We start from the raw sequence: 72,089 nt of genomic DNA on the forward strand, positions 1-72,089 counted from the left end.
GATTATTTTAATAATCTTATTATAGTGGTCTATGTAACTTATAGCATGACTCTAATTAAGTGTTTAATGTGATGGTGGTTAAATATAAAATATAGAGTCATTGAGAGAGGTAACATCAAGGAACAATGAATTCAGGTTAGTGCTCTCTAAACCCTTAATTGTATGAGAATCATATATTGTGTTCTGAGAGCAACGTAATTTAAGATCTTTAAGGGAAAAAGTAATTTCATAATAGTCATTGCATAATGAAAATTACATAATGGGTTAAAGAAAATTCTAACAAGGCGGTGACGTCAAGTTCTATTCCTATGGATGATACAAGTGTCATGGGCGGCAAGGAACTAGAGTCAATTCTTGATAGAATGACAGTAAAGAGAGGCAATAGAGCTGTTACCAAGGTCCTAGTTCAATGGAAGCATCAATTGCACGAAGACGCTACTTGGGAGTTCTTCTATGATCTAAAGTAGAAGTACCCACATTTTAATCCATAAGGACAAGAATTTTGTCGAGAAGGGGGGATTGATACATGACTTTATATAGTATCATTTATATAGTGTCGTTTTGTTAATTCTGTTGTTGTTATCTTAGTTGTCGTTCTGTTAAGCCCGTTATCGTTAATTTTGTTGTCGTATTGATTAATAATGAATAGTTATAAATAGAAAAGAGGAAGGCAGAGGGAGATTATTCAGATTCATTGTAAACATTCTCAATTCTTCTCATTCAATACTATCTTTTTCGGATTCCATTATTTCGTTGGATTCCCTACTTCCTGCAGTTCTTCAAGTAATTCTTCTTCTAGAATTGTATTAACAAAACCTCAGTAAAAAGCTTGTTGGATATTAATACTTCAGCATGACTGGTAAAGTGTTAGCTATTACATATGTTACAAGACGTCTCTAAACCATAGAGATGAAACCATCATGCTTACAAACGGGAAAGCTATAATCCCCATTCTATTTTTCTAATAGTTACTATGTGAAAAAGATTTGTAATCCACTTTCCTATGCCCTACAAACTATCATTTTGTGAGGTGCCTAAGTCCATCACCTTCCCAGCCAAGCTTGAGCATTTGATCGACTACTTTCAAGCTCAACTGCAAGCAAAAAGCAGCAAGAGTAACCAGACATATAGAGTAGGTTTTAACAGAACATCTGTAGGACGTAATTTTCAATATAATTATGGTGATTGAAGGAAAAATATTTTGAATGATGCAGATCATGCATAGCAAAAATTCACAGCATTGATCTTTTGTTAAGGAATGAAAATCTAATATGATTTTATATCAAAATTTTAAATTGAATGGAAGTTGTACACCATTGCCACATTTGCTAGTGCAATATGGTGGAATTTGTTTGTGAATGAGTCTAACAGGCACATAAAAATGTAAAAATCTACCACAATACATAGGCGTGAATTGTGAGACTACAAATAATGTGCAACGGTGCTAAGTCTTTTCAGAAAGGCAAGTGAAATATAAAATTTTCCCCTCTAGCCAATTTACAAGAATCAGACGAAAAACAAAATCCAACAACTCATTGAATATTTCAAAACAGTAATTCACTATTAAGCGACGATTGATATTTGACAATGATCCTTATTAAGAGTGATTTAACTTACAGTTGGATCAGTGAAGATAATCAATTGTTTATCCAAAGTTGAAACCAAAAGATTTGTGTTATCTTTATTTAGAGCAAAAGCTGTGATATCCTGTCCTTCTCTCAACTGCAATACATGAAATACCTACATAAGATAGTACATGACATTTGTTAGCATTGAAAAAAGTCCATAAGAAATGCATAGTGGGATGGCAACAGGACTACTGAGGTTTGAAAGAATCAGAATGCAGAACACCCTTAAAAGATTTGTTTCTCTCTTTATTTTTGTTAGTTCCACTTAAACATCTTAATATTGTACCTCCAAAATGTGCAAATCCAGGAAGTAGATTGATGGTGACGCAGCATTTATTCTGTTGCTTTCTTGTGTTTCTTGTGATTCTGAATAAAAATCGATCATACCTGACTTACTCAATTGAAAATTCCAACTGTTATTATAGGTTTCATTCTCTCGAGAACTTATTCCAATCAAAGCAAACCTCCCATCGACAGAAATTTCCATGCAACAAATGCTGCTAGAGATAGATAATTCTGTTTTAGCAATCAGAACACCATTAAGAGTAAAGGTATTGAGAATATGCTGCAATTCATCCCAAGTCATGACAACTCCTTCTGAGGAAAGGCGGAGAGTCTTGGCCACCACACCATCTAACCTTTTGATTAAATGTCCTTTTCTTATAGAGTGCAGGAGAACATCTGATGAGTGGGAGCATGAAACAACTATTCCAAGATCTGACCTGACACAACAACTGAGTATTTCACTGTGGTGCCCTCGAAGTACTTGTATAGGACCCTCAATATGATGTTCTTGATTCTTTTCTATCAACAAGTGTGATGAAGAACTACTGCTGGTTGAAGGCAGTGTGCCAGTCCCGTTAGAAGATTCTGATATGACCGTTGAGCGAGACGTGATTGTTCTACGTATTCTCCTGATTAATACATGATAAATCCAGATTTTAGTAGATTTTTAAGTAACTTTTCTAGGATTTTTCTATTGGAAAAGAATAATTTAGAAGATGAAGACTGCACAAAAATATATAATTGTTCAATAAATTCAATTTTTGCTTTTAGGAATTCAAATTGTTTGGATTTAATATAATTCTTATATAATTTTGTTGTTGAACTAGTTTTGTTGGAGATTCTAAGCAAAAATACATATTATAGGTATTAAGAGGTCAATTGGATTGAGTGTTGTTACTTTGGGCTCAGAAAGTGAACACTTCAGAGGTTTGGAAGACAAATAATGTGGAGCATGGGCACTTTAACTACAAAAAGTGAAAACTTCACAAGATATTAAGCATCAATGTGCTAGGCGTAACCACTTTGAGCGTCAAAAGTAGCCACTTGAAGACTTTTTGATGAGATACATGGTATGCATTACCACTTTTGGGAGGAAAAGTGACAACTACAGAACCTATTTGAAGAATCTCAATGCATGTTACCACTTTTAGTATTGAAAGTAGTCACTTTGAAGGGCTTTTGGTCAGAAAAGCATGCATGTGGTCACTCTCAGGGACTAAAAGTGGATGTTGCAGATGCCTTATGGAGAAATGTTAACATGCATAATCACTCTTTCCACCAAAAGCGATTATGCGCAAGCCTATTTGTAGAGACTAAGTTGCGCGTGGTTACTTTCGGTGCCAAGAGTGAACATTCTGGAAGTTTTGTGGGGAAACTAAGCTGCATGTGGCTTCACTAAGTGCAAAGAGTGATTGTTCCAAACCCTTGTCGTGTAGAAAGCCTTGCACGTGATCACTTTTTAGGCAAAAAGTGATTACGCTAGAAAAGCGAGAAAAATTATAAATAGCTCCAAAGCTTAGATCTTAGGATCTTTTCTCATTTTTTTCATTTCTAAACTCTTAGAGAGTTAGAGAGAGAGAGAGGATTAAAGGCAAATTTCAAGACTAAAATTTAGAGAAATCAGGCTTAGGACTTGGATTCATGGAGTTTTTTCTTACCTTATCTTCTACACTTTCTTTCTCTCTTTTATTTAGGAACATGTTTTTAATTTGTTTTGGTTAGGGATTGATGGATCTGATTTTGATATTGTAAATTGATTTTGGATCTGGAGTCTAAGATCTTGGTTATATTGAACATTTGATTCTTTCCTTAATGTAATTATTGGATTAGTTATTCAATTGAATTGAATCGAGAGGATTTTTATCAATAGAAGTTGAGTTAATTTCTCATATATGAATTAAATGTAAAGGTTATTGATATCTTAGGGATAAACATTCATGATCTTGTGATCTCTTAATTTCTAATGTTTAATGCAATGTTTGTTTGATTTACATATAAAGAATTAGGGTAGTTAATTGAATATTAGGATCATTGAGTCAAGAAATTGAACTTTAATTAATATAATAAAATTGATCATCAATCGGTTAAGGAATTTAAAGTTCAGATCTCATTTAATTTTGCAATTGATAAAGAGATGGAATCATTCTTAACTTTGTTTGATTACTCATTTCATTTCTTCTAATCTTTACTTTGTTTTGTTGAACTTTTGCATTTTATTGCACTTTATTGCTTTAAATCTTCAAATGTATCAAACATTTCAAATTTTGTTTAGCACAAATAGTTATTAATTTGTGAAGTGGTAATTGATAGATCCAATCCTTGAGAAAGATACTCAAAGTTTAAAGAATTTTAAATTTTATTACTTGCTATAATTACCTAGTACACTTACTAGTTAGTATTCTAAAAGCGTGACAATACTGTTGTATCTCGGGATCTTGTTACCAGGTAGTTACTATTGGGTGAAAGACTAAGGCAAGTTACAGGAGCACAATGTGCATAGGTTGTTTCCAAGGTTTTTGCTCCATGTGAGAATATTACCCTAATACTGTTATTAGCATGCACGCCTAATTAGAAGTCAAAATTTCAAGTTAGATGTAAAATACCCAGCCAATATAGAAAACAACTAATACAAATATAGTGCAAGTTTCTTAAATGCTGTGTAAGAGCTGAGCAGAGGATAATATATTCCAAAATACAAAAAAGAAATATTTCCTAGGAAAAGGATTTCTCATGCCCGACTATCATCTTTTATAGGTAGTAAATGGTTTCATCCATAATAAGAGTTAGCAATGGTTTTGAATTTTATAACCATGTATGCCTATGATTTTGTTGTTGAAGACAAGTTCTAATAACAAATATCAATCAAACTTGTTAAAATGCCTGCATAATTAAAGTGTCTACTAAATTATTTGGCTAAATTCAATAGGTTGCTTAATGGGTATTTTCCAGAAAATACTGGAAGATGTTGTAACCATTTTCATTTAGTTTTTTTATATATAAATAACTTTACCCTCCTTATTCTTGTACCTGAATATTTTTCTTAACAAATTTTCTCTTTTATTGAACAAAATGAGTACTAGTGCATAGCTTCAATGTGAGATACAATTTTCTGTCTTTTCTAAGAAATACTAGAACAAACAAAGGAAATACCGAATGCTATGCAAGTACTGTAAAATCCTGAAAATCCTACACGTAAATCCTCTTGATAAAAGTTAAAATTGATTAATGGTATTACTAATAACTCCCTATGTTGCCAGGCATGAGTATAATCAACACTAATTGTTCTTATTTTATACTAACTAGCTTTTCTTATAGAAAAGATTATCAGTAATAATTTCTTTGCTAACTACTAGTGGCGGCATATCTTAACAATCCTAGCTCATCCAGATTTACCAGTAATAATTTATTTGTCACATGTTATAGAAACTATAGCTTGGCTTCTAATTCCAGAAACAGCAAAAGCCAATGCTCGGGGATATTGCCACTCTTCACCAGTCCCAGGAGGACCTTGGAACATGCGCATATGTGTCCCACCAGCAGAGCCTGATGTAACCTTTCCATGCTGAAAGAGGAATGGAGTGCCCTGGCCTTCAGGTGTATTGGGTTGCCACTGGTGCTTTGCAACATCATGAGCTGCAGGAGCATCAACATATGGTTTGACTACTTTTGGGTTGCTGAATATTGTCTGATATACAAAGAAATATATACGATATTATTATAATCACATGCATTGATCATTGATACTTGAGGAAACGTCAAACAACATTAAGAGGATTTATTTCAAAAACATTTCATCACCAAATTTTTTTTAACAAATCTTAAAACATAGAGAGGCTCCCTCTTGTATTTACGTAAACTCTAATAATGAACACACTAATGAACAATAATATTAACAGTATTGAAATGAAACAGATAAAAAGGGGCCTTTATTATTTGGCTGTGTCTAACCTAGGTTCATTACTCCTCTCTTTTTATCACATCATTCTTCAAAGATAGACTGGGAGATATTGATCTCAAGTATTTGACTTTGTTTTGACCAATGGAACATTTGGATGGAGGATGTTAAAGCACTTCTGTCAGTTGTTTAGATAAGGTTTTTATTAAAATCTGTTAAATAAAACTTTTTGCACAGAGTACATGATTGCTTGTAGTTACCTGTAGTTTAGAGAAATTACTATTAATTATATAGTTTCGGAGCTAAATAACTACTTCTGCTAGAAATGGAATAGTGATTAGAACTCATGAAAAGTACAGACAATTTTAGACCATTCTTTCTTTCTCATCATTACTATTACTACCATATTTTGCTCCTTGATAAAAAAGAAAGGGTAAATTCATTCCATACCTTAGAGATTTGTTAAAATAACAGTAAACTCCATACTTGGCCATCAAATCCATTCTTATGTTTAATTAACCAAAATATACATACGTATATACGTGCAACAACTTCTGAAAATTCTTAAAATTGCCCAAAAATTGAAAAAAAAAATTATCAAATATATCAAATCATCAATCAAGGTCATTTGATGTTATATAGAAGTTATCATGTTACTCATTTGATGTTACCATTTCTTGAAGGGCATTCCACCGATTCCGCTTAGGGATAAAGGCTTTCCCGTATCTATACCCGATATGCTAATTTCTATTTTGTTTTGGGGGATCAAGTTCCTTAGGCTTGTGACCGTATACAGCAGTGATTTTGTGTTAAGAAGAATATGGTTTTTAAGAAGAAAATAGAACTGCAAATGATCAACTTTTACGATTCATTGGTTATTATATATGATTATTTTAGAAATATTATATACAAAAATATAGTATTTTTTTTTAAATTTCAAAAGCATAAAATTTAAAATTTGCCAACTATTTCTAGCGTAGATACAAAATTCAAAAAAAGAATGAAAAAATTATAACATGTCCAAAATTGTCAACGGTGATTTAAAAAGAAATATTAAAAAGATTTAAAAAATAAAAGTCACCTAGGAATGATTTTTAAAATAATAATAAATTGGTCTAAAAATGCTAAAAGTCTTCATTGATAATTTTTAATTTTTTAATATTTATGTAATTTTGTAAAGACAAAACACATTTTTGTAATTTTAAAATAAAAAACCCTGAATTCCAAGTCAAAGAATTCTATTAGTTTAAATAAAAAGAAGGAGTATTTTAGAAAAATAAAATAAAAAAAATCAAAAGATAATGCACCCGTAAAAAAAATGGTGAAAAAAAGTAAGTTCTAGTTCATAAATATTTTGCTTGAGTGTTACTGGAATCTAGTCCTCTCCTCCTGTGACGAGACCTACATTTTTTATTTTATTTTTATTTAAGTAAAAATTAAAAAAATGACAATATTTATTTTATACAAAATTCACTTAAACAAACAAAAATAAACAAAACATCCAATTATCCGTATCTCTGCCACTTTCTATTACAAGATCATTATAACTCATTTTATTTACTAAAAAAATTGAATGATTATAACTGCTAGGCTAAGATTAATTTCTTGTAGCAAACAAACATCCAATCGCCCAATGAAACCAATTATCACCGGTTTCTTTAGTAATAATTTACAAAAATCTAGTACTAGAGTCAAAGATAACTCATTACGAATAATTTTTAATAAGAGGCAAAAAAAGCTACATTAAGAACTTCTTTATTTATAATATATCTTTTAATATTAGTTAAAAATTATTAAAAATTATAAAAATTATGTAGATCTCATTTTTTCTCACTTCTAAATTAATTTTATATATATATATATATATATATATATATATTTAGTTTTTAATAAATTTGTGTTAATAATAAAGTGTGTGTTAGAGAGTGTATTACTAATATATTTTTATATTTAATACCCAGACAATTTTTAAGTACATACATGACAAATCTTTCAAGTTTCAAATACATATATAAACATGAAAGTATATAATTAATTCAAAAGCATCATTCTGCATAAAGCCCGATGGAATCATCAAAATAAATAATATTGCATGTAACAACTTTACTTATCTTTTTGTTGATAACTATTAGATATTTTAGTTAATTTTCAACTTGTAATAATTTATTTGCTTCATTTTCTATATATATTATTTCTGTACTCAAATTGTATTATATCAAAAAGCTTTTTTTCACTCAATAATATATGAGACATTTTTTAGTATAAGCAATATGTTTAGTAAGGTGGTATTAGAGTCTCGTTGGGAGCTTTAGTAGTTTATTACTCTTTCATTTTTTCTTTTATACAAATATTGATTCTTGATCAAGAATGACAAGCTAAAGCTTGTACCAAAATTTTCTGATCAACCCATCTAATCTTTTTTTATCTTCACTATAACATCCTTATTTTATTCAAAACAATAAGAATATGATTTTAAAAATAAGAGAAAAATTTAGTTAATTCTATTTACTGGTTAAATGTAACGAGTAGAATCATAAAATATTTTGTTTATTTTGCTCAAACTTATAAAAACTTAAATGACAAGCCATAATAATTAAACAGATTTTTAAGAGAAAACATCAAGATAACCTAAACATACATTGTTCTCATAATGTATAAAATGTTGACATTTGCAAAAATATAAATTAAAATACAATAGGACTCTTTTACAACACTTACAAGGTACACAACATAACAAGTCTTAATGAGCGGTGATAAATCCACATTTTATTGGATTTTTACTTGTCATTTTGATGTTTCTTAATAGAAAAAGTAAACTTAGGAAGTGTAAATAACATAAAAACATCATTTTGGTCAAATATCATAGGTTTCTTAATTTTTGGTTAATTTACATTGATTTAGATAGATATAGTTTGCAATTTTGATCATTTGAATAATTGTGCAGGAATTTCTAGACTTTTTCCATGAATTTTTAGCATTTGAGAAAGTTTGAGATGAAAGTGATCGCTTTGGATCCCATAGTGAATACTACATCAAACTAGATCCAGAAGGGCAGACCAAAGTGATCATTATAAAACTATAGTAGACACTATAGAGACCCAGTTTAAAGAAGTGATGCGCGTGTTTACTATGGAACCATAGTAGACACTCTGGGCTAACCAAAGTAATCACTTTAATACTAAAGTGAACACTCTAGAGAAGGCCAAAATCACAAGACTTGTGCGTGGCTACTATGGAGCGATAGTAACTACTATGGAGCACTGCGCGTTATCACTATGAAACCATAATAGTTAATATGGGTGAAAATTTCTGCACTATAAATAGAATTTGAGAAATTAGGGTACGGATCTTTTTACATTCTTTAGATTCTTTTGCCATTTTGGGAGCACTTGCAGAGCTTAGGACCCTTGAGTGACAGCCAAGGCCAATCTTAGGGTTTGATTTACAATTTCTCTTTATTTTTCTTTAATTCTTGCATTGATGATATTGAATTTCCTTTGTTTTCATCATGAATTTGTAAGACCCATCCTTATGAAGGGCTGAACTTTCTTGTAATCCTTAGTGAGTTCATAGATTCTTGAATTCCTCGGTATGAATGTCAATATAATTCCCTTTTCTTCATGAATTTACATTTCTCAACTCCTTGAATTGAATTAATGGTTGAATAAGGGGGACATTACTTAATTAACCCTAATTCATTTTAATGAAATTCTTAACTTGGTTTGCTTAATCCTAAGTTAATTTCTAAGGTTGCATAATCTTGGGGGAAAAGAGTTGGAGTCCATTAAATTTGCTTAAATTCGTATGGGATTTTAAGGTTAATTCTTTCTTGTTGAGTTACCCTAATTCAGAGGAAGAGGAAAAGTATTGAATCTTAAGAGGAATGGGGATAGAATTACATGAACGAACTAAGGATTGCACATTTTATTGATTGAACTTATTAATTTCATCATTTGTTTTTACATCAAAATTGGAATCACACAAAACCCTCATTTTAATTGCTTTCATAGTAAATGTTTACAACATGTTCAATGTATAAGTCATTGGAGACAATCTAGACTTGCATCCTAGATTACATAAAAATTTTGCATATTTTGATGAGATTGGCGACAAATCTTTTTGCAAACAAAAAATTCGTTCATCAAGCAGCCTATCCATCATAGGACCAAAGAGACACTAGTCATTTCCGTGTCATCCCTATATCATTGCAATATCGTCGGAGTCGAGATCGTCATCTGATCTGAGATATAGGTTACCAGAGTCTGCAGTAACCTGTGTACCAGTAATCCGCTTGAATGTCCGTCGAGATGGTCTTCCAAGATGATCGTGATCATGGTACATAAATAGGTAGGTTAAGGTTGCTGGGGTTCTCACGGTGCCAAGAAATATGTATACATAGAAGGTGTGATGTATTCTACTTGCGAAGAAATTAAAAGGAATATTATAGGCTAATTCCATTTCTATCATAATAATATCTCTAGGTACATCATTAACATGTACAACAATCCTAAAGTAACATAATCTCTGACACTCGTTAAATACATAATTAAGTCTATTAATTACAGAACTATCTATAAGCCTAGTTCTCTCGGTGGGTGTTATCATCCTGGTTCCTTGAAATATTTACTTAAGAATGAGTTTCTATTTTTATTACTAAGCATACATTCACAAATAAATCAATGATACAGATAAGAAAACAATACAATCATCATATAACGAAATCACCAATTATCTAACTTATTCTACTTAGGTCCATTATTACTTAACATTTTCATTTTTTTCTTTCACTGCCTCTAGGATCTCTTGAGGTCTTCCTTAGCATAGATAGTTGTTAGATAGCCACAGCTACACGAATACAACATGTGTTGACTCAGCCCCTTTTAGCAAAAGCATGGTCAGGAGTATTAGTCAAGAAATGAGTGTGAGGCCTGTGGTGCTTCTACGCTCATTTATTTTGCGCAATTCAGGAGGAGCATCCACCACCCTCGTTTCTCCAAGACTTCTCAGTCGTCTCCATCTTCCACACTTCCAATGTACCATAAACTATCCATACTCGTCCTTATCATAGACTTAGCGCATTCAAAGGCACAACAAAACATTAGTAGCATTTTTGCATTTATAAATTCAAAAACAAATATCAATTGAGTCACTACATAAAATACAATTATACCAAATATTAGCTCTAAAAAAATACCTTTAATATTGACCAGCTAAAGATTTCTCCATTTCTTCAAGTCTTATCTAACAAACTTGCAATGAGAATAAAAAGAGAATCAAAACACAAGAACCCATGCATTAGGAACTCTGCAAGCAAAGCTGATTGTTAAGCTAAAATTGCTATGATAGTTCATAGAACTAAAGAATGCACTATTTCTCATGTTAATCTATAACATAATCATTGTTTTAAGTTCAAAAAAGTCTCAAATTCAAAGGTCACCCAAGAATATAGGTTGTTATTAAAAAAGAAGGCTTGAATTAAATAATTATTGATAAATTATCATTTTATTATTTTATTTATGAGATTTTAGCTTAATTTTTTATTAGACTTATTATTTTATTATTTAAATTAGTTAAGTTTCTCCTAATTTTACTGTAGGAAGTGTTAACAACGCAACTTTATTAAAAAATTGTCAAATTATAAAGAAAAATTATTAAAAATAAAAAAATGAGTGAAATTTGAAATTAAATTGAGTTTGAATTTTAAATTATAAATTTAGAATTTGAATCTTGAATTCAAATTTAATAATAGAAAATTATATATTTTTGTATGGACAAGTCATGACTTTTTTAGGAATAAAATATATCTTTTGGAAGGCAAAATAAATGTTTTAGAAGTTAAATCATTATTATTTTTATTCTATATTCTATATAAAGATCTCACACACACACTATATGATTGATAGAGATTTTGACACTTTTTCTAATGGACTTTTAAAGACTTTTGGAGTCGTTTTGGAGCAGAGATTATTGGCAAAAATGTAGGATACCTTTTTGAAGTTTGAATAAGTAATTAAGAGTATTTTTTAGAGACAATAACTCTTCTCATCTCTTTTTTCTTTGGAATCTCTTTAATTTGTGATCTTTTTTGAATAAATATAAATTAGATATTAGTATTTTTAGTATAAATGATTGACGATCATAAAAAAAATTGAGATTGAAATTAACTAATAATGAACATAAGGAGGTGTAAAAGTGAAACAAAAAATCTTAAATTCATTTCAAATAGTTTTGTTTTAATAGTTGTGCTATCCTATTTTCATTTGGTTACTCTTCGTGATTTAAGTTTTTCTTTTTATAAATTTTTCTTACACACTAAGTTTGTCTCAAATATTTTTTTAGTTGCTCAAATTAAGTTTAAATAATTAAATCACAATAATTTTAATAATTAAAAATATTTTTTATGGAACGATATTCTTAGAACTTAAATAGATTAAAGAAATTATATTACAAAGGTGAAACAATTAAGGGTTAGAGTTGGAGACGATGAAGCCCTTCGTATAACAATATTCGTTTGCAACAAAGAAATTCAATTTTTTACTGTCATTGATAGAGATGATGAAGGTCATTTACGCAATGTTTTTTGGGCATATGCTAGGTCCAGGGCTGCTTACACTCATTTAGAGATGTTGTATCATTTGATACTACATATTTAACTAATAGATACAATTTGCCACTTCGAAAAGCTATTCTAAGAGGCCTACAACAATACAATTTTCAAGTTGTTTCAAAATGAGTTGCGTAGTATGCTTTTTTGCAATTCCAATATCTATATTCAATGTCATTGATATTAATGATAGTAACAATGGATACCATAAAAAGATTTGCATACACAGTCAATATAATGTTGTGGAGTGTGATTTTCAATGTTCTTGTTATCTGTTTGAGTTTCGAGGAATAATTTGTAGGCATATAGCAAAGATTTTAAGAGAAAAGGATGTGAAGAAGATCCCTTCCCGCTACATTTTAACTCGATGGAGTAGGATGTTAAGCACAATCACCATTAGGTGCTAAATTGTTATGATGATTTGGGGTTTGGAGAACAAGCTATGCAATGTGCTAACTTTTAGGAAGCTGCACATATAGCCAATTCAATATCAAAGTATGAATTTTTTATGCCATGGATAGATAAAGCAAAGGAAAAGCTCAAGAATGATACAGGTTTGGATAATAGCAAACAAATTACTCAACCAAGTATTGACCATGCAACAAAATCAAGTGAAAAGTTACTATCTCCCTTGCATGTGGTAGCAAAGGTCGTTCACCATCCAAGACAAAGGAGTCCAAAGTAGAGAAAATAATGAAAACAAAAAGGAAAAAGAAAGAGGTAAACAATATTTTTTAATTTGTGCATTATATGCATATACAATAATTTATTTGTATCACATACTCACATGAATAACATGTTTATGGAGAAAAAGGAGGCATTTGACAAAGTCTACCATGCTCAAACATGACTAATGAAATGTAAATATATTAAATACAACTAGTTTTAGTTTTATAATTTCATGATTAAATATAAATAATATTGAGACATACGTATGATTTCAACCATATAGATAATCCGGTGTGGTTTAATTTATTATAAAATTTTGATTATATTATATTTATTTACTTTGATATAGTTGGGAACTCTTTATTTTGTTTTATTCCTTTTAAAAGTAAATAATCACCGGTAAAAATTAAAATTTTGTTTCGTTACATTTATACCATACTCCAAAGCAATAAACACTGAATAAATTTTTAAGAAATTTAAAGTAATAAACTGTATGAGAAAAATTTTTGGAATTGAAAATTAAAGAGACAAAATTCTAATTATTTTCTAATAAAAATTATAATTTTTAATAGATCATTTTAAATTAAAAAAAAGTGATAAACCAAAATGCATTCCTAATACCGAATTGTTCAAATGCTCGGTTCATTGCCTTGGGAAGAGTAGCAATTCCCTTGCAATCAGTACACGCTTTCCTTCGTTCCTTCCTTTGGCTTGGCAAAATTTAGTGTTGTTGTTGCGTAAAGTGATGGACTATGATTTCATGACGAGGCCTCCACCCTACAACTCATCATCATCTTCTTCTCAGGCCATGTACCCCAAGATCTCCCCTCACGCTCCTCGCCCCTCACACCATCATCACTCTTCTGCCCCTTCCTCTTCTCGTAATTCTCTCCCTTCTTTTCCGTACATAAACCTATTTAGTTCTCACTTTTTTTTATACATAATTATTGATTGATTGCATCGTCACTTTTTTGCCCTTTGGAATTTGCAGCGGGATTGGGCATTAGGGTTTTCCTAAAGCCAGAATATAGGATCACTCCGCCGGTAAGATTTGCTTTCGTTCCCTGTAAAACTTCATTTGTGGAAATTCAGAAAGTCTTCAGTTTGCTTCAATTTATTTCGGAAAAATATTATTACTTTTCCCAAATGAGAGAGCTATTAAAAAATAATATATTAGTTTTTCAGAAAAGAAGCGATTTTAAACCTCTTCCTAACTGTAAATTGTTGAATCCTTTACTTGTTTGCCTTTGATCCTCAATGCTTGTGCGTGAATGAGCTGCAATTTGCATTTAATTAAGTGCAATTTTTAATGAGCATGTTTCCTTTGTGATGATCATTTGGCACTGGTTTCCATCAGTGATTAGTTGACTACCCATTTGAACTTTTTTTTCTTTTCAATTGCTCTTGATATACTATAAGAGAGAGGATCAAGTGATACTAAGTATCAAATTTGAATACTTACACCACTTAATAACTTCTAATAGAGTACGAGATTAATCATTTTAACAGTTGGTTTAAAGGTTCTTATCAAATAGGTTAACTTTATAAACTTTCATTCAAAAATAAAATCAATAGGTTCTTTATCATGTTACTTTATTTTAACGGATAATATCCTTTTAAAATATAAGTAATATCAAATTTTAGATAACATATTTACAAATGTCCAAATCATATGAAATTTGATATACATGATTACGAAGTTAATATAATATGAAAAGTTATTAAGTGGTGTAAATGTTCAAGTTTTACACCTAGTGTCAATGGATCCTATCTCATACTATAAAGTGTAAGTATTGTTGCCATTTCTTATATTAATATTCTTTCCATGAGTTAATTTTATGTTGGTTAACAGCTTACTTGACCGGTTCCATTGCTTATGCTTCACCTCTTAGTCCTAGAGAGGAAGGGTGTTGCATTTGTTGCTGAATGGGGTTGAGAAAATTAAGGTTTCTAGGTTTAAGTAAGGACAAAATGTCCATTTTATCACTAAAAAAGGCCCAAATGACATGTGGGCAGGGAAAATTTTGGGTTTTTGTAACCCATTTAACACTGTTATCATTCACAACAGAGTCATGATTGGTCACCAGCCATGACGATGAGAATGCTCCACAACAGCAACCCTGTAGTGCCCAGTTACTGCTCCATGCTTTAACAATGCTATAGTGCTACTCTAGCTTGCTATTCATTACTATGCTTATAAGATAGCTTTCCTAAGGTGTATTATGGTTCAGTTAGCGTGAGAAGTTAATTATATGGTTGTTTATTCAATTATTAAGTATTAACCCAATATGGCTTGCCGTTAAGAACCTATTTTATCACTCAGTTTCATTTTTTATTGTTCTGTCCCTTGCCATGTATAAAACTATGCAAGCTTTGTATTGTTTGCCTTTGGCTTGGATCTGTTTTGATAGTTGTGGTTTCTTCAATGTTGTAGCCTCATTTGTTACCACATTCTGGAGATATTCCACGTAGCAACTTCCAGTTTGATTTTGGATTGGAGAGAAAAGTTCTTGCTGAAGCAAATAAGGAAAACCCAAATTGGAGCAAGTTTGGGATGGAAAATCTTCCAACTAAGGTTACTGAATCACCATCACCAAAGGTAACTTCCTGTTGCTTTGGAGAGAGTTCCAATTTATTCTGTTGCACATGTAGCTTGGGTTATTTTTTTTTACAAATTTATTATGTAGAGTTTATAGTGTTATTATATGCTAGTCCATGATAAGCTTGGCAATAAATTGTTTTTCTCTATGTAGACAAGTCTTTGACTACTTCCAATTCTCAAATATTGTTTTTCTTCCAGATTTCTGTTTCAGATCCCATTGTGAGCAAATATATTGCCATGGGGCTCAGCCGAGAGGCTGTTCCCATTGCTGTTGCAAATTATGGTGATAATCCAACCAGGGTATGTTCTTGATCCCTGAATCTTGTTATGGACTTACGGTTATAATGACAACATTTCTGAAAAATAAGATCATTATGTTTCTGAATTCTGAGTAATAACTAATAAGATACTTCAGATATATTTTTTCTGTTCGTACTTAATAAATACTTTCTAAATTATAAATCAGAGTAGAAAGACTCAAATGTTCTTCCCTTCATAAACAGTTCATACAACTTTGCTTATGTCTTTCCTGATCTGGTTATCTTCTGCTACTGCTTCTGACCTCCCTTTTCCTCTGTGTTGGGAAGGGGGAAGTATATATTTACTTTTATTTACAAATGTCTATTGTCAATACACAATAGATAATGTGATTTAAACTTAAATGAAAGAGGTCTAAAAGTTCTTAGTGAAGTAGACTTCTGGCTTTGCTTCTGGTTCAAATAAACTAACCTGTCATCCATATAATTGAAGAAAAGGTTTTTCTGGGCATGAGAGGGTTTCTGGAATTTTTCCCTGATGAAATCATTTAATAGATATGTTGATTAGCTGCAAATTCTAGTAGTACTAGCTGACAGAAGATGTATCACAATATACCATGCTTAAATAATTTACTAACCTATTGCGTTATTCATTTTGAAGATCCAGGAATTTGTTAAGGGCTATACCCTTCTACGTGACATGGGATTTTCATCGACCAGCGTTGTCGAAGCCTTGGTTATGTATGACAATGATACGGACAAAGCATTATCACATTTTCTTAACGGTTCATCATGAGAATCCTGAAGCATGTTTTGTTTATCATTTATTGATAAATAATAGATTGGTGACCTTGTACAGTAATAAATAAATCAAATATAGGATGTGTAATTTTATTGTCTATAAAGCTGCCCCTCTTATTTTAGTTGTTGGAGATCTTGTTTGGATGTTTTGTTTTGAGAACAAGTTAAACCGTATAACATATATTTTGTTATTGTCCTGCTATTACTATAATTTTAGAAAAGAAATGTCTTTATTAAAAATTATTACTGTTATCTTAGACCATGGTAACTTCGTCCATTCTGATAGACGTGGAGCAACTGAAGTGCTTATGTTGTTGGTAACCAAATAAGGACGATGATGTAGAGAGAGAATTTAAAGGAAGAAATGCTTATTTGAGTGTAGAATCGTAGGAAAGAATTTTAGAGAAGGTAGATGGACTAAACTAAGATGAACGTTTGTTGTACATAACTATAAATGGAATCGGCATCTGGTATGATATGGAAAGCAAGCAGAATAAAATTACTGCATCGCTGATCTTCATTTATAATAATATTTCACTTTTTGATTCATTTTAAGATATCTTTCAATTTTCTTTTTTATTCCATCCTCTAATACACGTAAAAGAAACAAGGATATATTTCCCAACAGAAACTTTGAAAGAAAAGGAACTAATACGTTTGAAAATTACAAACATTTAGGAATTTGAAAACTTTTCTTTAAGTTCTTAAACTATCGTCCGATTGTCTTTAGACAAAATTTTTGCATCATATGCTTTATAATTGATGAAATTAAACTCAATATTATAATCACTTATAACTCCCAAGGATTTGACAAGTGAGTTTCATGTCTAATGTGTACAGTTTCTAAATGCAAATTACTGCTGCAATATTGATCTGAATTTGACCATAATTCACACTCATGCAGATTTGCTCACAGAACGCGAGCGTGGTTCATGGGGGAAAAAGTAGCAGCACTCGACGAAATGTAAGCTGTTATAACCTTTGTTAATAACTTGTGGGTAGAGACTGTTGAATTTAGGAACCAGCAGGCACTTTGGTCCCCCTAATGGTCTTCTCAGACACCGCAATAATAACCTCTAAACACCTGAACACAGCGCTCCTGAAAAACGAAGATGATTTTCCATCTTCTTGATATGTTTGTAACTGAATTTGATTCACAAAGAGAGAGAGAGAGAGAGAGAGAGAGACCTGCTGATCCAGATGAGCAACAAAACTTCTGTTCATCAACATGCTTCACATCAAGCCCAATAAACCAGGATCCAGCAGTAATGTCAGCATGGGCATATGTACGAAGAATTGATCTGACAATCCAAAGTATATATTGATTATATTCAAGATTCAATCTTGAGTTGCATCAACAATAACTACAGTAGCTTAATTACTACAGCAAAAAAAGTGTCTTACTTGTTTGTTGAAATGAATTTTGCTAATGCTTTTGATATGACATACATCTCTCCTGATGCATGACGAAAATATCTGTTCGACAAAAGAGATTTAATCATTGTTTTAAGAGGAGATAAAAATAAGTGTCATGAAATATATGTAAAAGGTACCCATCAATGCATCATGTGTAGTGACCAAAATTAGGCAAGTGGGAATTCAACTTGTTTGCTAGCTTCGTTTAAAAGCTCAGCTTAGCATTTAAGATTAAGGGAATTTTACACTCACACTCCTCGGGATTTAATAAAATTTCACTGATAGGTTTCCCTTTTTCTTAACGAAATTCCTTTAATTTATATAACGACGTAAGTCACATAACATTGTATTTCCTTCTCAATAACATAGGTCTCTTCTTGATTTCTTATACAGTTTTATGAATTAAGGGAGGTCAAAGTAATGTTAAGAAAGGGAAAAATTTCTGGTGAAATTTTATGAAACCTCAGAAAAGAATGAATGTGATTTGCCCAAGATTAAAGACTGTTTGACAAGCAAAAGTAAAATATGTTAACATCATGCAACATATCTAATTTTCATAATATCATCATAGATCAACGTCAAACTATTCCATACTCTTCCAATACTCTGTGGATGATGACTTAGTAAATTAAGTTTGATGTGCAGTGAATTTCATGCAACTGTTCACTCTGAAGTAGAAACTACTGGTTGCTTACGTTTTTTTGTCACCAAATTTCCACCATTCAGGCTCATGCCATTTATGGTTCCTGTTAAAATTCAGATTTCAGAGTCAATGGAACGAAAACTATAGAATGCCCTTTTTCTATAATCACTTGACATTTTAAAAAGCTGTAATCCATGAAGAGGCTCACGGTTCAGAGAAAACTTTTCCTGATTTCATGCAACCTATGTAAACACGAGGTTTGTCCAAATGAGTTGTAAGTGTAGCTCCCAAGGCATCTGCTCAGGAAGAAACAAGTAAGCTGCAAGAGTATAGACACCAAAAATGGATTTGGAAAGCCTAAATTTAGTTAGAAGAAAACAACTTGTTAATTGCAACACATAATTCAACTTTCAGAAACAGTAACTAATAATCTAATGCAAGATGTAGTATTATAAATACAAGTATATCCTACAAGGTGATTCTGAATGATTTAAATGGGGGGTTTTGCACTGTTTATACATTAGAGTCAATTAATCTGATCCATAGAATTATTTTTAGCCATATAGTTCTATAATTAAGAGGTAAAAGGAGCTTGTTACAAGTATCTATGGTGACAGTAGTCTGAAGATTTGCAGATCTGAGCCTAAAATATTAAGTAAATGGCAGTTGAACAATTATCACTTCATCCATTCAAAGAAAAACTAACCAATGTTTACATAAACATCATCATTGACTTTAGCATAAAAGTCAGCATCCCATTTATTTACCGCACGAGCAAAGAACAATTTAGACTTCTTGGGAAGCTCCTCATTTGCTTCCACATGATCATCCTGTAAACAGAAAGTGTTGAAGAGGGTTAACCAATTAGCTTACGCTGTTTGAGCCTTGTTCTCCACTCACGGTGAGTCACTATAAACAGAAAAAACATTATGAGAACCTAGCAGGTTAAGTAACTGTACTGCCCAACTATAAAAAAAGTTCATATTTGCTTGCCATTTGAGGACAAGCTTTAATATAAGAAATATTGTTCATGTTCAGAAGGAATCTCGAGCTTATCATATCTCAAATTGGAGCAACTCAAAATTAGAATGGTTAACCACTTAACCGTATAGTACCTTCCATGTATTATACAACGGTTTTTCTAACATGTACCAAAGGGAATATAATAAGACCATATGTATAGTAAGCTTTTATTAATACTAAATAATTTTCGATAAAAATTTACTATTTATTAATTTCTTATTGTGTGTTAGACACACAACAGAAAAACCATTAATACAATATGAAATCTAATTACATTGAAAACTTAAGTATAGGTATTGACGGTTAGTGCAGTATCTATTTACACGAACAGAAATTGCAACATAGCTCTTGGTGGTAAAATTCCTGTTCTAGTCCAACTTTAATCAACTTGGGTTGATTCAACTTTTACATGGTCACAGGCATTATTAAATTCTTTTCTGATGTATCCAGGAGGATAATTTTTTTTAAAACCAGAAGATAGAAAACTCGTACTTGTACGGAAAAACTGGAGCCGTATTTCCAAAAACTGTGTATCTTATAAAACATGTCATATCTTAATAAAGAAAAATTCAAAAGCATATCAAGAAAGCAAATTTTTTGAATTAATTATACATACAAGAATTAGAAAGTCATTATTCTGCCAATTCTCACGATCGATGTCCCTATCCAGATTGTCCCCACGATTTGCACTACAAAATTACATATATTCACAAGAAAGGATTACCCTCCCCTCCAAACCAGAAGAGAATAATTCTAAAAATAAGAATTCAAACCTTCTTCCAATAACAAATCGTGTGATAATACCCTTTCTATCTTCCATTTTCTTCAAAGCTGCACCTGCAAAGTTAATGCTATCAAGCATTCTTACGCAAATCTTCCTTCTTTTATCTATAAGAAAACAGAACAATAAATAGTAGGATTCATAGGATGATACAAATTCTTCTCAATATGAGTTGATAGAAGTAAAGTGAATTAGCTTTCCAAATTAATCATTTTTGTTGGGGAAAGACGAAAATTCATGATTAAGATTATTGAAGTTGTTCAGATCATGAGGATAAACACCTAGACAACTGTATCAAGAAGATTAAGACTAGATATTTTGTCTTAGAGTTATTCATATTCATAATATTACTAGTTTATGATACCAAGCAAGAGTAAGCAATTAATATACTTACCAACTCCCATCCATGCTTTACGAATTGCTTCTCTATTGTTTTGGCCGCCAAACTTTGTAAATATTCCAATAACTACCAATGGCTTTTTCTTAGAGTACGTCCCATTATTAGCCTCTATAACGTGATTTGAAACAAAGCCCTCTTGTCTAGCTGTAGCAAGTTCCATCTCAAGGGCATCAAGCTTCTTATGTTGCTCCCTAACCATCATGTGATTCCACGTTAAGGGCACGGAAAAAAACTAAGAAAGTTAAGAACATCAATGGGACATTAATAGTTAAATCAGTTGGTAACTGACTATTCTTTTCTGGTCTCATTTGAAAAGATTACTTTTTAATTTAATTTACCTGCAGGCTATGATTTTCAATGTATCGTCCACTGATAATGAAGATTGTCCCTATACGAAAAAAACATGTGATTATTGGTTAACTTAGCAAGCCACAAACGGAAGCAGAGATGTAAAACAATGTCTTAATCTTAATTTGAAAAATGACGTGTTAAATTTCAACATGATGATGTCCCTAACACATTCGCTGTCTTTCTAGTTCATTCCAAAAGCAGTAATCTAAACTTGAGTAACTACAATTGAGTCCTTAATCAAAATGATACTAAATTCAAAATCACGATAACAATGCAAGCACATATTCAACAGATTTATGACGCTAGCAAAGTAAACAAATAGGTATAATCAGAAACAGGTACATAGGAATCTATTTATGAATAGACCTATTTGTTTAAAAAACCAAACGAAATAAATAATTATGAATTAACAGATAAAGGAAATTCATTAATTTTAACCAATCAAAAGTTCAACATATAATAATAATAATAATAATAATAATAATGTGTGTATAAATTATTTTAATAATAAACAAATTCAATAGTTACCTGCCCAGTAAACTTATCAAGCTCCTTTATGAGATAAATCCTGTCCTCGGTGTTCTGCCATAATCTGATGAAGAAGAGAGTTAAATTGCGTTAATGTTGTCGTGGTAAAACAGAAGAAACACTGAAACAGAGAATGAACACAATTAAAACGTGCAAAACAGAGCAATGACAGAAGAAGAGTGAACCTTCCAGCGACGTAGAAAGAGGCAAAAGTAGCCAACATGTAAATGAGGAGAGAAGGCATCGAAGAGCGATGAGGCATAATGGAAAACGAATTGCTGGATCCCTTAACTTTTTGGATCAAATTTCTCGTGTGAAATTAAAATGCAGGGAGTGCAGTGAGATAGAAGCAAGAAGAGATATGAGGACGCGACAGAGTGTGGTTGGTGTTGGGCTTTCAGTAATGGGTGCTGCTCACCAAAGTCACCTACACTTGCCTCTACGTACCTCACATATCATATAATTGTTGAAATAATAACTTCTTTCTTTATAGGAAAATTATGGTAGCATGCATTACTATTATTTTTTCATAAAATGTTTTTTGTTTTTGGGAAAAAATCATTCTATTTTTAATCGTTATTTTGACTATACTTGTCGAAGAGTGATATATATATATAATTTTATAATTTATTGATTTAATTGAATATGTTAATAATATTTTGCGCACCAAAAGTTTAGTGTTCACACTCAAGAGTGAACTCTTTTTTTTCAAATTTTTTCCTATGTATATTTTTGGTACATTAAGTGTTTTTCTATGTAAATTTAATAAATCTCAAATCATTTAGTTATTAATATAAAAAATATTTAAAAATAATATTAATTTAATTATTGATTAACATACTTTATTTTTATAATTTACTAAATTTATCTTTTTAAGAACTTTTTGTATAACATAAAATATTAATCCTTGACAATATAGATGTGATAGCCTGTTACTCTTGATCCATTGAACCATAGAAATAAAGTGGTCACTCATACAATGATGACAAAATTATCTGAATCTACGGATGTTTGCAAATAAAAATTCGTCAGGGATAAAAAGTACTTTTACCATAGATATCCACTTTTAATTTAATTTTTTTTATCTGCTCTTCTTGTAAGTGTAGTGGGTATTAAGGGACACATATTCAAGAATTACTCCTACCCGAAAAATTATTAAAATATTGATAATATTTGCTACTCATATATTACCATTTATACAGATAAGAAGGGAATGTGTTGTTACCACAAATGTTATAATAAATATTACTACTTTCAGCAGAAACTAAAGATTAAATTAGTACTATTTTTAATTTTTTTATAAAAAATAAAAGATTAAATCACCAGAAACAAGAAAAACAATTAAGTTAGTTATGCTTTTTATAAATATAAATTTTATTATAAGAATACCCATGATATTAAATGATATAGTTAGTAATTTATATATTTAATGATACTAATAAAAAAAAGATATAAAAGAAATTTAACAATTAATGTATCATAAATCTATCATTTGTTTATTATAATAAAGACCAATAAAATGCTCTATTTTTTTCTTATAAAAAAGACCGGAAGTAGTAGTATATAAATAATTTAATAACTAATACAATCTAAAAATAGGTATTTACTTTTAATAGTTTGAAAAAAATAGCAGTAATTTATTTTAAAGATAAAAGGAGATAATATTGAATCAATGGGATTTCTTAACCATAAATTTTATTTATGATTTAGTTTAAGCATTTAAAAATATAAAAAAATTATTAACTTTCTTTTTTTATCTAATCTTGGACATAATTTTGAGAATAAATTAACTTTTTTTCAACAATATTTTATTGGATTGTCGAAACAAAAACATTATTTTTAGTTCACTTAATGATGAGTGACTAAGAATTTGAGATTTCTAATTGCTAACCATGTACATGTTTTGATAAGAGACATTATTAAATTATACATAATTTTCATTTCTATAGAGGTCAAAGACTGTCCCAATGTTAATAACTTTCCTATCGTATATGACTATCCAATGTATTTGTGGAAGATATCCTCAGTTTTTGACTAAGCCATTACGCTAGAAAGGAGCTTATAGACTGTGAATTTGTAAAGCAGTTAATAGAAACTGCTCTTTAATAAGACACTTAGAGAGTAGTTAACATTTAACTGTTTTATAATGTCTACTTCTTTTAGTATTTTAATGGAAACCACTCTCTAAAGATCACTTGGAGAGTGGTTACTTAATAGTTGCTCTCTAATGCCTTTATTTTATAGAGCAGTTGACATATGAAATCACTCTCAAAATTTTAGAGAGCTATTAACATGTGGAACTGCTTTAAAAAATGCAGATTGGAGAGCGGTTATTGCCTAACTGCTCTCTAAAGTATAATTTCAAATTAAACCCTAACCCTCTTTCCCTTTTCCTCGTGTTCACTTCTATATTCTTCCGCTTTTCTATGTGAAGCTTGTCTCGTTCCATTGTGTTTGCCATTGACGTTGTGCTAATGCTTCCTACTCCATCCCTCCATTATTCACCTGTAAGAGGTCAAAAACATTTGCATAGGTTTTTATCTTGAGTTTTTGGTATTTCCTTATAATTAGGAATTTATGATTCCTACTGGATTTTTTATAATGTGATATCGTTGAAAGTTACTTGACTATGATAAATGATTGTTTTGCAACTGACAGAAATTTAGCTAGTAATTTTGTGTATGTGTGTTTCATTTCTGGCAAAATATGTGGTTGTCCCTCATATATCTGCTGCATCCATGAACCTAATTAGGATTGCCTTAGATAGAAAATCAATGATAACTCCTTAGTTTGCAATATTTTAATATAACAGGTCATGTACTTATTCATATTGCAAAAAAATTAAAAGTTGATAAATGGGAAGTGATTACCTTAGGACAAACTATGGAATAGATAAGAATGTAACATAAATAAAGCACAAACTTCAGAATAAATAAATACACTTACAAAGTCTCACAATTAAAGGAAGACTTGCAAGTTTAACATAATTGATTCTCTAAATGAAAAGTTCATAATCGAATAAGAGAAGCAAGTTAAGATTGGTGAATGTTTTGATAACTAAAGCAGAGCACTTACTGACAAACATGTGGGATGACTAAGCTAGCAAGAGTGAGGCCAATAATAAGGTTAGATTTAAAGTTTGAAGCTATATTTAGGACCTAGGTACAAATTTAATTGTAACGAAACCAAGTGAAATTAGAAAATAATTCCTAAAGAAACTAGGCCATAAAAATAAATTTGTGGTATGTTTTGTTGTTTGATGAAACACATGACATTGCAATTTGTTATACTTTATGAAATGTTGTGAATGCATGTGAAATGTAATGTAAGTGTACATTAGAATTTATGATTTGAATTCAAAATTTTAGTGAAACCTTAGTTTCTTGTTTGAGATTGAAAACAATGATTGAGGAAATCGTTATTTTGAATGTCCAATAGTTTAAGTTGGACAATTTTGAACAAAGTTTTTCATTAAATAATTAGCAAATACTTCTTAAAATCTTATGTTATACTTGATAAAATTTTGGTTTGGTACAAGTGTTATTGTCTCTTGATGCATGCTTCTTTAAGGTAAATGATACCACATTCAAGTTGTGTACTAAGAGATTAATACAAAATGCTACCAAAATTTTAAATACAAAAGTTTAAGCAGGAAATGCTAATTAACGCATGAAAAACTTTATTCTTAAATGGAATAGGACCCTACCATGTGAGAGAAAAAAAAGACATTGTCGTATATGTAGTTGGTGCAAATATGGATCAAAATTGGATGATAGTTGATCATTTGAATAAGAATATGAAGATGGAGTGAAGGAGTTTATTAAATTGCGATTGAGCATGCTATTGCAATTATCTTCACCAGCAGCTTAAGAATCAACCATATATGCAAAACTTTTTTAACAATTAAGCATATAATTCAATACACTACTATATATGAATGTGTTTTGAATTGTAACATGTTTCTTTCATTTATTTCTTAGTGTCCTTATCACATATCGAGTAGAAAGGCGAGTTTAGGTCTTTAGGATGAAGATGCATCAAACACGATAGGTCACACTATACATGTATATTTTTCCCAAATGCTTTTAACTTGTTAGTTATTACAATATCTATAATTTTGAGTTAATGAATACTTTTATGTTGTTTTCTTCCACAAAGTGTCATAAGCAAACAAATAACGATGACTATGGATATTATCTATGTCTCTTCATTAGAGATATTTTGCCCCATAGACAAACTATAATCTCAGTTAATGTAAGGAGTCCATATCCAAAATTACATAATATTTTGAATTTGTTTTACTTAAATTCTACCTCAATTTCTATTTAATTTGACTTTGTGTATTTAGTTATGTCTTTAGTATTTTTCAGAGTTTCGATTCCCAACATTTCCTCATAGTAGGATTCACCAAGTACAAAAAGAGTGATATGCATATTTGTACCATAAATATTTGAATGACACATTAAGTATAATAGATTTTTAGTAACTTTTTAATGAGTAAAATACATATACTTAAGACAATTTGCAATTGTATATGTTTTTTCCATTATTCATTGTGGTTCAATGTAATTGTATTAATTTCAATCTTTTCTATAATGTTTTGTTATTTTTTTATTTTGGGATATTTAATTGTTCCTAATTTAATTAGTTGAAAAAATGTTAATTGTAATATACACTGTACTGATTTGGTCTGAAATTCTAGAATATCAACTATATTTAGAATACTAAAATGTTCTCAACTATTTCTAAATTATTTATTTATGGTCCATCAAGTGTAAGAAAATTTCTAATAATGTGAAGCTATTAAAAAAATATGCCAAAATTTTCCTAAACTTTAAAGAGCATTTCAACTTAGAACTTGACTTTGGAGGTTTCCGTGGAATTGCTCTTAAAAGTGAAGACTTGAGAGTAGTTTCACATGGAATTGCTGTCAAAAGTATAGATTAGAAAGTAGTTCTAGGTGGAACTACTCTTCAAAATATTGACTTCAGAAAGCGGTTAAAAGTTGAACCGTTCTTTAAAATACCCTTATGACTCTTCAATTTGAAATTTTGAGAGTAGTTCTTAATTGTAACACCCTCTTTTTTATTTATTTGATTAACTGATAAATTGTTTCACATTACATGGTGTTAAGATGTGTTTGGGAATAATTTTTAGGTGTTTTGGTAGAAGTATGTGTAAGGGGTCGTGCTTAAGCAAGACTGAGCGTCCAGAACCATAAGATTTCAGGTTATTCTCGCTCAAGCGAGAATGGGATAAACTCAGTCCAACTGTCACCTTGCCCAGGCGAGAGTGATCTTGCTCAGGTAAGCAAAGATCTAGCCTAAGCGAGATGAGTCATTAAGGCGAGGACTCACAGGAAAAACATCCAACTCTCTGAACATCATTTTGCTCAAGAGAGATTGGCCCTCGCTCAAGCAAGTATAGCAGAAAAAGCTTAGAGAACCACTATCTGGTATTATCGCTCAGGTGAGAATTAGCTCACGTAAACAAGATTGAGCTCACTCAAGTGAGAGTCTGCGTAATATCTTAAAATTTTAAAATATAAAAATTGCATTCTTTATTTTGAATTAGGATAAAAATGTCATTTTCCCATACGATAAATCTTATTATAACAAGTTAATAAAACTCACTTTATAAATAGGTTTGTTATAAACAAAATTTCTCTATACATGCAATATTAATGGAAACAACAATACATTTAAAGACTATAATAACCATAATCAAATTTTCAATTTGAGAAGTTGAACATACACTTTATATATCAAGTATAATAATTTAGAAACTGTTTGTCAGAATATATGAGACTTAAAATAATATCTACATAACTAAAATAATTATAACATATATGAAAATTTAAGTCCCAGAGTAGTTCTCGATTCCATGCCAACTCTCTATGTCTGTCAAATCTTCAAAATCAAGGTCATCGTCTGATCCAAGGTAACGATCGTCTGAATCAGCTGTGACCTTTGTGCTAGTCACCTGCTCACAGGTTCATCTAGACGATCTTCCAAGATAGTCATGGTCATGATATGAAAATAGATAGGTGAGGGCTGCTGGAGTTCTAACAATACCACTATAGATATAGATACATAGGGTCTATTGTTTTTACTCCTAAGAAAATTAAAAGGGATACTATAAAAGAAATTCATCTCTAACATAATAAAGGTTCTAGGTACATCTTCAACAAGAACAGCAAATTTAAAATAACATAATCTTTAATGTTCATTAAATACATAATTAAGCCTATTATGTACTGATCTATTTACTAGTCTTACGCTTTCCTGAGGCTCTGTCATCCTGTTTTCCTGAAAATAATAGTAAGGATGAGTGTCTATTCTATCATATACAAAATATTATATCACTTCTTTAACCAAAGGACAATTCATTGCCTCAATGATCCTAATACCTAATTAAACCTTCATAATTCCTTAGGTGAAATTCTATCAAATATTGTATTAAGTTCTGGAAATTATAGGATTACTAGATTATGATACTTATTCCTAAGATTCCAATAACCTAGGCATAGGATTTAGATATGAGAAATAAACTAAATTTTCATTGATGAAAATTCCTTTAAGTTCAATTGAATGAAGGATTAATTCACAACTGCATTAAGAACAGAATCAAATACTCAATTCAATTAAAATCTCAAAATCCAAATCCAAAATTACATCATAATATCTAATTTGGATCCGTAGATCCCTAATAAAAAAAGTTTAGAACAACAGTACTGCAACATCCTCATTTTACTAAACAGTTAATTAATTTGTTAATGTAGTTATAAGTTAAAGTATAGTTCTCAAATTTTTTGGAGAAAGTAGAGATAGAATTAACATGAGATGCTTTAGATAAAATTGTTAAGTATATTTTTAAGAAATGTTTTGTAATTTTTAATTTTAAAATTTTAAGTTTCAAAAAGTGTCCATTTATACCAGTTAAAATTGTTTTGAGACTAAAAATAGCATTTTATTTTTAAAAATTAATTAAAAATAATATTTTGGTTAGAAACATTATTTGGAGTATAAAAATAATTTTTTTGATAATTTTTGAGTTTTTAGATTTTTTTGGTTAGTTTTAAGTAAATTAGTTATACGTGTAAGTAGAGATTTGCGTGTAAAAAAATATTTTTTTGACACAAATTAAAAGGGCAAGTATAACGACCCTTCTAATACTAAAGCTCTGATATCACTTTATTAATGTAGTAACTCAGAAAACACCAAAATCTGGTAAATTTTTTTTTTCTTCATACATAGAAATATAAGTATAGGTTCCCTTTTTCTGGAAAAAGAGAGTTAATATACATATCTATTCAAAATCTAACCATACCATAGCTAATTATCATTCTACATATCAATCTCAACAGCATAATAGAGTAAGAATAGACACAGCTCATAATATTATATACCTCGATATATTAAATATCAGTTTGGCAGCATAGTCAAGTACTTAGTCATAATTAAAGACGATTAGCATTATCCAAATACAAAACATAACAGAATAAGACCAGACTTCCTAAGAGCAGTTCCCCTAATACATAAGCAAATAAAACATCAGTCATGAGGAGGGTAATCCCTAATGGGATTCAACTCCTCAGAAGAAGTAGGGGAAGAAAAACTAAAAGTAGAAGTGGGATCTTTATCATTCTCCTCGATCCCTTCAGCAGCGCGAGGGATGAACAAGTAGTAGGTATCCTCCTCAGAAGGTAGGTTCCATGCCTTCACCTTGTTTGTGTTCATCTATATAGATAAAAGGAAAGCGATACGAAACAACACAAACAAGGGGTGAGTTCTCCAAACACAAACATCATATATAGCCATACCCCAAGGAAGGCGGCGTACAGTCACATCTCAATCTAACAATCCACATTCAGCATCATCAAAGGTTCAATCATATAATAGGGAGATAATTGTAATCATAATCATAACAAATCTCACAAATATTCAATCATCCCTAATAGTAATGCATATGATGCATGAATGCAGGTTTTGATCTCATCCATAGAGTCACTCATGTGTTAATAACATGCAAATGATGCATGGGGATCCCATCACTCTATGACTGGCGACTTGCCCAACTTTTACCATAGAGTCTCATAGATAGATTCAAGTCATGAGGCGATCGGAGGACTCAATTCCCTGCATTTAGATTGGCACAGTAGAATAGAATAGAAGCAACAATTAGCTTTATTAGAACACCATTGGTGTTTGGCCCAAGATGGGTCTCTTTGGGAATGGACCTCGACGACCATAGAATATGCGGTCCTTGTCAGGTTTGGCTAAGGTTTGCAATAGGTCACGACCCGGCCACAGAGGCGTATCACTGTTGCCACTTAGGTCGACTATTCTCCCCTTTTTTGCCACCCCCAATAGATCTACTCGGGACCGAACCTACAACACCTCCAAGCTGTGCCGCGGTAATGCCTCCAAGTCGTTCAAAATAATAGTATGATGCATGAAATGATATTTTTTAGTTTTCTTTGATAGTTTTCTCATTTCATGTAGTCACTTAGAGGCTAGGCACAGTAGAATATAATAGAAGCCATCACAGGGCTTAGTAGCATGGATAGATTCCATGAGTTTCACAGTGGCATGGATAGATTCCATGAGTTTCATAGTGGCATGGATAGATTCCATGTGTTTCACAGTAGCATGGATAGATTCCATGAGTTTCATAGTAGCATAGATAGATAGATTCCATGAGTTTCATAGCAATTTCAATGAGTTCATAGTAGTTCAAAGTAATATAGTTTCTGGAACTCATAGCTTAGAATAGATCTTTCATCATAGATTCATAGTCTCATGGTTTTATATTTTGCCACTCATGGATAATTTTAGTGCAGCATATAATATATTGGACCATAACATAGGCAATTCATTCAAGCCTTCTTGATTCATTTCCTCTTTCTCAATTCACTTTTTCTTTCACATTTCAAGTCCAATCTCTCTTTCAATTTAGTACAATCCCATTTCTCAATCCTTGCAATCTCGCCATTCAAGTTCATCCTAACCATTACATTTATTTCCATCAATCTCTAACACCTTCTAAACCATAAATCATTCAACTCAAACTCTTGCTCTCTTGATTTCTTCCTCTCGGTTTTTCTCTCCATAAAAGTACAATTCATAAAACTTAACTCCTCTCTAAACCATCAATTAAACAAGTTAATTCACAATAATCTAAGGGTGTTACCTCTCAGTTTTTCTCTCTTTATTAGGGAAGATCAATCAAACTTAGGTTCTTTCTATACCACCAACTTAATCAACTTAGTTCACAAATGTTCAAAGTCCTATCCTCTCGGGTTTTCACACTTTTCTTATAAGATATATGTGGTTTCTTCACTCCACTTACTCAACCACTCAATATATGTCAAATTCATAATATTCCCAATAATTCCATTTAGGTCCAAGGTCCTTTTTGATAATTCAGCCCTCAAGGGCTCTAGATCAACATCAATATATCATTGTATAATTATTTTTTCGCTGCACAATCTCTTGGTTCATCAAGTCTTTTGTAGTAAGATGCAAATGATGCATGTAGTATTATCAACATGGCCATTTCTTGGCATAATCATAATAAATAGTAAGTCATTCAAATTTTCCAACCAAGTGTCAATTCAACCTTTTCACAGTTTTTCAAGGAATAACACAATTCATGAATAGTACACTATTTCACATCACTTCTAATTTTTTCAGCAACTCATTCAAGCAAACATCACCAATTTCAAGTACCAATACCAAGCAACATCAAGGTCAATCACAATCAATTTTACAATCAATCATTCAATCACACACTCAACCAAGTCCCACACAGTTCAAGGCATTCAAATCAATGCAACACACTTTCAAATTCAATTTTAGTTTCCTTAAAATGCAAGGTACATATAAGATATTTTTCTAAAATTTTGCAACACTTTTGGATGTCAAAATCGAAACCATCCAAGTGATTTTCCTTTTCTCTTTTTTATGAAATTAATTACAATGAATCATACCAATCCTTTCCAAATGTCCCAAGGTTTCAAAACATATAAATCTTAGCCTTTTTCCTCATAACAATCAAAACTGTCCAGCCTTTAAAATCTCATTTTTCATCAAGTCCACAATAAGCGAAATAGAGAAAAATCAACATGCAAACACAAGGATCCATCATCCAAGTGCAGTACTTCAATTTTCAGCAAAGGACTATGTTTAAAAAGTGTAATCCGAGACAACGCAAGGGCAATTTAGTATTCAAACTCTCAAAATTACTAAAGGAGTTCTTTTTATGAAATTAAGTTTGGTAACAAAGTGTTCAAGACATGCAAACTCACGGTTCTAAGGTCTCAAGGGTAGATTTTTGTTTACTCAAGAGATTTACCAAGAAAACCTCTAAACCGAAACTTGTACAAAAGGTTTCCAACATACTTTCAAACTCAAAATTTCGTACAAAGTTAGGATGTCACATGCAAGGGTTAAAAATTCAAACTTTCTAAAGAATCTCTTCACACAAAACCAAAACCGAGACTTTGAAAGTGAGTCAAATAATTTTCAAGTGAAAATCCAACAAGCAATTGAAGGAATACAACATGCAAACTCATGGATCATGGCTTTGAAGATGGATCTTCATAGGAATCAAGGATTTCAAACATGCAAAGGCAAAACCAAAATATTTTCAAGGAAGAAATTGCAAGCACTTAATAAAGTTCCAAGCTTTAAGAGAAATCAACACATCTAAGCATGAAACCGAAAATTTCAAAGAGATAAAATGGAGTACAAGACAAATACTCAACATGCAAATGAAGGAAATTGTCTTCCAAACTCATGGTTACTTGATATCAAGGGTGGATTATCATTGGAACAACAAACTCATCCAAAGAAATGAAAAATCGAGACATTCAAAAGGAGTAAACAACATGCAAATGTTCAAAATGCAAGCTTTTAGAGAGATTACCTCCTTTTCACATAAACCGCAAACTTAGAGGTAAATAAAGTGAAGAAATGAAGTAGAATTTAACATGCAAATGGTACAATGAGCTTGTTCAAAGTTATTAGAGATAAAGATGGAACCTTTACAAGATTTTACATAGTTTTTCACCAAGGAAAGCAAACAAAGGAGTGAATGATGAGAACTCCCCCTTGCCTTTGAGTTTTGGGTGTGAAATGGTGAGAGAAAGGGCTGGATTTTGTGGATCTTCAAAGAGAGCTTGCTGGACCGAAAAAACAGCAACCAAGCTCTTCAAAGTTCTCCTCCAAAGTTGGTTTCTTCCACACGAAAATTGGAGAGAAGATGGAGGAAGAAGTTAGTGATGGAAGGGTGAAATGTTTGAGTGATTTTGAATGAAGAAATTGTGGTGTTTGAGAGGCTGGAAGCTCTCGGTTTTCTTGAGAGAGTTTGAGAGAATTTGAGACTTTGAGAGGATGAGAAGTGTGAGAGAAAGGTAGAGAGAAGAGAGAGAGAGATTCTCGGTTTTTGGCTTCCAAAAGGCTTAATCTCATCTAGCAAATCTATTTATATGGAGGGTTTAAGCTTTAAGTGACCAATTGTCACTTAACATTTGTATTTTGGCTTGCTTGGCAAGACTTCCAAACTGAAAAACTGCACACGGTTTTAATTGAGTAAAAGCTGAAGTGAATTTGGTAAATTGGTGCAAGGAAAGAGGTGTCACGGTTTTTTGTGCATGAATAGTAAATTTTGGGAAAGCTTGTAGGCAAAGTTAGTAAAATTCAGCAAGTTAAGTGCATGGAATACCCTAGGCTGCATGCACACGGTTTGGATATCACAAATTCTAAAATTTTGCACAAAAATCCAAAGCTAAGATTTTGGACAGCAAATGCATGAAATTTGGTTGGCCGAGAAAAATGCGACATGACTAGGTTGTCACTTGGACGAGACTTTTGATGTGGTGCTAAATTCAAGAGAATGTGATTGGTTAGAATAAATTATGATGTCGGCAATTTGGAAGACATGAAAAGAAAGTTCCGAAATGACTTTGCCGACGAATCGGGAGACAAGAATCTCTTGCATGTAATTCTAGTGGTCGGTACTAGATTTTGGAAGATTCGGGTAATCATGGTGTTTGCACTTTAGGGGACAAGAATATTTTGCATGAAAATCTAGTGGCCGATACTAGATTTGTAAAGATTTGGAGTAATGATTACAGGACTAAGTAATGATTACAAAATCTTATGAAATGATTATAAAATCTTTTGAAATGATTATAGAATATTTTGAAATGATTACAAAATCTATGTAATGATTACAAAATCGTTTAGCAGTAATTACAAAATCTTTTGATAAATATAGAATATTTCGTAATGATTACAAAATCTACGTAATAATTACAAAATCTCACATTTTTCAAGAATGATAATTATGATTTTTCAATAATTTAAATAAGACAAAATATGACTTTTTGAACAAGATTCTCAAGGGTATTTTTGGACAGTACAGCTGAATACAATCAGGACAATTCTTGGATGATATCGAAGCCAAGTGTATTGCATGCAGTTATTCTAAAATGCAAAACTTAGAGATCAAGTCACTATTCTCCTCAGTGAATAAAAATAGAAAATTCAGCATCTATCTAATTATTCCGACACTAGCAAGACGAAATTAGCAAATAATTAAAATTCAAGAGCTAATAGCCAACTAATGAAAATTTGGGGCGTTACAGCAAGAGTGTCAAAAATTATTTTATAATTATGTTTAATATATTTCATGATTATTTTTAAATTTTATAATTTTTATCTAATTGTTTCAATTAATTACAAAACAAAATTAGTGTAAATCCTATTATTATATTATTATTTTATTACTTTTTCCTATTTAAGATAAGATCTGCTCACCAAACTCAATTTTTCTCTCTTGGCTGCCGTGGAGTGCTCTTCTTCTCCTTTCAAAGGCTTTGAAATTTCTTTGGTTCTAATCTTTTGATTTTCCAAGTAAGTTCATAAATTTTTTTTACTATTCCTCCTATTTTTATCATTTTGAACACTTTGAATCGATTGGATTTTTTATTTTCTCCCTCTTTTTGGGTGCTAGAACAATGGCATGAGGGGTGAGATTTTGCCAAAAATTTTTGCTTCTAAATTTTGTTGTAGTTTGCTTGATCCTTCTATGGTTTATAATAAATGACTTTGATGTTTTTTTGTTTTGTTAAAAATGTATTTGGGGGTTCAAAAATCTTGTTTTAGAGGTGCTGTCTTAAGAGTGTAAGAGGGAAAAATAATTGTTTTTGATTACCTCTACGCTCATATTATTTCATTTAAAGTATAAAAAAAACAATTGTAGGACCCTTAAGCCACTTTTGCGAAAATTAGAAAATAGTAGTTTCAACCCACTAGTAGATGGGTGGATGATTAATGTGTCTTAACATTGATCATGATTTTATATGTGATTATTTGGTTAGGATTGCGATTTAAGAAGTGGTGGAAAGAAGACGTTATTGAGAAAAATCGGAATACACTTCAAGGTAAGGGGACATATCTATTGTCAAGAGTATAGTATAAAAACGTTGAGAGAAGGAGTGTTTTATTCTTTGCTATGTACGTATAAATTATTTGAAGGCATTTATAATTATTACCATATTTAGTGTACAAATGTTTGATATCCCTTTTTGAGATTGATTTTATGTGTGATGGTGTTTCTATGATAATTATTTTGTTGAATTTAGTATAAATAATTCAACTTGATAATGATGGATGTACAATAATTAATTGTCTGAGATACTTGAGGAATGAACTATTATTCATGTGGAGTGAGCATATAGAAGGTATGTTAACAATTAAAAGAATTGGAGACTTGTAAAACAAAGATGTTAAAAAAAAATATTTGAGTTAAAATTTGATGGATTTTGAAAGTTCTGAAAAGTGTTTTAAAAATTGAGGAATGGAATTATGACAACTTTTCTTCTTAAGAAAAATAAAAATAAAAATCAACCTTCTTTAAATTCAGGTGGGTTGATTCAAAATTGTACCCTTAAATTAATAGTTTTCTATATATTTAAAATAAATATATACATATATATGTATAATTTAAAGAATTTTAATTCATTTTAAAGTATTATTTTAAATGAGTATTTTGAAATATGGTGATAATTGGAAAAGGTATTTGAGAGCCATCGAAGTGGCTGGAAAGTTGAGGAATGTGGTGGTGATGAGTCTCTGCTTAAAAATTGAAGTGTATCAAAATTTTCTAGCTGTTTTGCAGAGAGAAATTTTTTTTGAAATATTCGAATTACAGAGAAAACTCTGTCAAATTGTCGATGAAATTTTGAAACATATGTTGCTATTGATTGAAAAGAGATGTTTAATACCTAATTAAAAGACTAAAATTAGGTTCATGCATCATAAACATGTGATGATGGTGGCGTTGGATGGGAAGTATACTAAATTTAGAGGAGACTCCAGGTTAGTCTTAGGGATAGTCGGGTGTGATTAAGCTAGGCAAAGGTCAGGGCTCGCAACCCTGTGCTGTCGGTTCTCATTGCAAATCTGGACTATCCTGATAGAACCCGATGAATTCTCAAAATCAGTTGAGCTATACCTTTGAAATTATCTGATGAGATAGTTATGATAAAAAATGGTTAGTGGCAGTGAACTCCTAATCCTTCCCAGAAGAAAGAAAGAAAGAAAGAAAATTTTTTTGGGCCAACATGTATGTGTCAGTATAGCAATTAACTAAATGATGCACATAATTATACAGGGCATATACATTGTGTGTTGAGTTGTTTGCTATTTGCTATGACGATTGTAAATATCTTGACATGTTTTCTACTGTACTTTGGTTGAAATGGGTTTGTCTTACCCTTTTAGTTGCTATGTGTGTTGTATGTGAATATATTTAGTAGGTAAGGACACAAATGGCTCGGCCATCATACCAGTTCAGCGTCACGGTCAAATATGATCCTAAAGGAAGATGGGCGCACGACTGGGAGTAGCAATAGTTCACCTACACTGGCACTATTACCTTTTTGTCAAATAGAAACGGGTCAGGCTCGCGGAAATACTCCATCCCCATCAGGGTACCCATGAGACTCACTTTCCCATTTCCTCCTAGGGTACAGTTTATGAGACCCCATGTCCCACCTCTTGTCCCTGTATTATTGCCCCCGATATTACCCCTGAATTTTCTTAAATCTTTAGGGCCTTATGTACCGCCTGTAGTATGACCCAATGTAACGAACATAACTCTACCCAAACACATCTCTATCTTATCCACTTCCATTTTGACTTCCTCTAGTTCTTCTAACTCTCTGGAATCTTCATCCTACTGCTACTGGAAGGAAGAGGATTGCTTCTCATGCTAGACTTCCTCCTAGTCTTGCCTCCTCTGAGTAGGAACCTAGTAGGAAAGGAGAGTAGGCTAGGGATGAGTAAAAGATAGCCTATACATATATGTAGGTATAATTACTAGTGACTGATAGAAGGGTAGGTGAAAATCCTTAATTGTTAACCTTTGGAGGAAATGGTATTTTTGATGATCATGGGTCTGTGGGGAAAGCCTGTTAAGTCATTTTTTTTTGTTGTCTTTGATATCGTGACCCTACGTTATTTTGTATGTAATTTAGTTACACGTATATGTTTAGATGACTGAATGATTATATATTTTGACAGATGATATATGTATATATGTATATATATATATATTTGGACAACTAGTGTAGATGGTATATTTGGTTTTTATTTATGAGAACAGGCGTAAACTCATATATGTGGTATTCTTACTGCTTGATTTATCGATTATATTTATATTTTTTACGTAATAAATAGTATTTGGACAGCTATTTACACAATTATGAATATTAATGTAATTTTTATGGTATTTCTAAGTTTATTTGGTACTTTACTACTTATTTATTAACAAAAACTATACTAAAAACGTAGTAAAATATGGATTTATCAACGTGATATGTTGAAATATGGTGATATATGCGCTAAGAATATTGGAGTATGTTGAAAAGTTTTATTAAAGCTGTACACTGTTTAATTCGTTTGGAAATGCTTAATTAATACTGTGAGCTGCTTGATTTTATTATGTAAATGCACAAAGCTGTGTTGCTGAGGCTGTGAAAACATAAATATATATAAGGCTGTGATGTTGAAGCTGGCTAAAAATATATGCATTGTTGTATTGTTGAGACTGAAATTAGATTTAATTGTGCTTTATTATGTTGATTTCGCTATACTTTTATTATCATCATTCTAGAGTTGATTACGATGCCGAGCTGTGCTGTGTCTGGCTCCAGATACCGAGACGTGTCGCTCCCAAACTGGAAAAACAGTTCCTCTGGATTACTTAGACTGTGAAATCAGATGGAAACTAAATCACTGCATTTGCATTAAATGGGCTGGAAATGGGCTGAACATGCTACATATTTGATTTAAAGTTGTGTAAGTTGTGTGCTGATTTTTATAAATGATATAAGTCGTTTAAATAATTGTATCTATATTCACTCATACTTCACTATTAAGATTGTCGATTTTATAAGCTCACCTTGCATTTTTTGTCTTGTGTTGGTATGTGTGCTGCAATGATCGTATGTTGGTATGTGAGCAGAAGTGACAGGCAATGCATCTACTTCTCAAGCTGAACAGTTTGGCTGAGAGACATCAGAGTTAGCGTGTTGGTAGATCGTACTGTTAATCATGTTGTTAGTCTAGATTTTGGTATTAGTTCTAGACTGTTGGGTTACAAATCCTCAAAGGAATGTAATTTGTGTTTTGAACACTTGTATTTTGACTTCCTTGCTGAATTAGCTGACGTAAATGTATAAATTTATATAAATTTTTAGCATTGTATAAAAATGCTCTTGAGGCTTGTTATTTTGTTAAATTGGATGTTGAAGTTCAATTTCTGAAAATTTATACTCTTTTACTTACGTATGTTTAGTTCATAAATGAATAAAAGAATTAGAAAAAGTAATGCAGAATGTCATTGATTCTTTACAAAAAAGGATCGTGACAAAATGAATGTCTCACTCCTATATCTTTTATTTCCTTGGTGAAAAGTAAGACTAAGTGGATTACACTTACATGAAAAATGTGGAAACTGAGAACTTTAAGAGCATAAGACAAACCTACACTTTATGTCTTGGTGCCACACATTCATGGTTCATATTTTCGCTATTTTGACCTTTATCTACTCTTTTGGCTATAACTTTTTTTGTAGATATCCTTTTTGGTTGATTCTTTTTACAATGGATTCCTGACTTCTGGGCTTCAATTTGGACATATGGATCGTGCTGTTTGGAATTTAGAGCTATTTTCTATTAATTTTTGAAGTTCAAACTTAAAACATATCTTTTATGTTTAGGGTTTTGATTTAGAGCTTTTATTATAATTACTTGCAGAGGCCTTGGCCCATTTATTTCTGTTTTCATTTAAGACCAGTATATATAGGGGTCAAAAGGTTGATTTTGTACATCTCTTTTTCCTTTCATAATTTCATTTTTCTGTAAAGACTTTTTTCCCGCTTTTGAGAGAAAACCTTTTTCGTTGCATTCACTTGCTTCTTTTCAGATTCTGCTGCGTTCTAAATTATTTGTTTCTCCCAAATCATCTTGTCACAAGTGTGGATTGCAAGATCGATTGATCGCTCCAACTTTGTCTTTTTACTTTTTCGCAATTCTTGATTAAAATTGGTGCATGTATAATTTGATTGAATTTGATTTTATTCTTGAGTGTAATATTGATCGATTGATTTCTTTTACATTTAAGACTTAGGCAAATTCGGTATAGTAATCCTAGTTTACGTCTGTGATTCATGATTTCAATATGTGGTTTTAATTCATTTTCATTTTTGTTTTTGTTTTCTTTTTCCAATTCATTTTTTTGTTTTTCATTTTTGTTTTCCAATTCATTTTGTTTGTTTTTTTTTTCTGGGTTAAATTAAATTTGTTTTCATTTCTAAATTTGTTTCATTTTCTGTTTTTTTTTTTAGATTCATTTTTCTATATCCATTTTTTTAGATCCGTGTTTGGGTTTTAAATTTGTTGCCAATTCATGTTTTTGTTTGATTTCTTAAAAATCACCCCCAACCTAACCTCTGTTGCATGTTTAAAATTGGAAACAGAATGAATTTGTATCATTGTGAGATGACCTAGGTTTGCTCCTTATATTGCATAATTATTTAAGAAATCTAGTTTTGTTTGAACCATTACAACGTGGTTGTCACACATTGCCAAAAGAAAGGGAAAAAAAATCCACCAAGTGCCACGTTAGAATGCAAGAATATAGGCAAAGAAACCTTCCTCGTCCCATTCCCCATTCTCTTTATAAATTCTTCTTCGTACATAGTTCATTCCTCTCTCTTTCTCTGCATATAACCATCACACTTCAAGGCTAACTTTTGCATAGAAATTCCTCTGCTTAGTCTTGGTTTCAAGGCAGAACCGAGAGTCGGCAACCTTGATCACCATCGAGAATCTTTCCACTTCCAAAGAGCCAATACACTTTGGTATTGCAAAAAAGCATCCATGCAAGGTGTTATACTACCGAAAAAGGCAAGGAATAGGTTAGGAATAGGCTAAAGAACCTACAATCCTAACCAAAAAGGGTTAGTCAAAAGTTAAACTTCATAAAAACTAACAGTTCTCTAGAAAAGTTTAGATTTTCTCTCCATGCATCCAATATGTTTCACTCTTTTTGACCCCTAAACCAAAGTTCATTTTTCACATACTCTTATTCCTTCACAAGATCTCAACTATTCATAACAATTTTTAGAGTGTGATTTTGAGTCAAACCATTAAAATACATTGAAATTAGTACGTACACCTTAGAACTGAATTCTTTACAACACTTGCGAGCAAAGTTGCAAATTTTCACTCTTAATGATCAATTTGACTAACATGAAGCTTGATTTCTATGTTCTCCATAGAAATTCCTTTCCAAGAAGTTATCACTAGTTAGATTTAGAGTTCATTTGTTCTACAACATGCTGATTTCATCATTCTAAAGCCGAGTTACATATTTAGGTATTTAGACATGTAACAGTAAAAAAAATGTTGAGTTGTGCTATGTTGTGTCTGGATCTAGATATTGGGATTGGTTGTTTCCAGACTGAAAAATTGTAGGTTCTTTTTGCATTATTTAAGCTGTGAAACTAGTTAGAACTGAGTTGTTGCATTTGCATTAGATGGGCTGGGAATGGGATGAACATGTTGCATTGATTACCTAAAATTATTGATATATTAAGTTGTATAAATAATTATATTATATTATGCATTTTATAATTATTTGTTGTATGAGTTCACTCTTGCATTTTGTCTGTATTGGTATGTGTGTGTTGCGATGATCGTACAATGGTATTGAGCAATTGTGACAGGTGGTGCATTCACTTCCTATACTGAAAGGTGTGGCTAAGGAATGGTCTGAGTTGAAGATTTTTGGATCTGTAGCTTTACTTTTGTTAATCTAGGTCTTAGTTGCGAATCTAGACTATTTAGCTACAAATTTGATTATGAAATGCAAATTTTAATTATAATTTATATTTTGAGCTCCGTTTCGAGTAGCTTTGATGTAAATATTGCTAAAAGATGATTATATATGTATATACTCAATTTTACAATGAGGCCTTATTTTATCATTGAGATGTGAGTTTTATTTTATTTTCGTTGATCGTCATGAGTTAAGTTTCATTTCTTTTATAATACTTAAAATTTTGTACAGGTTTTAATTTGATAGTATGTCATAGATCCTTCTCAAAAAGGGGTTGTGACATCGATGTTGTAAAAAAATGTATAATAAAATGAAGAAATAAAATTAAGTAATTAAGTATTTAATTATTTAATTTATCAAAGCTAGAAATATGACTTAAGAAAATTTTAAAATATTAAATTAATTTCATTTAATGAAAGGTATAAATATATTTGAATTGATTAAAGAAAATATTTATTTAATAAAAAGATTAGAACTTTATTTGATAAATTTATATTGCATAGGATCTAAGGTAACATTGGTACATAAAAGTCTTAACGATTTAAAGCGTATAAAGATAGAGACGCTACACAATAATACTATAAATCATTACATTAATATGATAAAAATGTTTTAATTTAATTAAATAAATGAGTTATTTTTTAGAATAAAAATAGAGAAATATTTTTAATTAGATGATATATTTTAATTAACTAAAAACAATTATGTAATTGATTAATTTTAGAAGTTAGATTTAATTTATATATAAATTAATGGTGTATAAAACCTAAGGTAACTTTGGTATACATAGGTTTTGACAATTTATAACGCATTAAGATAGAGTCATTACACATTAGCATTATAAATTATTTTATTAATATAAATTAGATTTAAATTAGTTGATTGATTAGTAAGTTAGTAATTAGAGAAAAACATATTTTTATTAATTATTAAGATAATTATCTAATTAATTAAAGATAAAATATGATAAATTAATATTGTATAAAGTCAAAGTAATTTAGGTATACTTAGATTTTATCAATTTATAATACATGACGATAAAGAAGGTATACATTAGTATTATAAATTAATATAATTATATTAATATTTATTCATTTTTATAAAAAAAATAATTTACTATTCATAAAATAAAAGAAAATAAATCATAAATATAAAATTAAATCATACCAACATTCTACAATTATACCATAATTAAAATAAAAGATAATAATAATTTTAAAGAACAAATGAGTAACATATAATTATGAAGAGAATTTATTATTAATGTTAGAATGAAATAAAATTTACAAATACATATATAACTTGAATAAATAAAAACTTTATTTGGTATAATTTAGACCACTTGCTACTAAAAAAGATAAAGGAAATAAAATTTTTAGATTAAAAATAATTAATTTTTTATTAAAAAGAGCAAAAAAGTCCCAAAAAAACTTTAGATTTGAGGGGTTGAATTTATAGGACAACAAATTAGTTTTTTTTTTTTTTTTTGGGAGAGGCCATGTAAAGGATGGAGACAAGATTGGTAGATGTCATGGTTGAGGGGGTGGGTTGAAGTTGAGGAAAAGAAACTTTCGTGGTTGAGATGATGGGTTAAGATTGGAGAAGAGAAACTTTCATAGTTGAGGTGATGAGTTGAAGTTAAGGAGGAGACACTTTTATGGTTGAGGGAGAAAAGTTTTCATGGTTAGGAATATGGATTGAGGGAGAGGAAGAAGAAAGATGGAGAGGAAAATGATTATTTTTGGTTGGAGATGAGTTGAGGAAATGAACTTCTATGGATGAGAATGATGGATCTAAAGAGAAGAAAGGAAATAGTAGAGAAAAATGGCTTTAATGGTGGATTTAAAAGGTTGGGGATGAATAAAGAAGGATTTTTAAGAGCTTTATCGTATAAAACCACCTTCTTTGTGTAAATTAATGATCTTAAATATACATGAAAAAAAAAATCATAGAATGCATTAGAGACTTACTTGGAGTTCTTGACCTCTTTTCTTACTCTCCTTTACTTCCTCCTTCTCTTCACTCCCTTCTTTTTCTTCCTATCTCAAAGTGTCTTCTCCAAATTTTTTAACTTTCCTTTCATGCCTCTCCTCTCTATCTTCTTCTTTTTCTCTCTATCTCCAAAATGTCTCCTCTCAAAATTTTCTAACCTCCCTTCGGATGTCTCCCCTCACTCCATGGTTCTTTTTCTCTTTTATGTTGGTATGATTTTTGCTTTTAAAGTTTTCACAAAAGGCCAAAAATTCTGAATTTTTCCTTTTTTTATGTATAAAGCAGGCATTGCTTTATGAGTTTAATTATTTGCAATGTTTCTTTTTCCAATTTCGAATTCAAATTTAAATTTTTCCATTTTGTTAAAGCAAACTTTAATTTTCTTAAAATATTTTGTTCTTATTCCCTTTTTATAAAAAAAAATATATTCAAAATCTTTTTAAAAAATAAAACTTAAGAATTTTTAAACAAAATTTGGGTATTCACATTTGTCTTCTTTGCGCTAATAAAGTTAGTCTCTTTCACATCTATAGGTACCTTTCCCACTGTTTTTTCTATTCTCTTTTTTGCTTTTTCTTTCTATTAACAGTGAACCATCTTACCAATTTTTTTTTTCTTTGCTTACCAGTATTTGGTTCATGCAGATATGGACCGTTTGGTTAATACAATATACAAACTCAAATTTTAACGCGAGATAGAATAAATTTTGATTTGTGTTAAAAATGAAGAATTTTTTAATGTCAAACATATAAATTTAAATTTAAATGTAATAATAAATTAATTTTGGTTTGTAATAGAAAACTTACAAAGAAAAAAATTTTAAATTTCAGATTCACAATTCATACTCATATTTTGGAGAATGGATATATAAACGGCTTGCTAAATAACATCCACTTTGGATAACGGTGCTTATTATAGCAGTTTGAATTGCTATCTAAAATAATATGAAACTGCTCTCTAATGTCCTTTATGTTAGAGTGAAGTTAGAAGGAGTGACGTGCATATTTTTATCATAAAATTGAAAAAAAAATTAAAGGAAAATTGATTCTTAAAAATGTATTCATATTAGAACAATATTATTTCATATTTTTAGTTGTGTTTTTTTATTATTGATTTTGCTTTTCCATATGTAATTATATTAATTTCTTTTATTGTTCTCAAATTTTGAGATATTCAATTATTCTTAAATTGATTTAATAATTCATTGTGATATATATAACCTAGTCTATATTTCGGGTACTAAATTTTTCTTAACTTTATTTAAATATTTACTGTGATATATTACTTGGTCTATCAAGAGTGTATTAAATTTTAAAAAATGAAAAAAGAAAGTAGAATTTGACAATTTTTTTCAAAACTTGAGTCTGAGAAGCTCCAATTTAGATATTCTACAGCAACCCTCAAAGTGTAATTCTGACTCTCCGAAGTCTGACGTATTTCCATAACGCCTTTTGTGAGTGCAATTCAAACTGCTACCCAAAATGAGACAGAACTCCTCTCCCATCTAACGCAGTGAAATAATATAATACTTATTTATAATTTACTATCTGATAATTCATTACTAAACCCTTTTTCAAGTACTTGCTATTTGTTGTTATTATAAAGTTTAATTGACTATTTTAATGTCCTCGAGTTTTGTTGACTAAATCTCATAAGTCTTACTGCTCCGTATATTGATGTCGATTAGTTATAAAAACATATTTTGGTTTAGTCTTGTGCTCTACACTTTTGACTTTGCGGCTCCAAATATAGTGTGCTTTTCACTCTATTTATGCATTGTAAGAGCGAAGGAGGGACAATCCCCCACCTCCCCCCTATTTGTACGCACCTTTGTCGTGTAATTTACTTTGTTTATTGTTTGGAAAATGATAGCTTTTTACTAAAAAAATATTAGATTTTTTATTATTTGTGCGTATTTAATACTTTACTTTACTTATTTGCCAATTAGTTTACTTACAGGTAATCACGAAACTTGTTGGTCCACTATGATTGTTGTATTAATTAAACGAGTTTCTCTTATTTGCGAATAAAAAATGTTAAACTTGTTGGCTATGTGAAACAAAGAGGTAAATTAACTCCCATTGTTTTTGAAAGCGGAAAGGGCACTTCCTAAAACGACGAAACAAAAATATCAAACTAAGGTGTTCTTTCTCCACGGAACAAGGGAGATTGACTCTTGTTTGGCATACCGTGATGGGCCCGATACAAAGGGGAGGAATAGCCATATCTCACTTATAGACATCACTCTCATTATCTATCAACTTGTTCCAAAACTTTTCTTTTCTTCTGTGCGGAACTATTTTCGTGCTTACTTGAAATTTCATATCACGAATGAATTAGACTTAGTGCATCCTCTATTTTTTTATTATAATATCTAATAATCATAAATATTAAATAATTAAAATAATATTTAATTAATTGATAATATAATATTTTTATGTTAATAATGTATCAAAATTAAATTCTGTAGTATTTAATTTTCTTTGTACATGCTTAAATTCTGTAGTATTAAATAAATAAAATAATATTTAATATTTTTATGTTAATAATATAATATTATGCGACTTTTCTTTTCTTATATAAGTAGTTATGTGTATTTTTCATTACGGAATTTAATGACCAGTCCTTGTCTAGGCACATACAGTGTCATCATTTCCCACATAAATATTACTGTAGTACTGTTTGACTGTATTAAATTTTCTACGTTTTCTCACCTAGCTAGAAGTTGCCGTGATAATACACAACCATTATTAATTAATTCTTCCTGTAATTAGAAAGCACCTATTATATGAGTAAATTATAAAATTTTTAAAATTTTATTAACCTTATTTTTTAGAGTTAAAAATAAGCAGCTAATAATAATAAAATTTTATTAAAAAAAAGTATTTATTATATTTTATAATTTTAATATAATAACTGTGTACTTTTTTCATAAAAAAAATTTTATTTATACATACTTAAATTCAGCTCTAAGGACTGAAGTTAACAAATTTTTAATTTTTAATTATATAATATGATAATATAATTTTATATTTTAAAAATTAGACCAAGTTAACTACATACCGTAACATATACATATATAATTTTGTCTGTATTACGTTTTTATGTATAAGTTCTGGTTTTGAAGAACTTTATACAATAGAAACCTAAAAGGAAGTTCCTTGGATCTGAGTATAGATTTTGAGACTGCATTTTACATTTTTTATATGTGCTATAACTTCATCCCTTATAAAAATAAGAACTCGTCGCACTTAAGGCGAGTAAAAAGAGTCTGAAATAAAACTCATTTTCTTATTTTCTAATTATTTGTCTTAATATTATTTTTTTTCCTATTGTTGACTAAAAAAACAATACTCTTAATGCATTCTCATATATTTAATCCATAAATGACTTACCCGTAATTTATATTGAAATATTATTCAAATATTAATTCAACAATTTAGTTCCACATCTTCAACTAAAAACAATAATCCCTGTGTGTGTTGGCTGCGTACTCTACAACAATTAAAAATTATATAACGTTTACTAACACTTTGTGTTTTTTACATATAATTAAGTAAATATTTGAAAGGTGTTTATAGTTCGACTTGAATCTACTATAAGGGAAAAATATCGGATTTGTTCATACGAATATATTACGTTTTATTTTAAGTTAATTTAAATAAAATTTTAAATTTAAATAATTTGATTCATTTAAAATTTTATATTTATATTTTAAATTTATTTATAAACAGATAAATATATTATCTTGTACAAAATTTTAATTAAAACTTAGTTTTTATGTAAAATATAAACTGATAAACATATAAAAGCATTAAATATTGTAAATTTGAGAGTAAAATCATGAAAGGTAATAAAAGGAAAATTTGATAATAAGCATTGTAATTTTATAAATAAAAAAAACATTTAATTTGCTTGGTCTTCTAATGATGAAAATGTTAGTAAATAATTATTTTAAAGATTTAGATTATCAAATTAATTCTTTAAAGATTTGATTAAATAACACATTAGTACGTCCTTCAAAATTTTTAAAATTAAATTAATCTTTTTTACAGTTAGTCTTTCATAAAATTTTATTTTGATGACATCTTATATCTTTATCATAAAAATAATTATTGCTAACATAATATTTTTCATCACTTCACTCCCTTTTAGACCCAATATAATGAAAGTTTAGATCATTAAATCACTAATATAACAATACATTAAATCTTTAAATATTTAATTTAATGAAAAATCAGTTTGAAAAACTGCATAAAAATTTTAATATTTTAAAAAAAATATTTTTACTAATTGAAATATTTGAAAATTATTTTTTACCACAAACCACATAAATCAACTATTAAAATGTTATTTGAATTTAACCTATAGTTATGAATTTTAGTTTTAGTGAATGTAGTTATATTAAATATTTTTTTTAAAAAAATTACCGTTCATAATAATTCTACTCAGTTTGAGCAAAATTGTTTCTAATAAAAGATATGTGTCGTTTAGATAAAAAAAATTATATTTAAAAAACTTAATTAATAATACTTTTGCTTTTTAGAAGTTCCTTTCTTAATAAATAGAACATTTCAAAACAATACATAGAAAATTAATCTATTTAACAAATTTACTTATTCGATTTTGATGTTTTAAATACAATGGTGAAGTTTTATTTCTTATATAAGGAAGATTCTCTTAATCATAGTATATATATATATATATATAGCTTCTATTTAATCTCAGTTTTAAACTACTTATTTAATTTTATTAATTTACGTATACTTGGATATTTTATCATTAATTATTTAATGATTTAATTAATTATCACGTTAGTATGTCTTTCAAAATTTTAAAATTAAATTAATCTTTTTTACAGTTAGTCTTTCGTAAAATTTATTTTTTGATGACATTTTATATCTTTATTTTATAAAAAAATAGTTTATTGCTAACATAAAATTTTTCATCACTTCAATGCTTTTCAGACCCGGTTTAATAAAAGTTTAGATCATTAAACGACTAATATAACTATCCATCAAATCTTTAAAGGGTTAATTTAATGAAAAAAATAAATTTAAAAGACTGCGTCAAAATTATAATATTTTGAAACAAAACTATTTTTAATGATTCAAATATTTAAAAATTAACTTATAATTAAAAATTCTAATTTTAGTGAATGTAGTTGTATTAAATATTTAGAAAAAAAATCTTTATCGTCGTCTACAGTAGTCCTACAAAACTTGAGCAAAATGACCATTTAGACAAAAATATATTTAAAAAACTTAATTAGTAATACTTCTATTTTTAGAAGGTCCTTTTTTGATAAATAGAACATTTCTAAGCAATACATAGAAAATTAATCTATTTAACATATTTAATCTCTCTTGATTTTGATTTTTTAAATACAATGATGAAGTTTTAATTCTTGTATAAGAAAGATTCTTGTTAAGCGTTAGAAATTCAAATTTTATGATTAATTTAGCACTCTTTTTAGGTTAAAATGTAAATAATTCTGAGCATATTAATCCCCCAAATAGGTAAATTAATTTAATTCAAAAAGTTACAAGAGTGGTAGCATTTTAGTTTAAAATATCTCTATTTTTGTGCAGAATTTGATGAAGTCTGAATTACAGGGCTACAGCCCCAAATCCACAGCTGCAGCCACGAATTTCTGCAACAAAACAATAATTCTAGAGAATTACAACCATGGCTATGAATGTATAGCTGTAACCGTGAGAAAACAAAATAATTAGGGTGATCCAGATCTTCATAGCTGCAGCCGTGAATCTATAGCTACAGCCGTGAATTCATAGCTGCAACAACGAAATTAAAAATCCTAAATTTCTCTTATTTTTTAGACACATATAAAAGGAAATTTTGGGAGAAAACATAAGGAGACGAACAAAGATCGAAAGAGAGAGATATCCAAGAAAAAATGAAGCACAAGGAAGACGTAGGGAAGAGATTGCTTGGGAACAAAGAATCTTCTTCATCTCTTCTTCTACTTGTAATTTCATTTTGTATCTTACTATGGCCCTCACTATGAATGACTAGTTTCTCTTGAATTGAATTTGGTGTAACTACTAACTCTATTTCTTCTTGAGTTTATATGATATTTAATTACTTTACTTGTGTGTGTTTCTAATCTTAATGCTTATTTCAGCTTGATCAACCGTTTTATGAACTTTGAAACTTTTTTGGAAAATATTTTCTTAATCTGGACTGAATCATCACACATAACAAACTCTTGTACTAGGAATAGACTTAGGTTTGTTAGCCATTTATGTTCAAGTTATTTCATAGAGGGATCATATTTTAAGATTAACTACTTTAGGACTTAATTTTGAGAAATCTGATTAAGTTACTCAATGAATGTTGAAGTAAGATAGTTGAAATCATATTTACTCATTGAAGATAAAGTGATAGCAAGTGCATTTGAATCCAATCTCTTTCTTGCATAATATTTTTTACTAAATTTTACTTTATTTGCTTTTACTTAGTTTCATGCAAACCATTATTTCAACCATGCTTTCCATTTCTGTATATAAACAAGAAAAAAAATCACTATTATCATCAAATCTCTAAAGACGATATCAATTTACTACAACAAAGTTTGGTTTGCTTGCCGAGTATTACCAAAAACGTCACCAATTCTCTTAATCATAGTATATAATACAAATACAACTTCTATTTAATCTCAGTTTTAAACTACTCATTTAATTTTATTAATTTATGTATACTTGGATATTTCATCATTACACATTTCGTGTAAATTAATACACTGTTCGCCCTTAAGTCAAGTAGTACCGTATTTTAATCAATTACATTAATCATTTCTAGGGTAGAACATTATTCTTGGTCATTATATTTTCTTTTGGTTTACTGAGTTTTTGTAATTTACGATTCTCTAATCTCCCTCACATTTTCAAATCATAGATCATCATTCTAAGCTGAAGAACTGTTGCATTCATTGCAAATGAAATGCACTGTCTTAAACGAGATTTAAAAGTATGGTAGATGGTTTTACCTTAAAGTTTCGAAGGTTGCAACCAAGCGCAATTAGTTGCCGAAAATTATCAGAATAATGGAAGAATTATATGCAGTGTCTATATGTATCATCTAACTAAAATAAATATAAGAACATGGTATAAATGGTGTCCAAGGTGAAGGTCAAAAGATAGAGCATAAAATGGCCCACTAATAAATAAATTCATTGAACTAAGATTGTATAATTAAAAAGATAGAACAACAGAAAAAAAGTATCCATTGAGAAGTTTCATAATAGCTACCCACCGAAAGAATAACAAATTTCAATTATACTTTTTAAATTAGGTCATCTTAGTATGAACTACTCCCACTAAAGGCAATTAATTCGGACATATGCATCTTTTTTGGTCTTCATGTGTCTGGTGAAGTCTAAAGTACTCAACAACAAAAGCAACAAATTGATCAACCTGAGAAATTATTGAAAAGGTCAATGGATGGAGTGTGAGGTGAAATAAAGTTTGAAGGGCTAGGCAAGATGAAAGTACCCTCCATAAAACTTTTGCTACCGTGAAGGACAGGGCTTAAATCATGAAAGAAGGTAACCATGTTGTGGGGATCGGTGGTTGAAGGGGGCGAGAAGAAGTTTGAAGGAATGGGAGACAAGGAATTTGGTCCAGGGGACAAAATCCCATGAAACATGTTTGGTCGCTCCACCCCATGAAGCCCTACCTCTACCTCTATCCCTCCACCACCATCATCACCACTATTTCCGATTGGGTGTTGTTTCATCCTTTGAGGAATCCTAGCCTTCTCCATTGCAGCATATCGAGCAGCCGGCGATATTGCACCTTCATGGCTACTTTTCCCGTCTAAAAGTTGAGTTGTGACCTTATTAGACGAGTCAAAAGAGGAAAGAGAAGAAGAAGAGGACGAAGAGCCAGTGAGACGTTGAACAAGGCTCATGAAGTCACTTGGTGTTGTGTGAATTACTTTCGGAGAAACCGTGTAGATGATGATGGGTTGGCGCGGTGGAGCTTGGGGTTGTGAAGGTGGTGGCGCCAACGGTGGCTTCTTGATCTTGTGAGAGTCCTTGTTTATTCTTAGAGGTGAAGGACGAGGGCCTTGGAGTTCTCTTTTGGGTGATCTTCCCGTGGGAATGTCTGGGAAATTCATGCTGCGAATCGAAAGATTGAATTGAAGGAGAAAATGACGATGATCGAGGTTAGCTAGTGAGAAGAGGGCATGAGAGTTTTGGGATCCAAACTTGGTATTTAAGGGGCTGACGTGAAGCGTATAAAGAGAGCTGGTCAATGGGAAGAGGTGAGTATTTTAATGCAATATACATTTGGTAAAATATGGCTTCTACTATGGTAATTTTAAATAGGATTTTCATACATAAGGGGCGGTTTCGTGATGCTATGGTTGTCTGAACTTTTCTTATGTATTGCTTTCTTCTTCTTTTATTTATATATTTATTATTTTATGTCCACATTTTAGAGGTAGGACCGTACGTAGGAGTTGGAAGGGGTCGTGAACACGTCAGAAAGGTATATGATGTGTGATGGAACGAGAAATACTACTAATGTGCCTTTCTGATATCAGTGGATAAGTGTGTTGACAAGTTGAGACTCCGCGTGTGTATAACCACATGTCTTCCTCCAAGCACTATTACTTTATATTCTCTTAGAATGAACTTAGGGTTATCATTAACCCCACCCACATACAATAATTAATGCATTTTTCAACACTGCGGATTACGTTAATCATAAAACTTATTATGGTAAGAAAATTTTCATTTTAATAATTAAGTTATACTGAAAGTTTTATTCAAATAAATTTAAAAATTATAAACTATTTTTATAATTTTATTTCAAATCATCCTGTAGACATTGTGCAGGCATTTTTAGGTTCGGTGTCCTTAATTGGTTTATGGATTGTAACGGGCAATTTGATCGCGTATCCTGCATGTCGTTTGTGCACGAAAGTACTTATGAATTTTTTTAAAGAAGTTTAGATAAATTATCCTTTAATTATTTTATTTATATTAATCTTCAATGACATCCAATTACTAACACAGCCAACGATTTACATATATGGCTTAACATTTTGATAGTTAACATCTCAATGGATTCAGTGATCATTTTATTTTATTAAAATCTCTTAATATAAATAGATTAAAATAACTTGATTGCCCATCAAAAATACATTTTTGTAATTTCGTAAAAATTTATATTCTTAATAAAATATAAATATCTTTTTCATCCCTACAAATTTATAAATTTTTAACTTGAGTTTTTTTTTTCCTTTTGTATTTTCTTACAAATTTTAGTCTCAGTCTTTTTTATTGACATTAATTTAAAAAAAATGGTGACAACTTCTTAATTAAGCATGTCATCTTTTAACACTTTTTAGGACAAAAAATATTAAATTTTAAAAATATATAATTTATAAAAAAATAATTTAGAAAATCTACAATAAAAAATATGCAAAATTATATAAGAAATATAATATATTTAAAATTTAATTTAAATATATTGACACTGTTATTTAATCATAAATTATTATGTTAATAACAATTATTAAATTTTATAATAATTAATATAAAAATTTATTTATAAAGTATTTTAATTTGTTGATAATAAACATTTTACACGAACAATGTGTCAAAATAAAATTCATATATTTTAGGCAATAAATTGTTATAAGAAATAAAAGTGTGAAAATAAAATTTTAAAATTCTCTCATATATGTGTATATTTATGATTAAACAGTATATCACTTTTCATTTTCATCAATATAAATTGTTTAAAATAAAAATTAAATTGTTACTATAATATATATATATATATATATATATATATCAAATTTTAATTTGTTTTTATTATCTATTAATATAGATATTTAAAGTTTTTACTAATAATTTAATTTATTAAATAATTATTTTAGTAATCCGTCAATTTAAACTTGACAACTTTATTTATAAATAAATAATATAAGTTTATAGTGCGTGCAAATTTCATAAAAACTTGGGTTGAAGTAGAGAAGAAGAAGTTACGTCTCCAAATTTATCGCTTACTTTATAGAAATAAGAAAAAGAAATGAAATCTAAATTAAGTCAAACAAGTTTCCCCGTTAATATGAGGTTAAGATTGCATTAACATCCACTAATTACGATTTGTCTCAGAGCCATGGGTCATGTCTGACGGCGCCACTCGAAGTAGCTTCCTTTTAATCCCATTTATTATCCCTTTCATTTAATAATTTAATATACATCTAATGTTAATCACCCCATAATTTTAAGAGTTTAATTAGCAAATGCATAATGTAACTTTAAACAAATATATTCCAATTGTTAAATCACTTCACGAATTTAAACCACATTAATTAAAATAAAAATTATATTCACGATATATTTTAATTAATTAATAACATGAAAATATTTAAATTAAACCCTTTAATTTGACTAGAGAACGATTAATTATGTAAATAAAAGTTATTTTCGTTCACCGGAAACTCTCCGCGTATGAAAATATTGAATGAATCGTAGCTTGTGGGTATCGTATGTTATTTATTCATATTATAGCTACGAGAATCTAACAAACCTCACCGGTAATCGATCTCGTATAGCTAACTCATTGAAGTTGTCAATTAATCAACATTAACAGTTGTGGAGCGAAATAAGTTGCTTTTAAAAATTTATTTGACTTTTATTTAATATATTCATTGAGGATTAATGTCAATGAAATTTATAAATTAAAATGAGTATGACACTAGACAAAGTTCCACGCTTATTAAAAAAATAAACAAAAGAAAGGCCATTTGGGTTTATTAATTATACCTCAAATGTGAATATGGTTGCCATGGACGATGCAAAGTTGTTAAACAAATTGCAATGTTGGATTAACACTTCTGCTATAGACTGCTAAGAACGTGATGCTCTAACTAAACTTTTAGGATGCTTTTCGCAACGTTTTCCAGAGATTCTTTGACTTTTTATGAGTTAGAACGGAACCTTCTAATTTAAAACTTGCACCATCGATTCTTTGTGAGTTCGAATAGTAAATGACTAAATGTAGACCTACAATCACATGCATTCACCAAATTTTCACTTTTCTTAATATTAATCTGATTCATAATAGTTAACATTAAAGCTAACCAAATAACTATATTTAAACCTGCTAGATGAAAAGACAGGATTTTAACTATGTAAAGTTATATAAGATTAATATAAAAATATATTTAATAATAAAGTAAACCAAAATATTTATTTTAGTTTATATTTTTAATAAAACAATTTATTTACTATTTTATATCATTTAATTAGGTTAATATAATTTAATTATTACACGGTTGATATGAGATTAATTTTTAAAAAAATATTATTTATATGTCACATATATAAAATATTTTTCACACAAATATTTTTGTTAATAAAAGCATATTGATATTTAAATCATAAAGTGAATGATAAATAATAAACATATTATAAATTTTACAATCACCTATTATTACTGTAAGCTTATTAATTATTGATATTTAAATTTTATTTTTAAATTTCAATTTAAAATAATATTTTTTATGCAACATGTATATTACAAGTACAACTATAATTTATTGAATCTAAATAATATTATTCTTACTATTTATTTACGTTAAAGAAGTTTTTAAAAAGATATAAAATATAAAAAGATATTGTTAATTCTTATTTATTAATTTTTTCTTCGGATTAAAAAGTATAAATTTTTTGATATACACATATATTATTTGATTATAAAATTTTAGTGTGACCATTTATCTTTTAATTCAAATTCTTTCTTCTAAAATTTATATACATTATAAATATTTAATTCATTAAAATAATTTTTTAAAAATTTATATTTTTGACAAAATACTTTTGCATAGTATATAAGTTAAAAACACTGGTATTAATATATATATATTATTTTAATTAAATCTGTTATTTTTCTTATAATTTTAAATTCAAAAGTTAAAAAAAATATGTTATGTATCCATTTTTTGTTGTTGTTTGTTGCAACTAGACAGTCGCAATGGTACGACAAAAATGTGTTTAAGAAAAACATCTTTTAGGAATAAAAAATATTTTCTAAAAAATCAAAAGAATCGCTACCAAATTTTACTTTAAGAAAATCTTGAAAAACTTTTATAATAATATGATCTTTGAAACTAAAAATGAGTTCGGGAGTTATTTATGTGTAGGAAAGGTGTTAGCACCCAATAACGTTCGTTTAAAAATAGTTACCTTAAATTAATTGTGTAAATTTAAATTTAAAAAATATTTATTTAATCCCTAAACATTAATTATTTTATTCTAAAAGAAGAAAAATTATTTATTGAAATGCTAACTTAGTATCCTAAAAGAGAAAAAATTATTTTAAAAATTATTTTGATTTGACAAGTTTAATTCTCGCTCCGATGTATCCCAGGTGCAATGGAGAACTCAAAGCAACGTAATTTTATCTAAAAATTATAAAATTAGTTGATTAAAATTAAGTTTAGTAAAAGAAAATTTATTTTGAAAGTAAAATTATTTTTGTAAATTTATAATGTTTAAAATACAAGATAACGCAATTATACATGTACCCTCCGAGAAATAATATAGAAAGTGAAGGAAGATTACACAACTATATTGCAAATCGTTAAAAATTATTTTATTTGTAAATGAAGTATTTGAATTTGAATTTTGATTATGATTAATGTTGAAAGAGAATTTAAGATAACGTAAGCTATACATTAATCTCTTATAATTTTTAGACAATTGAAGGTAATGTAAATCACACATTGATATTGTAAAAATTTGTATAATATAATAAAAATAGAAAAATAATTGATTATTTAATTTATCAAAATTAGAAATATAACTTAAGAAATTTGAAAATATGAAATTAATTTTATTTTAATAAACAAAAAAAATCTATTTGAATTAATTAAAGAAGATACTTATTTAATAAAAAGATTAAAAATTTCATTTGATAAATTTATATATAAAAAAACCTAAGATAATATTAATACACATAAGTTTTTGACAACTTATAACGCATAAAGGTAGACTCGCTACAAATTAACATTATAAATTATTTCGTTAATAAAATAATTTAAATTTAAACTAATTGATTGATTTATAAGTTAGTAATTAGAAGATAAATATATCTTGATTTATTATTAAGATGGTTAACCAATTAATTAAAAATAACATATGATAAATTAATATTGCATAAAGTCTTAGTAACGTAGGTACACATAAACTTTATTAATTTATAATACATGACGATAGAGAAGTTATACGTTAATATTATAAATTGATACAATTATATTATTATTTATTAATTAATTGTATAAAAAAGAAGTAATTTACTATTCATAATATAAGAGGAGGTAATCCTAGATATAATATTAAATTGCATGATTATTTTACAAATATGCAGTAAATGAAATAAAAGATGACAATCCTAAAAAATAAGTAATTAAGAGATAAACAATAGAATAAATAAATAAATAAAAGAGAAGGAGGAATTTATTAGTAATGTTAGAATGAGATAAATAAAAAAATAACTCAAATATAATATTCTAAAATAAATAGTATTAAAAGAATTAAAGTAAATAAATAAATCAAAATCAAAACTTTTTATTTTAATTAGGCTAACATAAAACTCATTCACTAAACAAATTAACAATTATCATAATAATAATAATAATAATAATAATAATAATAATAATAATAAAAATAAATAAATAAATAAAACTATAATAAGAAAATATATGTTGAGCTAACTAATAAAAAATAAATAAAATAAAAAATTTAGACCCAAAAAATAAAATAAAAAAAGGTAAAAAAGTCCAAAATTTAAATTTTTTCAGATTTGAGGGGGAAGGATTTTAGGGTTAGGGTGTGCTTTTCTCCAAGAAAAACAAGTAGATCATGAAAGGGTAGAGGTGATGTTCATGGAGGCTATGATTTTGGGTGGTGGAAGTTAATGTGAGAGAGGGAGATAAGGAGAAAGAGTGGGAGAGAAGCTTCCATGGTAAGTTTTATGTTTGGAGATGATGATGGATTAAGAAAAAGGAAAAAATGGTGAGTGGAGAGGTGATGAATCTTGGGTGTTTGAAAGTGGTGGTTTAGATAAAAGAATGATGAGTGGAAAAGAGGGGTGGTTGAAATTAGTGTAGCTTAGGCAAGAGAAGAAGGGGGAAAAAAATGGTGGAGGAAGGAACTTTCATGGAATATATAAAAAAAAAATTATAATTTTTTTTTCTATTTGTTAAGATTATAAGATTTATGTGATGTGGAGATGCTCATTCAATAGTAAGAATATGTAACAAAAAAAAAAAATCATAGAATGTATGATGAAAACTTGCTTGTAAATCTTGGAGTTTTTTGCTTACCCTTTTTTCTTCTTGCTTCTCCTATCCTTCAACCTCTTTCTCTCTAGATTCAAAGTATCGTCCTAAAACAAAATTTTTTAGCCCTCATTTGATGCCCTCCCTTTATTTTGTATGCTCTTTAGAATTAGGAAAAGGTCAAATTTCTTATCCAAGTTCCATTGTCATGCTAAAAGACTTTGTCTATTTATTGGTTCCCATTCCTTTTTTAGAGTCAAATATGAATTTTCCTAATTTGTTAAAGCAAATTTTAATTTTCATAAAATATTTTATTTCCATTCCCTTTTTATAAAATAAATTTAAATTTTTTAAAAATAAAATAAAAGTAAAACTTTTTAAACAAAATTTGGATATTCACGTCATTTAATACTTGAATTTCTCTGCCCTAACTCTATTCTCATTCTCAATGTCTGCCTCATTAAAACCTAGCAACTATAAAACGTTATTAATTAAAGTTAGTTGTCAATGTTATCACAAGAGGTCACCAAGTGATCCCACATAAAGGGCCACTCATTATGCAGATCTATTTCGTTGCGCTTTGATGTTGTCGATCAATTGAATCACATAAGATAAGGTCATTGCCGACAAATAACTTATGTGTTTAGTTTCGCTTATTATTTCTAAGAATTTTATTTTAGAAAATTATTGTATTAAGATACATTTAACACTTGTGATTTTTGAATATTTATTTTTTACATATATTTGTACCTTATTCGGCAAGTACTTATTAAATTTTTATATTATTATACTATTTATATGAAGTTATATAAACATATTTATTTATAAATATTTTTTTTTCAAACAAGCACAGATAATAGGTAAAAGATAGGTATGCAGGTACCCAGAGAGTAAGGGTCAGGGATTAATGTTCATACCCACGTAGGTATAGGACTGGGTACGTATAATTTTTTAAAACATAGGTATAGGGATGAGTACTAAAGTATCCTACCCATACTCTATCTGTTGTCATTCCTAATTAAATTTAAACTTTTTAATTTGATTTGATTAAATCTATTGCTTAAATCTACAATTGTTTTTAAAAAATTATAATTTAAATAAGACTTTACTAAATTTGAACATATTCTTACAACATCGAATTATATCTATTTTTTTTTTGTTCAATCCACTAAAGCTTGTTATCTACAATAGATTAATTCAAATGAATTGGATCAACTCTAATTGATATAAATTTCTTTTCCATATCATAAAACACCAAATTAACAAATTTTATAACGCAATATTTCCAAACAATTTATCCTTAAAATTTGGCCCAAATGCTGTTTGCCTTGAAGCTTACCTATTGAGAGGTGCAATAATTAAAACAGCATAAAATTATTAAACTAAAAGATAGTGTACTATGAATTGATGAAAATATTTCATTTCATTCCGTTATTTAACAAATAAACAGAATGAAAAGATTAATAACAATAAGTTAATTATTTTTAATGTCATATCCTCAGGACGATTTCAAAATTTTTATTTCAAAACCGTGTCTATTGTTAAATGTTAAATTTTATTCTTATACCAAAGAATATAGGATTTTTAAATAAAGTACACAAATCGTTAGATTTAACGTGAGAAGATATTCCCATATATATATATATATATATATATATAAATGGATATTTAATTAATATAATATAATTTTATACATTTCAATATAAAGCATATATGAGATTAATAATAAAGAATAAGAACAATTATTTATCTCTTTTTAGTTTTGACAATAGAATATATTATTTTGTGAGTTCCTAAACTATTTGAAAAATTATAAAATTATTTTTTTAAAATTTATAAGTAGGTCTCTGAGTTTTAAAATTTTTTTTAATTTGGTCTATAACTACTTTTCCCTCAAATTATTTATAATTAGTTTAAGAACTTACTAGAAAAATAAATTTTAATAAAATTATTGAGTTAAAAACAAATAAAAAACTTCAAATAAGCTAGAAATTTATATTTTAGTTTAACCTCGATATTTTTTTTTTGTGTCAGATTTTAAAAAATTAGCATTTGATTATGGTATTGATTACCCATGAGTTACAAACAAACACTAATGTGATAGAAAAGGGCAAAAAGATCATGAAGGAACACAATTATAATTATTTAGTAGTATTAAAAAAGTACTTATATTAAAAATAATAAAGGTATTTAGTTTTAAAAAGAGAGTAATAGTTATGGCAGGCAACAGAGAAGGAAGGGAATATTTTGTATGATAAAAGGGAAGTTGAAAGGGTCAAATGAGAAAGGAAGGAAAGGCAACAGGAGAGGGTGGAGTGAAGAAAAGAGTAGCGGTCAAGGTTGAAAGGTTGACCAAGTGTGGTTGGGTTTTGCAATTAGCAATAGCAGCCTTTAAATCTTTGCAAAGACCAGAACGGACCATGACCAAGACAATGCATACTCACACAACTTACTCCTTCTGACCCCCTCACGCCTCAGCTCAGCCAACGCGCCCCTTCTTCAGTCATTATCTAATTCCATCTATCAACTCCTTCTCTTCACTGCTCTCTTTACGATTCTTACCATTTATAATCCGTCAAATTTAGTATATACTATTTTAGTAATATCTCCGATCCACAAGTATTTTATTTTAATAATAAATTTTTTAAACTTAATTCTATAACTATAAATAGTACATATTAAAATGATAAAAATTTAATAAAAATAAATAATTTTTAAATTTTTTTCATCATGTAATGTTAAAAAAATTTAATTAAATATCAATAATTAATATATATTCATAATTATAAATTTAAGAGATAAGATTTTTAAAAAGAAACTTTAAATTTTGAAAAAATAAAATAAATTCATTTTTATAAATATAAAAGTATATATTCACAAAAAAAAAGTCTAAAAATTTATACACAGTAACAAGAGAAAGTTAAATAACAATTTTACTCCCATTAAAATTTAGAACGAAATTAATAAATATGTGCCTAAAAATTAAATTTATTATAATAAGACAATGTAATTCACATAACATTTTACGTCAAATTTAATATTAAAGTATATATACGATAAATTATGAAGAACAGTAAATGACTATTTATTTAATTTATTTTGAAAATAAAATAAAAATATAAGCAAATTTTAAATTAAAAACATATATTATTATGCTTGAAATGAGAAACATAAAAGAAGATGAGAATTCACAATTATAAACACATTTTATATTTTTGGACTCATTTGCAAGTAAGGTGTGATCAAAGTTTGGTTTTATTTTCTAAAGAAAATGAATGATCAACTCTTTATAACTATGTTCATGCATACTTGCTCTACCAAAATCTCCAAACATAGCTTTTAATGAATAAATCATCTCACACATACACACAGAATTACTTGGGACCACAGGAAAAAACAAGTAATAATATTATGAATTTTGAGGATACAAGGATGCTACTAGAAAATACTTCAAGTTCAATTTATAAATTTCAGTTTCCACATAAAAGTGCAGCAAGTAGTCCACTATAGATCATCGTACCAGACAAATTTATAATCTAAAGTTTGAAACTCCAAGATCTAAATTACTATAATTTTCATCCAGAGAAAAAAGTAAAAATAATTTTACCAGTCACAAGCTTACTAGTTGAACACCCAGTAAAACGACTACCCATCTATCTACCAGCCCAAATTGTGCTTAATCACCATTCCTGATCATGTGTATAGAAAAGACTATGTTGAGAGAAAAACCATACTTTGGTGATCTTTATGTGACAGAAAGAACTTGTCTCCAACTATCAACTGGGTAATTGCCATAATGGCTAACACAAATAAACATTGTAACTACATATTTTAAATATTTCTCAATTCTATTTACTGCAAAACATATGGCAACACCATGTCTTCTCATACTGGTTTGGTTGAGAATAAAAAATTACCTGTAGAGTGAGACCAGAGATAGAGAGGGGAGCGAGAGAGCGAAGAGCAAAGAGCAAAGAGAGTGGAGAACAAAGAGTACCAAGAGCGGAGAGAGAGTAGAGAGTGAGAGATAGAGAGTAGAGAACAAAGAGCGAGAGATACAAAGTAAAGAGCGGAGAGTGAGAGAGATACAGAGCAGATAGCATATTGAGGGCCTAAGAGATAGAGTGAAAGAGTAACCCTAATCGTGAGAAAGGAGAAAAAATCGAAGGGTAAATTAGTCAATCACAATTTTATTTTAAAAAACTCCCAGAATGGAGGAACTTGTAAAATTAAGATTAAGAGGGTTTTAAGGGGCTTAAAAAAACTCCCTAAACCTTCCCCTCTAAAATAATTAACTTCCAAACATAAATTAAATCCCTCTAACCCTCCTCTTCCCCTCTCTTTCCCTCTCAAATCTAACTTCCAAACAAAGCCTAAAGAAAATGAATGATCAATTGCGTAATTTGTTCTACAAATTAATTTCTCATAACAATATTTGTGAACTATAAAGCTATACAATAAAATAAATACAACATAAATAATAAAAGAAAGAAGATACAATTTAAATTGTTATATTTTCATTACTTATTATTATTATTATTATTATACAAGATAATAGGTCAAATTACATATAAATCATTTATCCGTATATAATTTTTAAAAAGTCCAAATTAGAACTTAAGAAATTAAATATAAACCCTCTTCAATTTTGATGAAAATAGGGATATCTAATCTTGATTCACTTAAACGAATCAACACGTATTTATGTGAAATTTTAAAAAAGTCTCTCCAGCAAGGTATCTATTTGCTCAAGCAATACTAAAATTCACTTGAAAAAAATTAAAGCTCGTCTAAGCAAGAAGAAGATATTATTACGTTTGGTCATTTAAGCAAATTTTAGAAATTTAAGCAATTTTTAACTTTTACTTAAGTGAATTTCAATATTCATATATAAAAATAGAATAGAAAACAAGGTTTAGGAACAAGGATTAATGCTTAAGTGAATCTTAAATCATTTAAGCAAGACAGAGCAAATTACAATAACTTTAAGCAAAAATAGGATAAATAGTAGGTCATGGGGATGTGGGTAAGCACTAAAGCAAAATCAATATCACTTAAGCTCTTATTTTTAATTTTAAGCAAATTTTGAACAGAAAGTATAGTATGAGCAAAGGAAAAATTTGTTTAAATGATGTTAAATTTGCTTAAGAAAATAATGATTAAAAAAACTTTGAAAAGTGTATAAAAGGAAAAGTGTCAAACATTTGGTAAAAGACATTGTTTAATGTTTATATTTTGTCAAGAGAGAGATCAATGCATTTCATCAAATACTCTTAAAATCTATATTTCACACAAAAATAATGCAAGGAATACACCAACCATTAGCAAATCAAAAGAAGGTTAGAGACACAGTAAATTTTAATTAAAAATTGAACTATGTGTATTATCATAAGATGTGCTTGTAAAAATAAGAAAATAAAATACTAAAATGAATAAAAAAAAAAGTGATGTAATCTTAAGTTAAACAATTTTACCATCAGCATTTTGGTTTAGGGTTTAGGATTTTGAAATTGAATTAATTGACTAACATGAAGAAGCAAAAAGAGTGAAACTCATGTATTTAGTGATGAACATGCATTTCATGTTAAGCATAAGAGCCACTTTTCCATGCCCATTCATATCAGCATGAATGGAGATTACTTATAAACTTTGAAATTACATTATAGACCTTATTTGGTAGTTACATTTCTTAGGTCGTTGGAAATAGTACATAATGGTTTATGAATTAAGAAAAAAAAAAGTCCATTTAAATGTTGTATTGTAGTTATTCTGGAATACTGAGCATATAGAAATTGAAGGAATAAAAATGCAATGCATGGAAGATGAGTTAAAAACATTATAAAATATACTCATGCCGCATAAGTAAGTGTTAAATTTAATGGCTTGTAAAACTTTTCTTAGTTACCATTTACTGTTTTAATTATGTTTACTTATAGCAATATGTTTGCTTGTGTCAGTAAGTAATGTTATGATTAGTAGTTTTAGTTTGCTTGTATTTTGGACATATTTGCACTCCAAATGTTAGTGGGTGTATGGCCTTTTACTAATAGCATGTATAGGTATTATGATGGGCTATTATTTCTTATGTATTTGCACTTAAATATCAATGCATAGAAGCATAATAGTATGGTTATGCAGCAAAAACAAAAATAGCTCTGTTCTTCCCTTTCCACTCTTCTTCTTATATGATTTTATGGTTCTATTTTATATTTTATGGTATTGATATCTTCATTTAATAGTGGTATCTAGAGCTTTGCTCTTATAGGTTGTGGGTCTGAAAAAATTGAGAGGAAAGATTAAACATTTATGAGTAAGTGAGTGAAAAATGGCTTCAAGAGACAATGTTGTGTTTTTTATTACTCAATTTTTTGTAGAAAATTTTCATAGATGGGTAGTCAAAATGAGATTATGTTTGAAATCTTTTGACTTATAGGAATACATAGATCAAGACAAGCAAGTTCTAGCATTGGGAACTAATCCTACAATGGCTCAAATTAGGCAACATGAGAAGGAGACTGTAACATCCCATATTTTGATTTAAATAAATGAGGTTTGTTAAAGTATAATTGGAATAGATTTGGATAGAATTTATTTAAAAAAAAAAAAAAAAAGTGAACAGTAAAACCGCCTATGAACAGTGTCGATGAACAGTAAACCGCCTATGAACAGTGAAACCGCCTTTGTACAGTGACGATGACGTCATCAATGACATCAGCATGACGTCACATCCGCGTACAGTACGCGTACAATCCGTGTACAGTACATGTGCACAGTGTTTCCGGCGTGAACAGTTACCGCGAACAATGTTTCTGGCATGAACAGTAAGGCGGTGAACAGTGTTTCCGGCGATGAACAGTAAATTCTGGCGGTGAAACAGTAACTTCAAAAATTTTCTATAAAAAGGGGGTTGCAGACGAAATTTTCATTTCTTCACTCCTATCCAAGGTTCTCAAAGGTTCTAAAGTCATATCTCGCCATTTTCTCCCATACTAAACCTCCTAAACTTAGATTTTTCTTCAGATCTGTGATTTTACGTTCGATCTAAAGGATTACAAGTAAGTTTTTCTAAGTTTGAAGTTAGATTTACCGTTCGTTTCTCTTCTTCTTCTTCTTCTTCTTCTTCTTATAGATGTTCATGATGTTCTTAGGAAAACCTCCGTTCTAGAGTTAAACCTTTGGTTAAATCCTTGTAAAAGCTCTGTTTTGAGGTAAGGGGGCTCTACTTTATCATTTCGTTATGTTTATTACTTGTATTCTCATAGATCTTGTCATGTATGTAATTATATGTGAAATAATCCCTGTTTTATGAGAAATAATCGGTGAAAAGTGAGAATAATTAGTTGTTTATGTGATTTTATGATGAGTACATGGTGAAATTGGGATATTATGTTCAAATAGGGCATGATAAGGTATATTGAGGATGGTTGATATGATTTTATGATTTTGTGATATAAAATATACGAAGAGATGGATGTTTCATGTTTGAATATATTGTGTTTTATGGAAAAATGATGTGTATTGTGAATGTGCCATGGTTTGATGTATATGATGAAAAGTATGTGGAAATATAATGAAAAATATGTGTAAACATGATAAATGGCATATGTGAACATGTGAATATGCTCAAAAGAGTATGAGATGGAAAAAGATATGATGTAAATAGTTACAGAGATACACTGGGGAAGTGGAAGATGGAGACGATATGGGATATCTTGGGGAAATGCAGGGTGGTGAGTGACATTCGGGATTGTGCACGGAATATTGTGTTCGAATGCACCACATGGCCACACACTCATTTCTCGACTTGACTCCTGACCATTACCTTTGCTAACGGGCCGTCTATTGCATGCGTTGTATCCGTATTGCATTGGGCCATCCGGCGACTATTTACATGAATGTGTAAGACCTCGAGATAGAGGCATCGGATAACTGTGGCCACAGGGCGCGGTAAGCGCGGATAAAAGTAAAAGAAATTGTGAATCTGTGTAATGTAATGCGCGTTGAGATGAGAATATGCTTTATATAACCTTGTGATATGTAATGCCATGATGTTTTCGTTAATCGTGATAAGATGTGTTTTGTGAAGAATGTATATGTTATGTATGAGTGGTAGGGTAGAGACTCACCCTTACACAACATTTTTCAGGAAACCAGGACGAATAGTACCAGGCTCAGTGCATGGATGGATGAGAACTGCTATAGGACTTAGTTATTTTGAGTTATGTAATGAATATTTTCAGTTCTATAGCGTTCTTTTGAAAATGTTGTAAAACTACTATTCCTCTTTATTGCTGATGAAAACTTTAGAATCTTTGTTTTCCTAAAGTACTTATGAATTAATGAAATTTTACTCTATGAACCTTATATCATTTCAATGTCTTTTCCTTATTAGAAAGTTTTTAAGGAAAATTTACTTTACCATATTAATTTTTATGAAAATTTATCATGTATTGAGGAAAGAAATATAAGGTGTTACAGAGACCATGAAAAGGGAGAAAGTTGTTTCGTGTTTACATTCAGCCTTGGCAAATGATGTTTTTATCGGTTTTATGCATCTAGAAACAACCAAGCAAATATGGGATGAATTGAATGAGAGTCATGCAGGTGATGAAAGGGTTCAGTCCATTAAGCTCTTGACTCTTAAAAGAGAGTTTGAGATGCTAAAAATGAAGGAGAATGACGCAATCAAGTGTAACACCTTCATTTTGTTATTATTATTATTGTTGTTATTATTGTTATATCTTATATTATTTGTTTGTGCATGTTAATTAAAATTAGGAGAGTTTAAGTGGTGTAAACTACAGGATATCTTGTTATAACGAGATATCTCTTGTATTGGCAAGAATGATCATTCAGAATTAAACTATCTAGAACTCTCTCATTGTAGCAAGATATTATCGTTGTAGTAAGAAGTGGATAAGGATGACTTAACAACCCTCTCGCTGTAGCCAGAATGAAAGACAATAAGAGGAAAATATTATCTGATTTTTCGCTATAACGAGAAGTCCTCGCTGTAGCGAAAATGTCATGAATTGGAGAGTATTTAAGGGTTTTTAACCTAAAGAACTTGGATTACAATTCAAGTTATGAACTCCTCTCCATTCTTTCTGATCTCTCACTCTCTTCTTTTAGAAAATCTCCCTTAAACCTCAATTTTTCTTTAAATTAGAGCTTGAACGTTCATTTTGATAACTCTAAGTAAGTTTCTTGGAGCTTAGTTCTCCAATCTTTGTTTGTTTTCTCTATTGTCTACCTTCTCTAAAGTGATCTCTCTTGTAAGATTTAGGAGGAACTCAACTCTTTGAACAAGATTCTTCACAAATCTCTTTCTAAAACTTCATCTCAAGGTAAATAAGAGCTCTATTTCGTCATTATAATAGAGTATATTTTGTGCTCATGAGAATACTATTGTATGTTTTCTTGTATGGAAATATATGATTGAATGGTATTTGAGTGTTGTGAATATTGATGATGCATATTTGGTCCATTTAGATGATTGTACTATATTTCTGTGCTACATATGCTAAGAACTTACTCAAAAATATTTTGAATGAGCATGATCTTTTAGTTGAATGATATTTGATTATGATGAAGGGTTAATAATGTATGTTTGATTGATTTTGAGCGTTCGTACTATATTCTTGTAACATGTGTTTTGAACTTAGTATGGAGATGTTGTATGTGACACCCTTACTACTTACTAAGCAATAAATATAAATACAATCATAAAATAACTAAGTAGTAAGAACATCACATGCATGGGTATATATATATATTCAGATATAGTGAATTAAATACATTACCATTACTAGAAGTCTTCATTTCATACATACACGTCATCTGTTAATTTATACAATCATCCAGTTATCTAAATATATACATAATTGAATTACATACGAAATAAAGTGGGGTCACGATATCAAAGATGACAACCCAAAACGAAGACCTCATGAGCTTTCCCCTGGATCCATGATCACCAAAGTGCCCATTTCCTCCCAAAATTCAACAACGGTAAGGTTAGGCTTCCTATATACCCCTTTTTCTTTTCAGTCAAAAGTACTTACACCTATGTATATGTATAGATTATTCCTTACTCGACTCTATCCTACTCTCCTTTTTCACTAGATTCCTACTCAGAGGAGGTAAAATTAGGAAGGAGTCCTGCTTGAGAAGCAGTCCTCTTCCTTCCAATAGCAATAGAGGTGTTTGAACAGTGAGAAAAATCAGGATAGTCTGAAGAACTAGAGGAAGACGAAGAGGAAGTGGATGAGATAGAGATAGGTCTTGCTAAAAGTGTGTCAACTAAACTAGTCCGTTCAACAGGTGGTAAATATGGTATAGAAGGACGTAAAGGTCTAAGGAAACCTGGGGGTAATACCGGGGGTGATAATACAGGGACAGGAGGTGGGGTAGGGGGTCGCACAAACTGTACATCTGGAGGAAATGGAAAAGTAAGTCTCATGGGTACTCGGATGGGGATAGGGTAAGCTCGTGGGCTTGGCCCATTTCTATCTAACAAAAAGGTAATAGATCCAGTGTGGGTGAATCGTTGTTGCTCCCAGTCGTGCACCCATCTTCCCTCGGGATCATATCTGATCGAGACGCTGAATTGGTACGGTGGTCGAGCCATCAATGTTCTTACCTAATAAACATATTCACACACAACACACACAGCAATAAAAAGGTGAGACAATTCGATTCAATCTCCAGCAGCAAAAGACATATAAGAGTTTCAATCACACAATTAATTATCAACACCCATAATCTACCAAGCAAATGCATATGCCATGAATGAGAAATGATGCAAGTCTATTATTATAACTTAGTACATTTTGACACATGCATGTGGGCCCAGAACCATCAATCTGTTTCTTTTACTCAGGGAAGGATCAGGAGTTTCACTGTTACTTAACTGCCAACTTTGTTAATCTCATAATACAGTAACAGCTCTACTAATACAAAAATCTCTCGGGACCAGTCAGGATAGTAAAGTTTTGCAGTGAGAGTCCACAGCACAAGGTGGCGAGCCTTGGCCACTGTCAGATTCAATCACACGTCACTATCCCCAAGACTACCCTGGAGCCGCCCCTAGATTTCTTATACTTTCCTGTCCACTCATCACACTATCACATGTTCATGATGCATGTCTTTATTCCTAATTAATTTAATTAGAGAAAAAATTTAATTTTTCTTTTTTGTTAAGTACAATCCTTAACTTTTTCTTTTCTCAATGAAATTCGACAGAGTCTCCTCTGTAAATCAGATATTCCAAAATTTTCTTCTTCCTGTAAAACAACCAGAAAAAAATCCAGAATACTTCTAATTTATTAAATTCCACCTCCATCACCTCAAAATCCAAGAAAATCATATCTTCCCCTCTTTCTTTAAATATGTTTTCATGCTTAAAAATTGAGGACTTAATCATTTAAAAAAAAAATGATTCAAGCCTTCCAAATATCCAATACTACTTTCTCAGTAATATAATTTATTTATTTATTTTTATTAAATCCATTTTCTAAAGAAGTCAAAAGATACTTGTACTATATATAAAATACATTATATATATATATACACCTTAAAAACATATTTTCTTCTCTCCAACAAGTCTGAATGGACATTTAGATTATGTCAATCTATATGCTCACATCACATAAAACTAAATTACTTCCAATCTTTACCATTATATGACATTCATACCAACAAGAATATCTACACAAACACATAATGAGAATTCAACCAATTATAAAGAAATAATTCAATACAGCACTTCAATCATAAATCATTCCAATACATTAATTTAAATACACAAAGGACCTTACATATAAGGGAGAGTCCTTGTTCAATCAATTTCCTGGTCTAAGGCAACCTTTCATACATGTCCAGTACTATAACAATCTTCTAAAAATTATGGGTTAGCTCTAAAACAACCCAAATTCATTTTATTTGATTAGAACAATAGAGAATTATTCCCTTATGGTTCTTAATGCCACCTATTGAAATAAAATCATCCCACCCCTTACCTTACGGATGTTCTTTGATGAAGGTATGGATGAATTTTTTCTTTTCTGATTCTTTAGAAAAACTCGAACAATCCAATCTTCGAAACGATCAACCTAATCAATTAATCATGCCTAAACATAATTAATACTAAGGAGATGTTAATTTTATACTCTTATATGTATATGTAAAAATTGAAATTTTCTAACTTTTGCTATAAAAGTCCGATTAACACAAAATTAGTTTCTATAATCTAACTAATATAAAAGGAATAAAATGGAAGTGAAAAACACTCACTTCACCTTCTCTAAAACCACATGGCAGCCAACCCTTGTGAGGGTTTAGTGCTTTTTAATCACATTTTTGAAAAACTAATTATGTAAACAATATAAGCCATGCATAGTCTACATATAGTACAAAAGAAAGCAAGTTTAAAACCAATAATTTTGAAGTAAAGTAAGACCCATTTTTACTGTTCATGACAGCCAAAAAAACATGGAAAAATTAAAATTTTAATCGGATGAAATGATAATTTACAAATAATTAAGCTTAATTAAGGATATATATTAAAAACATACCTTAAAACAAGCTTAAATGAGTGGAAGAAAATGAAAATGGTGAAAGGGAGAAGAAGGGGTTATGGACTTGGAGAAGAAGAAGGTTCACGTAAGAAAGTGGTCAATTTAGTCAAATAGGTAAAGAAATAATAATATAATAATCAATTATTTTGCTATTTTAATGTAATTAAATAAAATAATTATGAATAAAACTCAAAAATAAAAATAATTGATGCCAAACAATTAAAATAATTATAACATAATTTTTGACATCAATATCTCCTTAGTTATCACTTAAAAAGAAAAAGAAAAAGGAAAAAAAACTAATCACACAGTTCCTGTTAACACATAAAACAGTATCAACCAAAATCTAAAAATAAGCAATAATTACCAAAATAATTATTTTTACACTCCAAATATTATTTCTAATTAAAAATATAAATTTTATTATTTAAAATAATTCTTCGTAATTAAAAATGCTATTTTTATCCTCATAGAGCAATTTTAACCGGTATAAATGAGCAATTATTTTTATTTTTATTTTTTTATTATAAATTTTTTTTTCCAAAAAAAATTGAAAAATTATAATCTAAATTATAATTATATTAACAAATTAACTGTTTAGAAAAACGAGGATGTTACATCTTTTTCCCCTTCAAAGAAATTTCGTCCCCGAAATTTACATACCTTATGGAAAAAGGTAGGGGTAATAGTCCCTCATTTTTCTCTCTAGCTCCCACGTAGCATCTTCATCACCAGTTCTACTCCATACTACTTTTACGAGCACAATGTCTTTTCCTCGTAATTGTTTAACTTGTTGATCCACAATACGTACAGGCGATGTTTCATAAGTAAGATTGTCTTTGAGTTGTATTATGTCAGGCTCGATAATATGAGATGGGTTAGGAACATATTTTCGAAGTTGGGATACATGAAACACGTTATGAAGATTAGAAAGAAATGGAGGTAAGGCAATTTGATAGGCTACAAGGCCAATCTTTTTCAAAATTTGGTAAGGTCCAATGAATTTGGGTGTAAGTTTCCGGGGCTTCATCGCCCTTCCAACTCCAGTTATGGGTATAACCCTCAAAAATACATGATCACCTGTCTGAAATTCTAATGGCTTTCTTCTTCGGTCATAATAGCTTTTCTGCCTGCTTTGTGCTGTCCTCATCTTCTTTTGAATCATTTTAACCTTCTCAGTGGTTTGCTGCACCACTTCCGGTCCCAAAATTAGATTTTCTCCAGTCTCATACCAACATAATGGAGTTCTGCACCTTCTTCCATACAAGGCTTCAAATGGTGCCATTCCAATGCTTGAGTGGAAACTATTATTGTAAGTGAATTCAATTAATTGTAGAAATTGATCCCAACTACCTCTATATTCCATTACACAAGCTCTAAGGAGATCTTCTAGTGATTGTATAGTTCGCTCTGACTGTCCATCAGTTTGAGGGTGATATGCTGAACTAAATCTGAGCTAGGTTCCCAATGCCTGTTGCAAACTTTCCCAAAATCGAGATGTAAACCGAGGGTCTCTATCTGATATTATACTTGATGGCACACCATGCAATCTCACTATGTCCTGGATGTACAACTGAGTCAACTTTGCTAATGAATAACGAATATTAATAGGCAAGAAATGGGCAGTCTTGGTCAACCTGTCAACAACTACCCATATTGCATCATGATTAGTAGAAGTCCTTGGCAATTCGCTCACAAAATCCATCGCAATACTATCCCATTTCCACTCTGGAATATCTAAGGATTGTAACATTCCTGAGGGTCTTTGATGTTCAACCTTAACTTTCTGACAAACCAAACAAGATGATACATATTCTATTATTAACTTCTTCATCTTTGGCCACCAAAATAATTTCTTCAAGTCTTGATACATTTTGGTAATACCAGGATGAATAC

General features: G+C 29.7%; 4 protein-coding genes and 1 pseudogene across 7 annotated transcripts; 1 reads left to right on the forward strand and 4 right to left on the reverse strand.

Moving 5' to 3' along the window:
* Positions 1-1,001: 1,001 nt before the first annotated feature.
* On the reverse strand, positions 1,002-10,149 carry LOC113851985 (annotated as a pseudogene).
* Positions 10,150-13,774: 3,625 nt separating this feature from the next.
* LOC113870230 lies at positions 13,775-16,958 on the forward strand. The gene is made up of 5 exons (XM_027506825.1): positions 13,775-13,962; positions 14,073-14,125; positions 15,516-15,680; positions 15,882-15,983; positions 16,602-16,958. Exons 1-5 carry the CDS (start codon positions 13,827-13,829, stop codon positions 16,734-16,736), a joined length of 591 nt encoding a protein of 196 aa, XP_027362626.1. The 5' UTR covers positions 13,775-13,826; the 3' UTR covers positions 16,737-16,958.
* Positions 16,959-17,545: 587 nt separating this feature from the next.
* LOC113870206 (hydroxyproline O-galactosyltransferase HPGT1-like) lies at positions 17,546-22,278 on the reverse strand. 4 transcript variants are annotated; one of them, XM_027506814.1, is made up of 12 exons: positions 22,069-22,278; positions 21,884-21,947; positions 21,343-21,392; positions 20,999-21,195; positions 20,597-20,660; positions 20,440-20,512; positions 19,507-19,630; positions 19,009-19,096; positions 18,853-18,903; positions 18,146-18,217; positions 17,930-18,042; positions 17,546-17,825 (listed from the first exon to the last, which is right to left on the reverse strand). In XM_027506814.1, the coding sequence occupies exons 1-12, from the start codon at positions 22,143-22,145 to the stop codon at positions 17,818-17,820; spliced, it is 981 nt and encodes a 326-aa protein (XP_027362615.1). In that variant the 5' UTR covers positions 22,146-22,278; the 3' UTR covers positions 17,546-17,817. The 4 variants fall into 4 exon arrangements, with proteins under 4 accessions (XP_027362615.1, XP_027362608.1, XP_027362603.1 ...); XM_027506807.1 differs by having other exon boundaries at positions 17,733-17,840; XM_027506819.1 differs by having other exon boundaries at positions 17,818-17,837.
* Positions 22,279-50,721: 28,443 nt separating this feature from the next.
* On the reverse strand, positions 50,722-51,432 carry LOC113853273 (nuclear speckle RNA-binding protein B-like). Its single transcript, XM_027483824.1, has one exon. The coding sequence runs from the start codon at positions 51,430-51,432 to the stop codon at positions 50,722-50,724; it is 711 nt and encodes a 236-aa protein (XP_027339625.1).
* Positions 51,433-67,744: 16,312 nt separating this feature from the next.
* LOC113851986 (RNA-binding protein 26-like) lies at positions 67,745-68,245 on the reverse strand. The gene has a single exon (XM_027482250.1). It carries the CDS (start codon positions 68,243-68,245, stop codon positions 67,745-67,747), a length of 501 nt encoding a protein of 166 aa, XP_027338051.1.
* Between the last annotated feature and the right edge of the window lie 3,844 nt (positions 68,246-72,089).

This window comes from Abrus precatorius, unplaced genomic scaffold, assembly GCF_003935025.1.
Source record: "Abrus precatorius isolate BTA unplaced genomic scaffold, Abrus_2018 Scaffold10, whole genome shotgun sequence".
Lineage (NCBI taxonomy): Eukaryota > Viridiplantae > Streptophyta > Magnoliopsida > Fabales > Fabaceae > Abrus > Abrus precatorius.

Coding starts and splice junctions, on each gene's coding strand:
- LOC113851986 (XM_027482250.1), bottom strand. CDS start 68,245: ATGGCTCGACCACCGTACCAATTCAGCGTCTCGATCAGATATGATCCC.
- LOC113870206 (XM_027506802.1), bottom strand. CDS start 22,145: ATGCCTCATCGCTCTTCGATGCCTTCTCTCCTCATTTACATGTTGGCT. Junction 21,948..22,068: donor TCTTTCTACGTCGCTGGAAG/GTTCACTCTTCT, acceptor CTTCTTCATCAG/ATTATGGCAGAACACCGAGG. Junction 19,097..19,506: donor TGATGTTTATGTAAACATTG/GTTAGTTTTTCT, acceptor CTTCCTGAGCAG/ATGCCTTGGGAGCTACACTT.
- LOC113853273 (XM_027483824.1), bottom strand. CDS start 51,432: ATGAATTTCCCAGACATTCCCACGGGAAGATCACCCAAAAGAGAACTC.
- LOC113870230 (XM_027506825.1), top strand. CDS start 13,827: ATGGACTATGATTTCATGACGAGGCCTCCACCCTACAACTCATCATCA. Junction 13,963..14,072: donor TTCTGCCCCTTCCTCTTCTC/GTAATTCTCTCC, acceptor TGGAATTTGCAG/CGGGATTGGGCATTAGGGTT. Junction 15,984..16,601: donor ATGGTGATAATCCAACCAGG/GTATGTTCTTGA, acceptor TTCATTTTGAAG/ATCCAGGAATTTGTTAAGGG.